General features: G+C 39.2%; 1 protein-coding gene across 1 annotated transcript; it reads left to right on the forward strand.

Annotated features, from left to right (window-relative positions):
• The first annotated feature begins 8,514 nt into the window (after positions 1-8,514).
• LOC134658235 (uncharacterized) lies at positions 8,515-52,105 on the forward strand. Its single transcript, XM_063513846.1, has 17 exons — positions 8,515-8,789; positions 40,751-40,874; positions 41,048-41,730; positions 41,879-41,970; positions 42,902-43,080; positions 43,271-43,470; positions 43,979-44,127; positions 45,090-45,187; positions 45,756-45,922; positions 46,488-46,606; positions 47,181-47,318; positions 47,618-47,773; positions 49,178-49,335; positions 50,261-50,391; positions 50,960-51,078; positions 51,184-51,208; positions 51,625-52,105. The coding sequence occupies exons 1-17, from the start codon at positions 8,759-8,761 to the stop codon at positions 51,708-51,710; spliced, it is 2,655 nt and encodes an 884-aa protein (XP_063369916.1). The 5' UTR covers positions 8,515-8,758; the 3' UTR covers positions 51,711-52,105.
• Positions 52,106-72,089: the final 19,984 nt, after the last annotated feature.

Below are 72,089 nucleotides of genomic sequence, written 5' to 3' on the forward strand. Positions count from 1 at the left end.
TATTTAATTCGAATCCGTAGATCCATAATAAAATTGTTAGTACAACAAATCTTAAAATTAATTAAGGTTAGTGACATTAAAATACAAAATAATAATAATAAATCAAATAACCCAGGGCAGCTTGTGGCGAGCTGTTGGGGAGTAACGACCCCACGTATCCGAGTGCTTCAAAGAGTCGGTCAGGGTCTCCGTCTCCGGCGTGTCTTCGTCGGTCGGAGTGGACCCCAAGGGGACCCGCAGGACTCTCGGCTCTGGCTTGCCTTTATTGGCCGTCCAGAGAGGAGTCGTTACGTCGTTAGAGCTATATGCTCCAGGGGTGGAAGTGAAAGATGCATAAGACGCGAGTTGGCACAGTGGCTGTTAACAGCCACTGGGTAGAAAGCGGCAGAATATTGATCCTATCGAAAAAAGTAGCATTAATTTTATAAAAAATCTCAAAAAGATTATTTATGTAATTATTTATTTATTTATGGCCTTTCAACCAGTTTTGTGTGCTCGTGGCGTAGATAAGGAGGGGGGAATGGTCATTTTTTGCCTATTTTCTTGAATAACTGCTAAACTATTTATCCTAAAATTATATAAAAAAAATATTTGAGATTCTTACAATGAGCTCTTTCATTTGATATGTAACACGATATAGTTTAAAGAACTTTATTTTTTAATTTTCTCATTTACCCCCCAAAAATGGCCTCCATATTTAAAATTCATTTGTTTACATTACACGTCCATCTTTGGGTCACAAACTTACATATATGTGCCAAATTTCAACTTAATTGGTGCAGTAGTTTCGGAGAAAATAGTCTGTGACAGGCGGACGGACAGAGAGAGGCACGAGTGATCCTAATAAGGTTCCGTTTTTTCCTTTTGAGGTACGGAACCCTAAAAAAACGACTTCAGTGGGGAAAGCCGGTAAAAGTTAATTGTAAATTGGTGCTCTTCTAGATTTCATACAATACCATCTAATAAATATGTAATAATTAATATGGAAACACAATCCGTAGCGACTCTATTCATTCCATATTCGTTCGCTATTCGCTTTTGACGTAAGTCATTTGGATATGTTACAATTAAAGTCATTGGAATAAAAAGCTTTTACTGTATCGCAGTTCTTTTTGCAATTTTGATACTTAGTGTTAAAAACAGTATGTGATTTGAATGTTTTTCTTTGAAGTGAGCGTTATTACCATCAACAGGAACATCGTAGAAAAGTATTTTGCTGCCATACTTTTTTGTTTGGCTCTAGACGTCCATTTATAAAATGTCATTCATTCCAAATTCATTCTATGTAATGGCGTGGGATGTGTTGATTTGGTTTAATTACTCTTCAACTTATTCTCGTTACTAAGAAGTGTCCGTTGGAATCTAATATATGAATGACATTCTAAGAAATATGATTAAATTTATCGTATATACATATAGCATGCTTATCGAATGGTAGGCCAAATTCGGCATGAATGATGAAGGTCGAAGCTAGCGCACCATATTATCTAATTATAGTTGGTCAAAGCCATTTGTCATTAAATAAGAACAATACCTACAAACTATACTCATCCTTTTGTTTTGGGTGCTAGTACTAGAGAAAGACAAAGATAGTATGATTATCTCTGTCTATGTTTGAAATGAGACAGTCCTTTGACAAACTAGGTATATATGTATAACCTTTTTGTAGTTTCGCATTTTAAATAGAAAAAAAATCAGCGATGTCAAATCGGCGACATGCAAGATTTTTATTGTCAGGCTAAAAGTATAATGTAATAATAATTTAAAAATTCATCGTGTAACCTCTAAGTATATAGGAAGAAAACAAACAAATAAAGAACATGAGAACTATGAGAGTATGGATCACTCCATACGCAGAAGTGATTGATGGCTGAACATATATTCTGAAATTCGGCAACGCTTTGAAGAAAAAATCCATTGACGCCTATTCTCCACAGATGACACGAGAAGAAATATTGTCTGAAACAAAACTGCAGCAATGCTGATTTTATACGCTAATGCATATTTTTATATCCAAAATGTACACTATCATCAGAAAAAAAGACGTTTGAGTTTATGGAGACATGACAGAAGACGCGGTATGAAGAATATGTTGTCACGAAAGGAGCGGCAGTCCGTTTAAATGTAAATATGTGGGAATGACCTTCCACTGGTGTCAGCGAGCTTGCCGTGATACCTTCACGAGCTAATCACAGCGACGAATGATAAAATCATGGTTCCTACTGTGCGAAACATTTATGCGTATTGAATCGAAGCTGTTGCCGGCCTAACTCCAATCTGTGGCTAAATGTTTTGGTGCTTGTAGTTTCTAAGTACTTATTCTGAATTAAATACTCTGATTTAAACATAATTAGATTGTTTTTTATTATTATTTATTTCTCTGTTTTCACTTTATTGCGCGACAAATAGGACGTTTTTCCAAGCGCAAGTGGAAACACTTCGCCGATGGAGGGCAGAGCTCGAAGATGCAAAATATGGATTGATGACGGTAGATGCAGTACTGCCGCATCTAGAACGCTGGGTGGAAAGGAAGCAAGGTACGCTAACTTTCCACATGGTGCAGATACTTACTGACCATGGATGCTTTGGTAAGTACCTGCACCGCATAGAGAGGGAGGAATCCCCCATGTGCCATGAGTGTGGCGCACCTGTAGACACGGCGCGTCATACTCTCGAGGAGTGCCCTGCATGGGGGCCCCAGCGGGCCACCCTTCAAGCAACACTAGGTGCAGACCTTTCGTTGGCGAGCATTGTTAATGCCATGCTCGACAGCGAAGAGGCATGGAAGGCGATGGCCTCCTTCAGTGACGAAATTATGTCGCAGAAGGAGGTAGCGGAGCGTGCGCGTGAGGACGATCCTGACGCGCATCCACTCCGTCGACGACGGGCTGGGGGCAGAGCCAGGCGCTATGCGCGCTCGCTGCCTCCGCCGTAGTGGGCTGCGTGGGGCTCCGGGGGAGTCCCCGCGATTAAAAGCTCACAGGACTGGGGTGCTGACCAACTGGCACCCAAAATGCCTACGGCCTACAGGCTGTCCGCCGGGGCGCACGTGGTCGAATGCTGATAGCGACCCTGCGGCACCCCATCTAAAGCGGAGTCGGCACTCGTTGGTGGTTTTAGACGGTAGTCCTCCACTGGTTAGTCCGTCATCCCCCCTGGTTCCCCCGGACCAGGTGGCATGCGTAAACGCATTTCCCCAACGTAAAAAAAAAAAAAAAAAAAAAAAAAAAAAGGACGTTTTTCCAAATGGAATTCTCTACCAGTCAGGCGTAAGGCAAACAGAGATTGGTATTGGTATGTAGGATATAATAAAAGCAACCGTATGTCGAACAGCTAATCTGGTTGCTGGCAGTATACATCTTTTGTGCAGGTATATTATACTGTTAAATCGTACCTATGCTAAAAAAGTGACGAACTCAGAAAGTGACGAACTCAGAAAGTGACGTCCTCAGAAAGTGACGTCCTCAGAAAGTGGCGTTCTCAGAAAGTGACGTCCTCAGAAAGTGACGTCCTCAGAAAGTGGCGTTCTCAGAATGTGACGATCTCAGAAAGTGACAAAGTCAGAAAGTGACGAACTCAGAATGTGACGATCTCAGAAAGTGACAAAGTCAGAAAGTGACGAACTCAGAATGTGACGATCTCAGAAAGTGACAAAGTCAGAAAGTGACATGCTCCGCCTGAACCGATCTATTAGATAGAGCTAACGCCATTTTATCTAGGCAACCCGGTCTATTTTAAGACACAATCTTTTACGACTATGAAATAAAATCCTTTAATATTAAAAATGGCACAGTGGCACAGAAGTGGCACAGAATAGGGTAGAGTGGCGCTCTCTTGTGTCAGAGGCCAAGATCCTCTTTGGGTCTCTGAGCCAGTGATGTATGTATGTAATATTAAAAAAAACCCACAATCAAAAATATTTAACACAATAATTTGATAAGTATGTTTCCTTGTTGGTTAACAATATCGACATAGTTCTAATGTTATTAGGGCGTAGCTACCGGTTACAGGAACCCACCACAACAAGAAATATCACGATTTTAACATCAAAGCAGAAGAGTTGTGTTTTTTCTCAAAGACATGACAGTTTTCCCTAAACAGGAAATACCCTCGAATTCCCAATGGAGTGGCTTAATACCTACTTTAAGACGCTCAAAATATTTCGACAGTGAAAATTCCGGGAATTATTCACTGGAAGAAATATATTTTACGCTCGGAGGACGCGTCTGAGGAATGCCGTCAAAGAGCGTTTTCATTGCCAAACAGCGGCCATTATTTGACCTGACAACTAAAATAAATATCGACAAAGTAAATAAAAGGTTTTATTTTATTCAAAACTATACTATAAACAGACTTAAAATAACGAATATCAAGATATATTTAATACTTTGTTTTAATTGATGGTTTCCTAAAAACTAAAACTATTACGAGTATTACGGCTGAGCGACCCAAAGAGGATCTTGGTCTCCGAATCAAAAAACAATAAAATGCGTCATACACGCTCATGTCTAAAACGTTCGTACAAATCACCGGTCTAAAACTCTAATGGGCCCTCACGCAGAGTGCCCAGCAAGTGCCAGAAGAGCTAACCGAGTGCCAACCGAGTGCCAAGTGATTTTGAAAGCTTTACGTTTTACATTTTTCGCTTGATGTGTTATTTAACGTTGATGTGTGTGACGGTTAAAACGGGCTAAAACGAGTCGGGCCATGCTTAATTGTTGAAAGAAATAGTTATCTGCGTCAAACGGTCTCTGAGAAAAACGCATTTAACCGATTTGCAGGACCGGAGTGATCCCATAAGTGTTCCGTGAACCAAGTTTTGAACGGAATAAATATTAAATTATTATTAAAGTAAATAAATATAGCCCTATTTGGACGGATCAAAGACTTGCATGCAATGTTCGATACATTGTCAACCACAGAGTACAATCAATTCAGTCGATCGACCACATACCGTAAAATGGGGTGAGTAGGGTTCGCGGGAGAGTTTGGCTATGAAAGGGGGTGAGATGGATTTTTAAGGCTACTGCTACAAAAATAATGTGTTCCAATTTAAAATGGTACTATAGTAATACTCATAATAAAAAAAAATCGATTCAACAACCTTCCAAAATCACCTTTGTATGAAAACCCAACTCACCCCAAATACGAGGGACTACGGGTGAGGTGGGATTTCCTGTTTATCGTCAAAGTTATGCAATGGAACTACCCAAAATAAAATAAAAACTAAAATACAAACGTCCGAAACACTTATTATATACACCATTCAGTTTGCATAGGTATGTAAAAATAAAATGTTATCGAGGTTTGAATGTCAGTTTTGCACCTACTCACCCCATTTTACGGTACCGCAATATAACGAAAATTGCATGCCAGTTTTTGATCCGTTCTTATTCTAAAAAGCAAGATTTTTTAAACTTTGTCTAAAATTGCTAGCGTTTTAAAGTCGTGGAATATATTATGGGGCAGACTCTATTATTGAATTTTATTTTTTTGTACCTTTTTAACAAAAAAAAGTACCTAATGGATATATTAGATCATAAATTAAATTGCTCATTTTAGATAATTTTTTCATATTTTTAGCCTTTTTGCAATAATTGTAACAATTTTTAGGTTTTAGTCCCGTATCCGTCCCAGACAATTTGGACTGTAATTTAACAGTTTAAAGGTTATTAATTCAGTAGCAAATTTTTGACACTGGCGTTCGAGGGGATAGGACCTATGTTCGTGATTTTTTCTATCCAGCGAAAGTCAAGAAATCAGGTTTCGAATCGACGAAGTAACTAGAGAAAGGCATCAATATTGCTTATTAAATTATTGGCAACCGTATTGTGATCTAAAAAGCGTTAAGATATTTAAAAAACCGGCCAAGTGCGAGTCGGACTCGCGCACGGAGGGTTCCGCACCACCAACAAAAAAATTGAGCAAAACAAGCAAAAAAAAAAGCGGCCAAGTGCGAGTCGGACTCGCCCATGAAGGGTTCCGTATTTAGGGGATTTATGACGTATTAAAAAAAACTACTTACTAGATCTCATTCAAACCAATTTTCGGTGGAAGTTTGCATGGTAATGTACAACATATATTTTTTTTAGTTTTATCATTCTCTTATTTTAGAAGTTACAGGGGGGGGGGGTACACATTTTACCACTTTGGGAGTGTCTCTCGCGCAGACTATTCAGTTTAGAAAAAAATGATATTAGAAACCTCAATATCATTTTTGAAGACCTATCCATAGATACCCCACACGTATGGGTTTGATGAAAAAAAAATTTGAGTTTCAGTTCTAAGTATGGGGAACCCCCAAAAAATATTTTTTTTATATATTTTTGTGTGAAAATCTTAATGCGGTTCACAGAATACATCTACTTACCAAGTTTCAACAGTATAGGTCTTATAGTTTCGGAAAAAAGTGGCTGTGACATACGGACGGACGGACAGACAGACAGACAGACAGACAGACAGACATGACGAATCTATAAGGGTTCCGTTTTTTTCCATCTGGCTACGGAACCCTAAAAACAAGCAAAAAAACGGTCACCCATCCAAGTACTGACCTCGCCCGACGTTGCTTAACTTCGGTCAAAAATCACGTTTGTTGTATGGGAGCCCCACTTAAATCTTTATTTTAATCTGTTTTTAGTATTTGTTGTTATAGCGGCAACAGAAATACATCATCTATGAAAATTTCAACTGTCTAGCTATCACGGTTCGTGAGATACAGCCTGGTGACAGACGGACGGACGGACGGACGGACAGCGGAGTCTTAAGCGGCAATTACACTGCGTCGTTCACCTAATGCGGTCGCCGAATTAATTTTAAACTACTTAGGCCAACAAACGTCGTCTTCACATTAGTCTGTCCGCCTACTACGGCGAGCGCATGACTCTTGAATGGATTCGTTCAACGAACGTCGTCTTTACACTAGTCTGTCCGCCTAATGCGGTGCACATCTGACGTTTGTTATTTGTGACAACTTCAAATATAAGTGGCCAATGCCAACGATATAATGAGTACATTTGCATAGAGGTTTTACTTTATCAAATGATCTGCTTCGGTCACCTTATAAGCGTTGGCAGCTGTCGATCGCCGAATGCGACCACTGACAATTCAACCTCTAGACTGAGCTAAGGCCAATTCTTTCATGAAACCGATGCTGCCAAAAAAACGGGGGTGCGGGGGGACGAGGTGAGCGAATCCCGTGCCGTGATTGGTCCGTTCAAAGACACGGACCAATCACGGCACGGGATTGACTCGAAGATGGAGTAACGCTACCGTATGTGTGGCAGAGGGGGTAGCGCGACTATGCTATGTCTAGAGGTTGGATTGTCTGTGAATGCGACCGACTAACGTGTTCTTTACAATTTTGCGGTCGCCGCATGCAGCATGCGGCGAACGACGAAGTGTAATCGCCGCTTTAGTAATAGGGTCCCGTTTTTACCCTTTGGGTACGGAACCCTAAAAACTGTTGCTTAACCTACTGCACCAGCAGATAAAATTACACTCTAAAATTAAAAACTAAAATTAAATCTAAATTAAAAAAAAAACATCTAAAAAGGCCCTCGCGGCACTGTGTCAAAGATGCTAGCAGCATTCCCTCACTGCACCTTAATTGAGCCCAATATCAAAGAAGTTATTCAAATAATGATTATTAAATTGCAGGCACTTTGCCGGGTAATTATGAAAGTTTCCTGGCAAGCTCTCTTCACAAAAATAAACATAAATTAGAAGTCATGGCCAGCTTGAACTGCTGCAAAGTAGACATTTTGCATAATTGCCAGGATTCATTTTGAAAGCGAGATGCTTTAGTTAGTGATTCAGGTTGCTTTTAATGCGACGTTGCGCGGAAAATAATTTATGTTTTTTACTTAACCTAGAAAATATGTCAGAAATCCTATTTTGAGGGTTACTTTGGACAGGTACAGTCAGCAATACTATTAGCTTAGCACCTTTGCATACAAACTTCTATGCAGGGGGAGTACTACACTGCAGCTGACTGTACTTAGTCGGGTATACTAGAGCTGACAACATATTTACCGTAACATACCATATTAGGTCCTTTGCTCCACAATTGGAAATTAAATTTAAATTTATATCCAGGTACGATTCGTGACGGTTATTTTATTGAACTTAAATTATTATTTAAAACTTGACGAAACCTATTATAAAATGACATGTATTTCAATTTAATAAATTATGTATTTAATTTTTATAATTATTATTATAGTGGCTATGTACTTTGATATATATGTCAATTTAAACGATATAAATAAATAAATCATTAATAATAGTTTTCTTTGTTCCAGATTTTACATTGGATTGCAACGAAAAATCAACTAACAGTGATTCCTGAAAGGTCTTTAAATAATGTCAATGATTTAAAAGTGAAATTACATAAATAAATTGAAAAAGTAAAAAAAAAAACATCTGATTCGTAAAAAGAGTGAATAACTTTCAACCAATATAAAGTGAAACAAAGTGTAAGTGTAAATAAACAAAGCATCCGCAAAAAAAAACAATAAAAATAGTGAAACCATAAAAGTACAAGTGTGAAAAATGTGTGAAAGAGATAAAATTCAAGTGTGAAGATAGTGACAGAAGTAGATGTGGCGCGCGTGGGGCTGTAGAGGCCCAGGGGTCAATGGTACCACTGGCGGTGTTCCTGGCACTTGGTGAGTAATCGGCACTTTGGTTACAAAAGTGTTGAAATAGTGATAGAAGTAGATGTGGCGCGCGTGGGGCTGTAGAGGCCCAGGGGTCAATGGTACCACTGGCGGTGTTCCTGGCACTTGGTGAGTAATTGGCACTTTGGTTACAAAAGTGTTGAAATAGTGATAGAAGTAGATGTGGCGCGCGTGGGGCTGTAGAGTCCCACTTGGTGAGTAATAGGCACTTTCGTTACAAAAGTGTTAAAATATTGATAGGAGTAGATGTGGCGCGCGCGGGGCTATAGAGGCCCAACGGTCAATGGTACCACTGGCGGTGTTCCTGGCACTTGGTGAGTAATAGGCACTTTGGTTAAAAAAGTGTTAAAATAGTGATAGAAGTAGATGTGGCGCGTGCGGGGCTGTAGAGGCTTACGGGGCAATGGTACCACTGGCGGTGTTCCTGGCACTTGGTGAGTAATTGGCACTTTGGTTACAAAAGTGTTAAAATAGTTATAAAAGTGGATATGTGGAACGAAAAGCTGCTATTAGGAAGGACCCGATGATCGGCCTCCGTATAAAAAGTGAGCAGTGTCTTTTCCAAGGGGCTTATTTTTGTACGGTTTCCATAGAGAAATAAGCCCTATTGAAGTGCCCGGACGCTTCGATGTAATAACTTAATAAGCGCCTTATTTCATGCCGCTCTGATCGCGTCCTAACCAGAGTTTGGAACCGGTATTTAAAAAAAAATCCTGAATTATTATTAAATTGTACAACGGGACTTAATCGCGTATCTAAGTTTTAAGATTTACCTCCGACGTTTCGAGAACGTTCCCATTGTACAATTTAATAATGTGTAAAAATCGTGAAAGTTTAAACCCTGAAATAGCCCAATATTTTGAATTATTTTATGCTCTTTACGTAAGACTGAATCATTTATTTAGTTAAATCCTAGTATTATTAGCTTATTGGTTTATTTTTTCATTTTTAATGGGACTAATTAAAAATGAAAACATAAACCAAAAAACGAAAAGGAACGTAGGTAATAACATAGACTAGGAATCCTCTAGACGGAGTTTAGAGCAATTATTTCATGAAACCAATGCTGCCAAAAATACGGGGGTGCGGGGGACGAGGTGAGCGAGTCCCGTGCCGTGATTGGTCCGTTCAAAGACACGGACCAATCATGGCACGGGATTCTGACAATTTGACTCGAAGATGGAGTAAAACTACCGTATAATTTATTTATTTATTTATTTGGAAATTTAATTCAGGCAACAAGGCCCATATTACAAATACCTTACAGACTAACATACATATGTATTTTATAAACTTAAAACTAATAATAGTGGCAGAGGGGGTAGCGTTACTAAAATACTGAGCATTTAGAGAGCACTAGAGGATGTCTTGTCTGTGAGGTAATTAATAACGGTATTTTATGGTAATTAATAACGGTATGGAGAAAATACCGGTATCCGAGCACTGGTCCTAACCCTAACTTTACCTTTTAGCTACTTATTTCTTGTTACGAACCTACAGGTACATAGTTTGCGAGCTTACTGGAACAAAATTGCTGTTCATTATCGAAAAAGCCTTGTAAACTCGTGGTAGATTAACTATCTACGTGCTGCAAAATAGTTTTCAAACTCAGAGCAACTACTTAGTTTTAATAGTAAGGTAGCTAGAGTGAAACCCACATAACAGGGGGGCATAAACCCAGTATATACCTAAATTAAAAGAGAATTAAAGATAATCGAAACTTGCGACGGAAGATATGCTGGCCATCGTGCGGGTTTTTACCTTTTATCTCAATTACTCTGAAAACATAATTCTCGGTAATCCGTCGGTTATAAAATATTGTAAAGGCGTGGTATATTAACTACGTGGTGCAAAATAGTTTTGAAACAAGCATATTTATTTCAATTATAAACTGGACTAGATGTCATATATTAAAGAAACAGCGGCCAAGTGCGAGTCGGACTCGCCCATGAAGGGTTCCGTATTTAGGCGATTTATGACGTATAAAAAAAAACTACTTACTAGATCTCGTTCAAACTAATTTTCGGTGGAAGTTTACATGGTAATGTACATCATATATTTTTTTTAGTTTTATCATTCTCTTATTTTAGAAGTTACGGGGGGGGGACACACATTTTACCACTTTGGAAGTGTCTCTCGCGCAAACTATTCAGTTTAGAAAAAAAATATATTAGAAACCTCAATATTATTTTTGAAGACCTATCCATAGATATCCCACACGTATGGGTTTGATGAAAAAAAAATTTTTGAGTTTCAGTTCAAAGTATGGGGAACCCCAAAAATTTATTGTTTTTTTTCTATTTTTGTGTGAAAATCTTAATGCGGTTCACAGAATACATCTACTTACCAAGTTTCAACAGTATAGTTCTTATAGTTTCGGAGAAAAGTGGCTGTGACATACGGACGGACAGACAGACGGACAGACAGACAGACAAGACAGACAGATAGACAGACAGACATGACGAATCTATAAGGGTTCCGTTTTTTGCCATTTGGCTACGGAACCCTAAAAAGTGACGAAGTCCGCCAGTGGTGAAGGCCGGATTCGAACCGGCGTCTTTAGCAATCCGGGCTAACGCCTTGAACCCTTTGGCCACCCCGCCACGGCGGAACGCGTCCCAATTTCTCGACTATTATATATGCCATCTTACTAAGACTAGGCGTCTTTGACCAACTCTAAGGGTTGCTAAGGTCAAGCAAATTGCGCTTGCAGCCTTGCACCTCCTATTTATAAGATTTTTTTTACAAAAACACAAATCAAAATATTTAATACAATAATTTGATTTGTTCCCAAAGTTGTGTAATCTAATCAATAGTTATTTGTAAATGTAATCAATAGTTATTTAAGTCGTATCAAAGTGCGTGTAACCACCGCAGCGGGAGTCAGAATGGCGACGGATACAAACTATCCCGGAGACGTGTCGCCATGATGATGGATGCTGTGTGTGACACAGTGGAGAAGGAGACAGCAGGGCGGCTTGTAGTTAAACCTCGTGAGGCCTCATGTTATAAATATAGTTGTATTTTATATCACAAATTTGTAAAATTCGTAAAATTTGTGATATAATAATAGTCAGCAATAATAGTCGCTAACGACAAAAATAGAATGACTCGCAAATGTTTAATTTGTAAATGATTACAATGCTAAACTATCATGTAAAAAATGTTATCTCCGATCAAATAGTTGTAGATAATCACAAAATAAGTCGCATAACTCCGTCTGTAAACTGAATCACAATAAGGACATCATGGTAAGGCCCCAGGATATGTTTGAGACACAGTTTGAAGCTAACGTAACCTACTTGTCTGTTAGTAGTTTGTTTCTGTGAGGGTCGCAGTTTCAACTAAACCTAATTTACTTTCTTGGTAGGAGTTCGATAGTGTAAAGGTCACAGTTCTAACCTAACCTAACCCATTTTTCTGGTAGCACTTCGTTTCTGAGATTGTTGCAATCTTAATTTTTCCTAACCTTCTTTTCTGGGAGCAGGTTGGCTCTGTAAGGGTCGCAGTTCTAATCTAACCAACTTTTCTAGTAGCACTTCATTCATTTCTGTGAGGGTCGCAGTCCTAATCTAACCTACTTTTCTGGGAGCAGTACGTCTTTGTAAGGGTCGCAGTTCTAACCTAAACTAACTTTTGCAGTTCGCTATACCTACGATACAAAATAATGGAAAAAATATTCTGTAAGTCATTGTGACACCACTCGTTACATGTATTAGATAGCTAGTACATTTTTAATGTATCGATGTCAACAATTGTTGGTGAACCTTAAATAAATAAAATATACGACTAATGAGCTGGCCTACTGATCAACTTTTCTATTATGTTCTTTAACGATACTAAATATTTGATGTTACTCTCATCGGAAGCTTAAGGAAATATGCCAAGCGATAATAGTCTAGTATTACTTAGGTTATATTTTATTAACGCTAGTTAACTATAATATAGCCAGTGGTTTATTGTGCTGTTATAAAATTTACATTACATCTGGTGTTCCATTACGACACCCTGTGCTATAATAAGCACATTACGTTACTACGTCGAAAATTTAAAGGGCCATTATGTATTTACTGTAAAACGTTGTATGTACGATACACGTGCGAATTTAAATCCATCCAATATTTCTTCGGTTTCAATGACGGTGCGGTGCAGCCCTAGGTACCCAACCCGTCTACCTCCACCCTGCACTAGGGCCATGTTCTTGTTGTTGCTCATTTCTATTTTTAGGGTTCAGTACCTCATAAGGAAAAAACGGAACCCTTATAGGATCACTCGTGCGTCTGTCTGTCCGACCATCCCACCCCCCCTTTATCTCCGTAACTACTGGGACTAACATTTTGGAAAAAATACACAAAATAGTTCTTTACCTACAGGTAGATGACAGGAAAAGCTATTAGAAATGTGCAGTCAAGCGTGAGTCGGACTTCATGTACGAAACGCTATGAACGCGAGTCCGACTCGCACTTGGCCGGTTTTTTTATAATTTTACATTTTTCATAATTAAACGATTTCATATAAATGACAAACCAGTAAACTTACATAATTATATATAAATAAATAAATATTTTGGTGAATATAAATTTCTTTTTCACCCACTCAATGTAGGAAATTAACCAAAAATTTCCTCACTTAAACCTAAAATAATCATACGTATCTTTAATTCCTTTCAGAGTGTAACAGACTTAATAAATTCTGTTCAAGTATCCGGCGCACACAAGTGTACCCCAGCGCCGACCGTCTGCGGCACGCCCACTGCCAATTTATGTTGCCTACCGTACGTGTACGCTGCGTCCGCAGCTTTTTTCACCTCTGGTTTAGATGAGGGTGTATATGTACAGATGTGTATAGATGCGGTATTAATTAAAATGACATTCTATGGAACTTGCTAACTATGTAAACAAACCGCCATATTGAAATTGTCTCTGAATGATGAATTTACTAGTGACTTTTGTTTACTTGTTATACATATATGTACGGTTGCGTTCGTGGCCCACAAATGGTCTCGCCGGAAGACCAGCGCTGACTTTCGGGTTAGCATTATGCTGAGGCGAGACCATTTCGTGGTAAACTATAATTTCTGTTGTTTAAAATATACTTTTTGTAATACGTTTGTATTAAATGTAGTTTAGTTTGCCATGAATAAACGAATTCTTATTCTTATTCTTATTCTTATATATGTAAAAATGCCGAGACTTTAAACTTTCAGGTTTTGTTTTTCATATTCATTATGTGTGATTTTCTTGTCTTAATATTTCTATAAGCACTAGGTACTCATAATTCCACCCGGGCAAGGGTTACCTGCCTCATATTACAAAACAGTCTAGCTTATGTTCGTCCGACTAATAATAAAAACCCTAAAAACTGGTTATTTTTTCTTGTGTGTAATCTTCGCAAATTTCTTTAAAAAAAAATGAATACATTATTTCGGTCGGATCAAGGATTGCCTACCTCGAATAACTAAACAACCTCGCTTACTCGTCCGCCTATATCACACTTTTCTGCTATTTCTTGAAAAATACTAGGGCGCGTAGCCAACGTGCCAATCCTTAACTCCGTAACGTATCGTAGTCATCTCTCTCCATCACTCTTCCGCACTAGTGCGACAGTGACAGTTGCGTTTCGTTCGCTACGGAGCGTTAACGAGTGCATGTTGACTACGCACCTAGGTAATATCTTTAACTCTTACAGTAAAAGTATTAATAAATTCTGTTCAAGTACACAAGTGTACCCCAACGCCAACCGTCTGCGGCACGCCCACTGCCGATTTATGTCGCCTACCGTACGCTGCGTCCGCGATTTTTTCCCACCTCTGCTTTAGATGAAATTATATTTAGATGCGACATTTTCTTCGAACATGTGCGGAAATAAATTGTTAAATTAATCCCACCAAAAACATTTTCATGTAAAATGTTGCCAAGGCGAAACCTTAAGGCTCGCACTGTCAAAAAGTTATCAGATCTCTTGTAGAGCCAAACTTCTAACTCTACAGGCTTTAATAACTTCACAAACTCTACACTTTAGTTAAAAATCATAACCCTCCTTTTGCGTCGCCGTAGTCGGGTAAAAATATGTGGCTTTACCTACACATAGTAGTAGTAGTAGTAAAATACTTTATTGTACAAAAAGAAACATAAAACATGAAAGAACCACACATCATTATTACAAAGGCGAACTTATCCCTTTCAGGGATCTCTTCCAGTTAACCCTTGAGCAATTGACACATATTTACCTATATGAATTTTTAAATTATATTTTACCACATAAACATATTACTGCGGTGTATTAAGTTGAAATGTATATCTCGCATATTTTCTCTATGTACAGTCAGGCGTGGCTCACTCCGCGATTTCGTTGCGTAACTCCCAGTACCTACAAGTACATGCGACCCACACCAATTTTGGTGTCTAGCCATAGTAGCTGCCGCGTACCGCTACGGGACGGACACCTGCTCGCGCTTGCGCCACCTAGCGTTCATCTGTCGTAATAGACGCGTTTTGTTAGAGAGTGAACCTTCTGTACCTAGTACTATTATTTTTTCTGTGGTACAGTCAACTGCAGAGGTAACTTTACTGACCCCCTGCATAGAAATTTTGTTGGCAGGGGTTGGGGAACTGTCTGCAGCTGACTCTACCTGTTTTACAAGCTTTTATTTACTTTCACCTGTCCCGTTGTCTGTAATCAAATCTTGCAAGCTAAATTTGACCCACTTCCCGGTTTCCGATGAAGCTGAAAATTTGCATACGTGTGTCAATGCAATATTATGGTACCATGGAGCAGATCTGATGATGGAGACAGGAGGTAGAGAGTTCCTACTCTGTGATAAAACAACGGAGCCTAATTGTGTTTGGGGTTTTTAGAATGTCTCGATGAGTATTAGTTTTCTGTGGAAAAAAAAGTACAGTCAGCGATAAAAGCTTGTACCAAAAATGAAATTTTTGCCAAAAACTTATTTATCAAATAGCACACGCATTTATTATATATAACAATCATAATACAAAGCAAAGGCAAAGGCAAAGGGGTAGATAATAAACTTATTTATCTTTCTGTACCGCTTCTAACATTTAATTAATTCAAATAAACCATGGTAAAGAGTTGCTCGCTCCACAAACGATATTAGCTAAAGAAAACGGGGTCCAAATTTAACCTCTTGCTTCCACGAAAATCCCTAAGTATATATACTAGATGAATACCAGAACCTTGCAATTTTGAACCTTCGTGTCTTCGACATAGAGTCGAAAATTTGATAATTATTCACTGTTGGTTTTGACGTTATTCTTGTAATAAGTCTCACCCTTTGATGTTTTAAATAGCTTGAAATGTTTCTTTACCGTTTTGCGTATTTAAACTGCATCAAAACAATGTATTTGTTTTCGTAATGTCTTTGATTAACTTTTGCCTGAGTTCCGCGTTATTTTATACTAGCTTTTGCCCGCGACTTCGTCTACGTGAAATCAGTAATTTGTGTAGTTTATGATTTATCCAATCTGCTAAAGCAGACTAATTGATACAAAGTCCACCCCCCTCTCACCCCTTAAAGGGTGACTTCTGGGATAAAAACTACTTTTTACTACTTTTCACACATGATGTATTTCTGTTGCCGCTATGACAACAAATATTAAAAACAAAATAAAATAAATACTAAAACGGGGCTCCCATACAACAAACGTGATTTGCCGTTTTTTGCGTAATGGTACGGAACCCTTCGTGTGCGAGTCCGACTCGGAGTAACGGCTAGGGCTTCCAAATACCGGACTTCTCACAATACCGGTATTAATACCGAAACTGTCTTCATCAATACCGGGATCCCGGGATCCCGGTATTGGATATGAATCGCTTAAAAATATGTAGTTTTATTAAAAAGGGGAATTAGAAAGGCTCACTGGAATACCAGATATGTCCTAAAAGCTATTACAACAATAAACAATCAATGCCGCCATCTGCAATAATTTTATTTCACACTCCAGGTTGGCAATAATTATATCCAATTTGTTGACTTCACCTCACCAGTCTCATTTGCAGTCCAACTTAACCAACCAGACAACATTTTTTCAAATTTGCGTCACAATTGGTTTGCCATTATTACAGTTATCCTTGCTCTTTCGTTTTATTTTTTGATAAAATTATAAGAACTAATTATGTAATGTTAATGTCACTATCATCATATACATCACCCACATAACTTCAGGATTCATCCACCACCAACCACCAAATATTTATCTGACGCATAGACAACGATCTTGTTTCAATAATAAGATGAGGGCTAGAAACCAGTTAGAGTTAGACCAAGTAAAGTCTGCAACGATTTTGATAGCATACGCAGTACGCAGTGCAAGTGTTATTTGTACGTCATAATTTCATAGAACTTTGACGTTTAAAATAACACTTGCACTGCGCGTGCTATCAAAATCGTTGCAGACTTTTCTTGGTCTAACTTTAGATGCGTTTGACGTTTAGTAAGCTTTTTGATACAGCCGAATATAATGGATTTAAAGGGTTTATACTGCGCATTTCCCTCATTTTTAAAAATACCGGGATCCCGGTATTGCCTTTAAAAATACCGGTATTGAAAAATGCGTTTAAATAGGCGGGATCCCGGGATCCCGAAATACCGGGATCCCGGTATTGGAAGCCCTAGTAACGGCCAAGTCCGTTAAGTTTTCGGTTTCTTTTTATACCTACAGCCAGCCAACATAGTGAAATAATATCCACAAAAGAATGGCGGTTAAGGATGACTCACGTTAGACCGGGCCGTGTCCGGGCCGGAGCTTCCGTCGCTTCGTTTTCTATAGAAAGCATCACGTGATCACCTGTTATCTGTCATAGAAAAGTAAGCGCCGGAAGATCCGGCCCGGACACGGACCGGTCTAACGTGAGTCATCCTTAGCGGCGTAACAAAAGCCCGGACACCCGTATTTTATTTGTGTTAGCGGGTACCTCATTCATACGGTTTAATATCGTTCCCACTCGAGTCTAGCAATATACTGAAACAGTACACCAGGTGCTGCCCCTACCAATGGAATCATAAACTATATAAAACAAGTAAAAAAAAGGGTTGCCCTCCGGAAGTGCTGGCAAAAGTGAAAACTCAATGACTAGTGCAAAATGTCTGCAGCACTATGTATAATTGAGGTTAACGCCATCTAGCGTTATTTCGTCGCATTACTTGAAAGTTGAAACCCCTAAGCACATCACTGTTAGTACCCGAGTTATATTAATACCAGTTAGAGGTAAACTCACTAGATGGCATTTAAATCAATAAAGAAAAACTCAATGATATTGTAACAGTTTTTCGATCAGGTCACGAGTCCGTCTTACGGTCACGTGACCGTCTTACTTACTTTCTTATCTGTCGCGAGTTTAACATTTTTTCCCCACCTCAAAAATTGCACAGCGCCGCTAAAGAAGTTTTCACTTCAAAAAAGTTATAAAGGGGCCCACTGATTACCAGTCTACCGGACAATATCGGCCTGTCAGTTAAAGGCAAAAGGTGACAGTTCCAAACAACTGACAGGCCGATATCGTCCGGCGGACTGGTAATCAGTGGGCCCCTTAACACACTTTTATTACTAACTGAAATAGATATCCCACCAAAAACATTTTCATGTAAAGTGTTGCCAAAACGAAACCATAAGGCTCGCGCTGTCAAAAATTAATCAGATCTCGTGTAGAGCCAACCTTCTAACTCTACAAAAGCCCTAACTTCACAAACTCTACACCTTAGTCCAAATATGTGCCTTGGGCGTTTCAAATTGAAAGTAATCATGATTTTTGGGTATTTATTTATGGCAGTTACTTCATCAAAACTGATCGAAACGTTCTACATACTCGTATTTTGTTTTATTTTATAAGTAAATGAAAATCATAATTTACGTATGTCTTAGAAGTGAATTCCAATAGTAACGCCGTGAGAAAGGAAATAGGAAACGCTCTGTCCTTTGAGCTGACTTATAGCGGTTCTTAGCCGTGGAACACCGCAGTTGCTCTGATAATTAGGTTGAAACGGTCCTCTATACTCACGGAACCGTTGCTAGATCATCCTGTATAGACTTAAACTGATTACTTCCGTTAATACTGATTACTAAAAGGTCACCTGGAAGAGATCCCTTTTTAGCGGTGAGACCGCCTGCTGTCTAACAGAAAAAATTAAGCAATCTGTTGCAGTTTACCAGTTTACCTCTACTTCTGTTGCTCTATTCTTTTTTTATAAGTTTACCTCTACTTCTGTTGTGTATTCTTTCTTTATAAGTTTACCTCTACTTCTGTTGCTGTATTCTTTTTTTATAAGTTTACCTCTACTTCTGTTGCTGTATTCTTTCTGTATAGACAACAGGCGGTGTGATAAAGAATGAAATAGAGGTAAACTTCTGTTGGTGTATTATTTTCTTTCTGTATTGTTTTTTATGTACATGTGCAAAAAAGTGTATTTTTATTGTATTGTATACTCCCACTGAAAATAAGGCCTTGGCCTTCATAGGTGAAGCGTATTTAAGATTCCATAATTCTGCCATGTGAATTCTTACTATAATCCGAACCATAAGTCTGACATAAGAGCCCTACCCTTACTCCATTGACATATTAGGGTTGCAGCTAATAGGCCCTTTATAATAACGACCCTATATTCAAAATCTTATTGTTCTCTTCGAAGCTACTGACTTATATTAGTTGACCTCTTGTTTAGTCCTGCCCATTTTTAGGGTTCCGTACCCAAAGGGTTACAACCCTATTACTAAAACTCCACTGTCCTTCTGTCTGTCACCAGGCTGTATCTCGTGAACCGTGATCTAGACAGTTGAAATTTTCACAGATGATGTATATCTGTTGCCGCTATAACAACATACCTATGCTAAAAATTACGGAACCCTTTGTGGGCGAGTCCGACTCGCACTTGGCCTTTTTTATGTATAACTAGCGACCCACCCCGGCTTTGCACGGGTTAACAAATTATACATAAACCTTTCTCTTGAACTCTATCTATTTAAAAAAACCGCATCAAAATCCGTTCGTAAAGATCTAGCATAGGTACATAGGGACAGACAGACAGCGGGATGCGACTTTGTTTTATACTATGTAGTGATAGTGATTTATTTCAATTACCTACATCAGTTCGGTTCTCCATTGGGGTCTATGTTACATTGGTTATGTGAAAGATACTTGCGAATAGCAAAGGCCTTCATTAGAGATCGGTCGGCAGATAACACGTAAAAAAGAATTGGTTCTAGATTAGAAAGGGTTCCGCAGTCGAAGCACTGTGTAGAATTTATTGGCCATTAGTATGTGGGCGGTTAATTTATTGGAAACTTGGCCGGATTGCTAATTTAGTTACCAAGACGTTGCACCATTCCACCAACCCGGGGTTAACCGGTTAAACCTGGAGTTACCATGGTTACCAGTACAATTTTACACCAGGTTAACGGTTTAACCACTTAACGCTGGGTTAGTGGAATGGTGAAATGGGCCTAAGAGGCTAAGACGTTAGTGGAAAAGTTTTTCACCATTTAAAAGCCAGTAAAATACTAACTTTAAAACATAACAAATCAATTCCAAATGAATCATCACTTGAAAATCAATTACCAGCCAACATTAGGAAACTACTCAAAATTTGCATCAAATTACTTTGCCATTCTTGTGGATAAAATGAAATTTTATCATCAGTTTTCGAAGATAAAGAGAGCGTTTACGCGAGCTGCGGGCTCAGCACGGTTCCATTTTTATCGACTATCACTATGCCCGTCACTTTCGCACTTACATACTTGATAGAACGTGACAGGCATGGTGGCATATGATAAAAATGCGACCGTGCTACTAGGGCTGGTGTGGTGAAAAAAACATGATATTCTTTGAATAATTTTACGGTTTAGACTAACTTGTTAGACTCAATTATTCAATGTTAGTATAATATGTCTCACAACAGTTTCGATGATATTCTTTCTTAGTAAAATCATAAGTGTAAGGCCTGAGTGGACGCTCGAAGCGGAGCGTTCGGCGAGGCGTCCAGCGTAGCGTCGGGCTCACAAGTGATTTGAGCAGCGTACACTAAGGCCGCTCCTATACGTTTGCGTTTGTTTAACATGCACGCCGCACGAACCGCCCCGCTGCACGCCCAACTCGAGCGTCCACTCAGGCCTTACACTATGAAATAAAGTACTTTTACAGGTAGCCTACTGCTTGCCCTTACAGTTGGTCAAAGACGCCTAGTCTTAGTAAGATGGCATATAGTCGAGAAATTGGGACCGGTTCCACCGTGGCGGGGTGGCCAAGGGGTTTAAGGCGTTAGCCCGGATTGCTAAAGACGCCGGTTCGAATCCGGCCTTCATCACTGGAGGGCTTCGTCACTTTTTCTTTAATATATGATATCTATTTCAGTTTACAGGTAGTCTAGGTTAAATATATATCTTCCTCGTCGTTTTCCCGGCACCCGGTCATTAATCTTATCCCAACATTTTACTTTACTCTAGCCGCCCATACGTCAAACCTTGCCAAGCAAAATGAAACTTTATTTCGTCAATAGTTTAAAAAAAAGCGGCCAAGTGCGAGTCGGACTCGCCCATGAAGGGTTCCGTATTTAGGCGATTTATGACGTATAAAAAAAAAACTACTTACTAGATCTCGTTCAAACCAATTTTCGGTGGAAGTTTACATGGTAATGTACATCATATATTTTTTTTAGTTTTATCATTCTCTTATTTTAGAAGTTACAAGGGGGGAAACACATTTTACCACTTTGGAAGTGTCTCTCGCACAAACTATTCAGTTTAGAAAAAAAATGATATTAGAAACCTCAATATCATTTTTAAAGACCTATCCATAGATACCCCACACGTATGGGTTTGATGAAAAAAAAATTTTGAGTTTCAGTTCGAAGTATGGGGAACCCCAAAAATGTATTGTTTTTTTCTATTTTTATGTGAAAATCTTAATGCGGTTCACAGAATACATCTACTTACCAAGTTTCAACAGTATAGTTCTTATAGTTTCGGAGAAAAGTGGCTGTGACATACGGACGGACAGACAGACGGACAGACAGACGGACAGACAGACAGACATGACGAATCTATAAGGGTTCCGTTTTTTGCCATTTGGCTACGGAACCCTAAAAACAAATCTTAAAAAAACTTAACCGTAAAAATTGTAAATCTTACTATATATAATAATAAAAAAATTAAACGAGCAATTCTTGCATATTTATTTATTTATTTATTTATATATATATATATATATTTCGGGGATCCCGGAAACGGCTCTAACGATTTCGATGAAATTTGGTATATGGGTGTTTTCGGGGGCGAAAAATCGATCTAGCTAGGTCTTATCTCTGGGAAAACGCAAATTTTTGAGATTTTATATATTTTCCGAGCAAAGCTCGGTCTCCCAGATATTCCTACTATAAAAAAATAATACTCCCAGTTTCAACGAAACTTTTTAAAACTTATAATGAGGTGCAAACTAGTTTCACCGTAATATTTTTTAACAGCTCGCTCGGAAGTTTTTTGCTAAATTTTCTTTTTGGCAACTCTTTGTGGAAGTTGACATTTTTAGTTTGATCTAGAATGTTTTTAACCCCCGACGCGAAAAGAGGGGGTGATATGAATCTGTCTGTTTGTGGCATCGTAGTTCTCCAACGGATGGGCTGATTTCAATGCGGTTTTTTTACGTGAAAGCGAGTTTCCTTGCGGTGGCTCTTTGCTATATTTGATAGAAATCGATCTAGCAGTATGAAGAGTATCAGCTTTTTCCAAAATAATGTAAGGCGATTTTTAGCATAGGTAATATGTTTTTTTTTGGCAAATAGCGTAGGGGTTTTTTATTTTTGTAATTGTAATTTAATAGTTATAACAAAACAAAGCAAAGAACAAAATATCGACAAGAACCTAACCAGGAATCGTGCCACCTGGAGGCTTAGAACAAGGAAGGCCGACCCCAAATAGGCATAAAGGTCTAGGATGATGATGATGATGTAATTTAATTGTTATATGAACACGTACCCGAGGAGTTTAAAATCATCCTGCCATCCAGAGGTTTTAATTTTTTTACTCAACTGTAGCCTTACCACGAGTTTGATACTGACCTGACACTGACATACTCGCTAGCGTGTGCGTAACCTACTTCCTATGCATTTCGCTTGTATTGGCATATTAATTAGTGCGAGCTAGATTTACCTATAGAAAGTATGTTTCGCCGACGTTAGCGAATATGTCAGTGCCAAAGTGATAAGGCTACTGGAGAGCAAAATCGTTCATTGTACGTTTGTAATTCGACATTCAAAGACTCCTTTTAAAGTGCATCGGGGTGATTCCGAAAGCGCAGTTCGAGAATCGCAAATATTCACTTAACGAACCAAAAAGCGAAATTCCTCTTTCATTTAGAACGCAGCAAATTGAAACGAGAGCAAATGCGAAATATTTGTGTTAAGCAGATGTGTGGAAAATGTGCTAGCTCAAAGAAAAGCTAGCTTTTGTGGCTACTTCAGTACCTAGTATTTAGGAGGCCGAATGTGTTAAAAATTTGATATGGTTTTGACACGTCTTTACCGCGTGTCTGTGACCGTGGGCAACAATCAACTTTACTGTGCGTTTATCCAGACTTCCTGTGTCCACCAGTTTGGCACTGACATCGTAACTTACTTTCTATGCATCTCGCTCGTACTCACATATTTATGTCAGTGCCAAACTGGTGGTAGCCACATATGGGTCCTGAGTTGATGACTGACACGACTCAAGGTCGTGTCAAAATGTTAAAACCATATCGAATTGTGAAAACAGAATCGTCCCCGCATTTTGCAAGAAAACACTCGGATTAAAACTAAAGTATTTAACACACTAGAGCCGCTTAAAGTTCCTATTATAGGTATTTTATTTCTCTTAGATTCAGCATTTAGAAACGATCTATTTTTTTATTTTTCGTCATTTGGATTGTTTTATTTTTCTCTTGTTTATAACACTAACGTCTACCTACGTAATTTACTTTCTATACATCTCGCTCGCTGTAGTATGTCAGTACGAGCGAGATGCATGGAAAGTAAGTTACGTAGACGTTAGCGTATAATATGTCAGTTTTGATACGGTCAGTGACTCGTGGTAAGGGTCCTGTACCCTGTGTCCTGTGTCCTGTGTCCTGTGTGTGTGTGTGTGTAATTGTTAATTTTGTTTTTATAAAATCTAATAATGTTAAATAATAAAACAAATCAAATTATAAACTGGCATAATACTTCTTAATAGTACTTCTCGGATACAAAGCGAAGCTAATAAAGTTGTGTTACAAAAGTACATAACTCCAATTTGTTATATTTCATAAAACGTTGCCGCCATTTGGGTATTCCGGTATTCCCCTCATATTCGGGGCTTCGGCACAATGCGGCAGCTCGTAAATTCACCGTTCGGCCGAACGAAACACTGTAACTCTGGAAATATATAAATATTAGTATTTCCCTGTGACTTCGTTAGCGTAAAAAACAACTCTTTAGTTGTCGTTGAAAGTTGCACGCGTTTTAATTTTAATTTATACATTAATTAACTGAAGAGATCGCTAAGTACGCCTTTGTACAGTCAAATAATTTAATTTCCTTAACATTTCGTACCTTGTTACAGTGACAATCAATATGAAAGTCGCTAGAGACCAAATTATTCACTGCGACACGGTACGAAGTGGTACTCAAATTAAATTCCTTGCCTTACATTGCATAAATATTCTATTATTGTAATTTTCACCAGTACTAGATTATGTAAATTAAAGTGTTTAGATACCTACATTTATTTGTTGTTTCAATTACATAATAAATAATAAAATGTATTTTTTTTTAAATAAAATATTACAATACTCATCGGCCCCGCTCGGGGCATGAATACTAAAGTATTGTTTATTATTAAAATTTATTTCCTTAAGAAATTAGAAATGATTATACATTCTACAAGGATCAAAAGTATAAACATTAATAAATATTAATTGAGATTTTTGTTTAGAGTTAGTACTAGAGCTCGATTTCGATTTTAACTAATGGTCCAAAAACAAAAATGTATCTGTTGACAGCTGACAGATCATTATCCATAATCGTTTTATAACAAGAAAAATAAAATCTTAGGGCCACCCCACACCGTCTTTGGAGCGTTGGCATCTAGTCAGCGCTATGGAAAATGGCGTCGCTTCGCAGTTGCTCCAACGTTGCGTCGAGCAGCAGCCATAGAGTTGACTAGACGCCGACGCTCAGAAGACGCTAGTGTGGTCTCTTAATCGCGCTCGTAGTATGTTAGGTACTGAGTTTTACGCCTTACTTCAGTCGTTTTTCTGTGATTGAGTATAAACCATTTACCGTAACATTTTGCTTGTATCATATAAACGAGTTCTTAAAACTATTTAATATAAAATTTATTAATATTAATATGCACTCTCCACTAAACTTTACGTTGCTCCGAAATTGCACTGTCACAATAAAAACGAAAATCCTATAAAAATTCACAAACAGCAAATTGGTAAAACTGAATTACGTAGTTTTGGCGTTGTGCCGCCGCGCACAATAGGATATTATATAGGACAACGTTATTGTAATATATTGTGTTAAGTATTTGGTACTAAAAGCTGTTTGGGACTTTGGTTGGACATTATTTGAAAATGTTAAATAAGTAGGTATAATAAACCTACGACGACTGAAGAGTTTGACGACTGGTCTGACCTAGTGCGATAGTGACCCTGCCTGTGAAGCCGCGGTCCTGGTTTCGAATCCCGGTAAGGGCATTTATTTGTGTGATGAGCACAGATATTTGTTCCCGAGTCTTGGGTGTTTTCTATGTATTTTTGTATTTGTATATTATATATCGTTGTCTGAGTACCCACAACACAAGCTTTCTTGAGCTTACTGTGGGACTTACTCAATCTGTGTAAGAATGTCCTATAATATTTATATATTTAATAACAGTTTTGAATGATTCATGGTTAATAGTTCCACTAAACCTATACCGACCGGGATATGAACCATGATTAGGATTACCTTTTGTATTGTTTTTGAGCTCCCGATATTTCGACGCAGACTACAAAAGGTAATCACGATATTCCGGTCGATATAAGTCTAATGTTAATACAGTTTGGTTATTTGGGAATATGGCGTAATATTATGCAAATCCGGTGTTAATACGTAATACAAAGGTCTGAATTAGTCTGAAACAATTTTAGCACAGAAACTAAAAATATGAATAATTACTTTTAAAATGAGCGATTAAATTTTTGATCCAACTCATCAATTTACTTGTTATTGTTAAAAATTACTAAAAAATAACATTATTAAATTGTACACCGGGACTCCGACGTTTCGAGGACGGCGTTGTCCCCGTGGTCTCGGAGAAGACTGGCTTTAGTGGATATCAGCATCTTCTAACCGCGCGAGTTTTTCGAACTACCCGCACTTGGTCTTGTTTATCTGCTTGAACGTTTTGCGCACTAGGGATGTCACTCTACAATATTACAATTTAGTAATGTGTAAAAATCGTGAAAGATTAAATCAGCGTTAAAAAATAACATGTTTATAACAATCCTAAGATAACATATCTGGAGTTATAATATCATTGCTTATAACAGTTATAAAAAACTTACACCCTCATACTATTGTACTTTACCTTATCCTACTTCACCTCAGAGCTGAATTAGTCAGAATTTCCTCCTAATTAGCGAAACTCGTGGCGAAATGCGTTTGAAAAAACGCCTCAAATCCAAAACGACGTATATCCCTACAGCTTTGTATGAACGTAGGATGTTTTGAACGTAGTGGGTTCTAAGCGGGTCGTTCACCTACGGAGGCGACGCGTAGTAATAAACGTTGGGTGCTGACTATCGCTGTAAGGGCTTGATTACACTATACTATACATGTAATGTACATGTTAATTTAAATAAATACAATACAATAAATTTATATACTTTTATTGAATCTGAAACACCTACTGACATGACATGAATTTATTACAACTTGTACAATTTGTCACAATCGTATCGTATGTGCGCTTCAATTTTGGAACGCCTATAACCCTAGATAGGTTATAAATCATTGCATATTTAAACGAAGCCTTTATCAGTGAGACATGTCGGCTCCGTTGGGTTTCTATATTACTAAATTTCAATAAGTGTTACTAAACAACTAGACGTCAAAAAAACTACATGAATTTCGCAGTTTTAGACGGGGGTTCCGCCAATATTATAAATGCTAAAATAACTCAGTCTGTCTGGTCCATTTTATAAAAATAAAATAAATGTTATTTAAAGTTGTCCCCTACACAATTTTTTTTATTTTGTGAATATCTATGTCATTTCTACTCAAAATCACGAGCTCTATCTATCCTAATAGGAGAAAAAAAGTGTTCCAAGTTTTTTTCCCATTCCGTTACCATTTTTCATAGACTTTGTATGGCGGTCACGGAATGGAAAGATCGAAAAATTTTGGAACCATTTTTTTCTCCTATTAGGATCAAAAGAGCTCATGATTCTGAGTAGAAATAACATAAAAAATCCCAATTTTGAAAAAAAAAGTGTAGGGGACAACTTTAAATAAAATGGCCCGTCTGTCCGTCTGTTACCTTTTCTATGAAAACATCACGGGATCACCGATCACCTGTCATAGTTAGAGAGCGGATTTTTTAAGTAGCATTCTCAATATTAATATGGATATGACTGGTATAAGTTATTATTTTTTCTACACATATTTATTTATTATCGTCATAATTTTTGCCCAATATTTACAAAAGCTTCCAAAAAGGTTTTTACTTTTTAGTTCCGATAAGTTACCTACATTATTGTTGTGTGTAGAAAAAATAATAAATTATACCAGTCATATCCATATTAATATTGAGATCGCTACTTTAAATCCGCTCTCTAGACATAGTATCGTGTATATGAGCCCTTATGTGGTTGGCCCGCAATGTACAAGGGATTAAGGTACCTATTTCGCCCTTTTAGCTCTTTCATGGAAAGCTAAAAGGTGTCGCACAACTGAATTAATGAGACCATGTATCGTACATACCTATACCACAGAATAAATAACAGTACTAGGTACGGAAGGTTCACTCTCTAACAAAACGCGTCTTTTACGCCTGATATACCACAGAATACATAATAGTACTACATATAACCTCCGCGCTGTCCCTGCGGTGCGGAGGTATCCATAACGGATTTTCCTCCCAAAACACAAAAAAAAGGTACAGAAGGTTCACTCTCTAACAAAACGCATCTATTACTAATATAAGCGCAAGCGCGAGCAGACGTCCGTTCCGTAGCGGTGCGCGGCAACTACCACTGCTAGACACCAAAATTGGTGTGGGCCGCATGTACTTGTAGCGACGCGACGAAATCTCATTTTCCTCTCTGGTTATTGACATTATGGAAAATATTTTTACACAGTTTCATGCGTATTAACCACAGTTATGCCCCTTCGTTAGACTTTTTTCGATTTCGATTATTATGCTCATAACCAGAGGAAAATGGGGACTACGATTGTATGGAGAGGCGGTCACGTGACTTCGTCCTTTGCGTGATGGATAGCACAGAAATAATCTTATGTATTATTTATGATGAGAATGGATTTATTTTCCTACTTGATGTAATAATGAAACGTACGAGGGGTGTTCAAAATATTCTCGGTATGAGAATGAAAACAAACAAGTACGAAAAGTTTGATATTTTTATTTTTCAATATACTCCCCCCCTATGTTCATACACTTAAAAGATCGATCAATTTTTTTTTTTAATCCCTCGTAAAAATATTTTTTATCTTTCGTGTAAAAATGCTCCTCCACTGCCGCCTTCAATGCTTCATCGTCAGAAAATTTATTTCCACGCAGATTCTTTTTAAGATTGGGGAGCAAAAAGAAGTCGCTGGGGGCTAAGTCCGGACTATACGGTGGGTGAGTAACAGTTTTAAACCCACATTCAAAAATAGCTGCCTTGGCAATATGAGCAGTATGGACGGGGGCGTTGTCATGCAGAAGCAGAATACCTTTGGTTAACTTTCCTCGCCTCTTTTCTTTAATTACATCCTTTAATTGACGTAGAATGTTAGCGTAGTACTGTCCTGTGATATTTACACCTTTTTCTTTATAATCGATTAGTAATACTCCTTCACAATCCCAAAATATCGTGGCCATGACCTTGCCAGCTGAAGGGATGACCTTGAACTTCTTGGGATGAGCTGAACCCTTAATGTGCCACTGCATGGACTCTTGTTTACTCTCTGGGTCATAATGATGAACCCAGGTTTCATCTCCAGTAACTATTCTTTGCAGCACCTCATCAGGATTTTCACCGCACAGGTCAATAAAATCGGAACAACAAGCTACACGCATGTCTTTTTGAAGCCGAGTCAGCATTCGCGGAACCCATCTTGCACTTACTTTTGACATATTAAGATGGTCATGCATAATATCATGTACGGTACCAATAGAGAGATTGGTTACTTGTGCTATAGATTTTACCTTCACTCGACCATCTTCCAATATAAGTTTTTCCACTTTATCAATATTTTCTTGTGAAGTAGCTACTACAGGCCGGCCAGGTCTAGGGTCATCTTCAATACTCTCCCTTCCGCGTTTAAACTCGCTTGACCACTTTTGAATGGTAGATAAAGAAGGAGCAGACTCACGGTAAACACAATCCATTTCCTCTTTTATGGTTTTTTGATTTTTACCCTGTTTTGTCAAGAATTTTATCACGCATCGATGTTCTAATTTAGTTAACATTGTCAATTTGCACATGATGTTCATGTTTGTTCAGCAATTGCAGAAAAACAAAAGACCATCTCGGTTCGAATTATACTTTTTTTTAATGTCAATGAATAAACCTTAGCGGCCAGTAACGAAAGAAATTTTAGAAGAGGTCGTAAGATATCAATACCGAGAATATTTTGAACGCCCCTCGTAACTCATGGTAAAAAGGAAAATAAAGACTCTTAACAGACGTATGTATTAGGTATGTTCATCTAACTACGAGTATAAGCAATACATACATGGACCCCTCTATAGGGTGTAGCAATGTTACACCTCATTATTGTATCAGTCCAGATGACGTTTAAAGGGACCCACTGATTATCAGTCCTCCGGACGATATCGGCCTGTCAGTTAGAACAAAAAGTTGACAGTTCCGAACAACTGACAGGCCGATACCGTCCGGCGGACTGGTAATCAGTGGGCCCCTTTATTGAGTGCGTGATAAAATGCCGCGATGGTGGTCGTAACATGCGCTTCTTGGACACATCTTAGACACCTTATAATATATGTGTGGATAAATCTTTATGTAACTGACATAATTAGGCATTAAAATGTCTTATTGAAACTCGCTTTCAGCTCATTTCATAAACCATATGTAGCAGTCACATAAACTCTAGTCTCCCGCGATACAGGCCTGGCCTAGTGCGGGACCTCTGCAATTTCTGTATACGCACTGCTATGCGCATGACTATTAATACCTACTATTGTAAGAACAAAATTTTTGTGTGAAAATAATAAGGTGTGTGTTCTCAGTGCATGACTAGAACGCACAGACACACTAGAACCAACATATTCGTTATTCAGCCATAGACATCGAGTTCAAGGCATTTTTTTAATAGAACATATTAGACAGCCGGCGCGCTGGCTCGCCGCCAACCGAGGCTGTTCCAAACACGGTTTTATATGCGTCTGTTTGCCATAGTCTAGTATAATTAGACCTTTGTCACCATGGCCAGGCGTGGCTCACTCCGCGATTTCGTCGCTTTGCTACAGGTAGCTAAAAGTACATCCGTTCCACACCAATTTTGGAGGCTAGCCATAAGCCGCGCGTGGCGCTGTCGCCACCTAGCGGCCATATCTGTCCTGATCGTAACAGACGCGTTTTGTTAGAGATTGAGTCTTCTGTATCTAGTACTGTTATTTATTCTGTGCCATGGCTGTCACGTTCTAACAAATAAGTATGTAAGCCAAAGTGACGCATAGCATAACAGGTACTAAAAATTATATAATGACCATGATAGCTGGTCTGCCGGCGTATTGTGGATGGTTTTATCCATGTGATAAACTGTCACTTTTTAACACTGCGGGATAGAAAGTGTCCATCACCGTTTTATCACGCTGTCACTTAGACAAGAACGACCATCATATAAAACCTGGGTATGACGATAATTGATATTAATGATGTGTCAGTGGATTTATTTTCGAAACACAGATGATATTAGGTAGGTACCTATTAGCCTACATTTTTGACTAATTTTCAAAACTGGAGGCTCTATACTCAGTGTTGTGAATAACGCTTATTTTTAGGCCTAAAGACTCAGAAGCCCTCAAGACTCGTAAGTCTTGAAAACTCGACTATATTTTGAGAATTGTATTAATTTATATTACGCGTATGGATGGGAGAAATCGTCTTTGCCGCCTTGAGGCGTTAAGCCTCGAGAGTCTTAAAGGGTTCGAGTCTTTAAGCCTCGAAATGAGCGTTATTCACAACACTATCAACCACACATACAAAAAAATACAAAAAATACAGTCTTTAAACCTTATAACCTTATAAGTCGTAACATATTGTATATTAATCATAAGATGACCGCACTAGTGCGATAATTGGCACAATAGGTACGTAACTATTTCTCGTCTGCTTCTTTCATACCTCCCGAAGGGAGGTATGAGATGCCTTCCCATCCCTTTTGGGGATTTTTGGCGGTTTCAAATCGCCGCCCGTGACTACGGGCGGGTCTTTTCAGTGCCCTATTCTAGGGCGGTGGCTTCTTCGTCATGACTAGCCTTGAGTGGCCTGTCATGGCTTTTACTTCTGCTGTTAGCCTTTCAGCGGCTTTGTGGCTGTGGGCCTCGTAGCTGCTGTGGGCTGACTCCCTCTGCCTCTAGCACCAGCGTCCCGGTGGGGAAATCTGGCGCCGTTGGCGGCTGTCCGGTGGACGCGCGTGGAGCGGCGCGGTGCCCGTTTCCTGGTGTCTTCTTCTCCTCCTTCGGCTTCTTGCCCCGGTGCCCTGGGGGCACTGGCGCTGTCGGCGGTTATCCGGGGGGCGTGCGTGGAGCGGCGCGATACCCAGTAGGCGGCAGGGACGCGAGCGTTCGGCGCGCTCAGTCGTTATGTTTAGGCGCAGCTGCGGGGCTGCGACGGTTGCGTGGTTGGTGCCGGGGGCTGCGGGTGTAGATGCCGGCGCGGGGGCCGGGGGGGCAGGTACAGTGGCTCCCGGCTTGGGGGCCTCTGTAAGTGCGGCGTCTTGGATGGTGGGGCCTTTTGAGGGGCCTTGTTGGGGCTGCGGGGCGGCTCCGGGGCTGGCGCGGGGTCGCGGGTCCGTCGGTGGCGGGGTGGTGTTGCAGGATCCTTCCTGGTCCTGCTTGTCGGGCGTGCTGCACTCCGGCTTCTCCTCAACTGCCGAAGGTTGCGGAGTGACGGGGTGCTCGTCCTGGTGGCGCTGCGGTTGGGCTTCTTCCTGGGACTGCTCCGCTGTCCCAGGGGCGTGCCCCAACAGCCTGGGGGAGGCTGATGGCCATACTTCCGGGCGTGGAGGTATGAGACCGACTTGCGCCAAGCTGGCAGCCTTGATGCGAACACGATCAAGTTGCCCGCGAGGGGAAAGTCGGTCTGGGGCTACCCATGGGGGTGGTGCGTAGGGGCGTCCGAGGGCTTCGATGAGGCCATCGAAGTCTGGTTTCCACGGCTCTGTGGGGCCGTGGGTGGGTTCCGGGGTCTTGGCGTTGTCGGGTACTTCGTAAAACTCGCGTTGCGAACTACCCACCCTATCCGAGGGGACCGGGTGGGTCGCGAGTTTCACTGTTGTGGCTGCGGGTGGATTGTAGAATCCGTTTTCTTGTCTACCCACCCGCCCCGAAGGGACGGGGGGGGACTTCGGAGGCTTCTCGTTCATGGTGCGGGACCTGCGCGACGCGTCACCGTCAGTCGGTCCTGTTGGGCAGGGCGACCATCGGTGGATGGGTTCTGGGCGCAGCTGGGCTTCCCCTCCGGCAAGGCCGGGCGCGTTCCGGCTTCGATTTTCGCAGAAAATCGTCGGTCGGATAAGCAGGTGCTGGTGAGGTGCGTCCGTGCGAGGTTCCGAGTGGCTCTCCCGTAACTATTTCGAAAATTAAAAGGGCCATATATACTGTAAAACGTTGTACGATACTCGTGTGAATAGGTAATTCGCAACGAGTGGCGAATTTAAATCGACTATTTTTCGCACGTATCGTTATGTACTATTATTGGTTTTCAGAATATTGGTTACGATACAAATCTATTTTTTTTTATACCTTTACAGCTATGTATGACCAAAGTTTAGACAGCATTGGTTCGTCAGTAAGCGCTTTGTGAATAGCCTGGTCGTTTTATTAAAATCAGGTTAGACATTAATCTAATACAGAGTACATTTTGAGAGTCAACGTAATCGGTTTTAGATCAGGGCCTGATCGGCTCACTGAAACTTATGGGTAAATACAATAAGAGGATGTACCATGAGCCCTCACTAAGGCCCACCATACAAAGTTTCCCTATTTTTTTAAGTGAAAACTTCTTTAGCGGCGCTGTGCACTTTTTGAGGTGGGGAAAAAATGTTAAACTCGAGACAGCGTAAGACGATCACGTGACCGTAGTCCGTAAGATTTAGATGGCCACTCATTTAGATGGCATTTAAATCAATAAAGAAAAACTCAATGACATTACGTGAAAAACTGTTACATGTAATGTCATTGAGTTTTTCTTTATTGATTTAAATGCCGTCTAGTGAGTTTCGCTCTAACTGGTATTAATATAACTCGAGTACTAACAGTGATGTGCTTAGGGGTTTCAAGTAATTAACGCTAACGCTAGATGGCATTAACCTCAATTATACATAGTGCATTTTGCACTAGTCATTGAGTTTTCACTTCTGCCGGCACTCCCTGAGTGCAACCCGTTGTTTTTTTTTTTTATTTGAACCTTGTTGTATGTAGATTAGGATAACTTTCGTTTGTTTCAGAAAGCAATGAAACATAAGATATGCTACCTTATGTAGTTTTTGAAAGGTTCGAATTAGATTGAAACAGAGTGTACATTGTAATGCACATAGGGCCTTGTGAGGTTAAGAATCGCCAGCAAGCTCGGCCGAATTTCACCTTCCCATACAAACAGAATTTCGTTTTCATTTTAAAACTACGTATTGGATTGTAATGAAACTTTGCACATACAATGACATGAGATATATCTAGTTCTGTAATTAATAATCATACGAACTTAGCTGTGAAGTTTATAAAAAAAAACGAAACAGAGCAAAAACAAGTACCACAACTAGTAACTTTGCATAATATCATAATGTACCTACTATGACGTGTAATTAAAGTCTATTTTTTTATTCGGTAGACTAAAATGACATTTCATAGTATGAACATCATGTGTCATTCCCACAAACCTAGAATCCGCTCGCGCTTGACAGACAGCTTAAGTGTGCGAAAGGGAAGCCATCACGTATATGAACATCCCATGAGTGCGAAAGAGTCGGACTACCAATGAGAAAACGTAACCACTTTTGAGTTTGACGACGGCCGCTGACGGCCAAGAGCGTATCACGGTAATTTTCAAATTGAAAAATATACACGGATTAGGACGAAAAGTATTAAATAAAGTAATTCAGTGAAGATGGTGTCTTGTAGTGTGCCGGGTTGCAGTGTCACAGGGCCAAATAATCCAAGCAAATACTCATTTCAGAGGATTTATGTTATTCCGAGCGAAATTTTCATAACGATATTTTGTCAAATTAACAGCGTAAAAAGTGTAAGAAGCCGGTTTATACAGTTCATTATAAGTTTTTCTTCCTTTGTGTGCTAATATTTTATCATATTAGTCTATAATTTAAAATATTTTGTGTTTCATAATCTGTTACTTTACGCTAGGGCTTGACAAAATGTTCATATGACAGTATCGATAACTTGTCGGTATATGAATAGCTATGTAATTATTTCTTCACAAGACATCATTAAGATATTAGCTTTTATAACCGACTTGAAATAATAACGAATGTTATACCTTTTTGAAGGTGCTCATGTTTAGCAATAAATTTAAACTTCACACTTTCCAACACAGTAAGAGTTACATTAAGATAAATCTGCAAGGATTTTGATAGCACACGCAGTGCAAGTGTTATTTATACGTTTTAATGTCGTAGAATTTTTACGTTTAAAATAACACATTTGAAAAAGTAGTCGATAAAGCAATCAAACATCGACAGATTATTAATATGTTGTAACTTGACATCACTATTTTTGATCTCAGATAGACAATTTACGCACACACTTGCATTTCATTTTTGGTCACACTTTTGAAGATTGACAGTTGTTCTTGTTCATCTAATTCTATGGTCATTCCATACTATGAAATGTCATTTTAGTCTACCGAATAAACAAAATACACTTTATATTAATACATTATTCATTTTATTTATTTATCTTCTTAGTTTAGGTTTTTTTACAATATGAATATAAAAGTAAAATAAAAAACATTTACAAAACAATAAAAAAAACATATAAACATATTATAAAAAAACCTAACCTAGGGTGCCGCCAGCAGCGGGGCAAGGCCCAAGCTACCGGTGGTCAGGGCTGCAGAGACAGGAACCGGCGGACTATCCGCGCCGTGTCCAAGATCACCGCCTTCTGCATCTGGCCCTTGATCCAACCACCTAGCGAGAGTCTCTCAAGATGTTGGTCGAGACTCTTCGCTATTAGACCGTTCGCTGAAACAACTATCGGGACAATGATCGTCGAATCAACATCCCACATGGCGGTTATCTCGTGAGCCAAGTCTAGGTACTTACTGGACTTGTCCTTCTCGGCTTTCACGAGATTCTCATCATGGGGGATGGTGATGTCAACGAGCACGGCCCGGCGTTGCGCTCGATCTATTATCACAATGTCAGGCTTATTGGCTACAATAGTCCTGTCAGTGATGATAGATCGATCCCAATAGAGCGTGGCACGACCATTCTCGAGAACTGGCGCAGGTGAATACTTGTAGTAAGGTACTTCGCGGTCCACAAGGCCGTATAGGAGAGCAAGCTGCTGGTGAATAATCCTGGCTACGAGATTATGTCTGTGCAAGTACTCGCCGTTAGCAAGATGAGAACAACCGGAAATGATATGTCTGAGTGACTCTCCGGGACGGCGGCATGCCCGACAAATGTCGACCGTACCGTCCTTCAGGATATATTTCCGATAGTTGTTCGTCATCATTACTTCGTCCGCAATTGCACAGGCAAAACCCTCGGTTTCTCCGAAGAGGTCCCCGAATCGTAACCAGTTCACCGACGCGAGCAGGTCCACATCGGGTCCCGTGAGGGCCTTGTAGAACCGCCCGTGTAGCACCTTACTCTCCCATGCCGCCTTGCGATCCGCAGTACTTAGTACCACAGGTACCACATTATTCATTATTATTAAGTTTTGTATGAAAAACTAAATTAACTGTATTTTTTAATTATGGTATCTGAAGCTACATAAACTAATTACAGAACTAGATATCCTATTGTAAGTACAAAGTTTCAGAGCAATCTAACTAATAACTATCGTCGTTTTAAAATGAGAGCGTAACTACCTTTGTATGGAGAATCGAGCTTACCGGGGACTCTTGACAAATATAGAATTGCCGCTTAAAGTTCAATGAATTCTCTAGTAAACTCGAACTTTCAATTCAGTTTCCCTGCACTGAATCTCGATTGTTTTTTTAAATCCTCGCACAAAAGATGGCAGACATAATGTCCACAAGCTCTACCCGCTTTGAGCTGCCAGCTAGTGACGCCCTCTCCGGGAAATACCGGTTCATTTCTTTGACACGGGTCGGGGAATTGGCGTGAAATTTACGGTTTCAGAAATAAATTGGTTCTCTTTTGTTTTTTGGGGAATTCCTTTTATAAACTAACAACCTCTTGTTTTATTGATATGTCTTGACAACTCAATACACTAGTGGGAAGTTAAGTGAACTAGAGCAATTTTTCCTTTTGTTTGTACTCAATACATAAAAGGACAATTCAACCTTTTACTTCAGATGTATAAGACTTCTTTTGATATTTAATCAATCGTGATTTCGTATAATTTATTTGGTACCTATAGGTATAATATATCTTTTCAAACTCAAACCTGTGATTTTTTTGGAGCATTAACAAAAAGTTACATACCTACTGTGGAATTTGAAATTTGAAATTCAGGGGGCCTAGCCAAGATAATAACCTACGACAAACAAACGGCAATCGAAAAGTAAAAATAATAAGGCTCCTTGCTATAACTAAGTAGGTATCGGTAACTCCAACTGGGTACCGGTAACTCTAAATAGGTACCGGGAAATCTAAATAAATACCGGTAGCTCCAAAAACCGGTAATTACTAAAACCGGGAACTCTAAATTCAGTTTATGCTGGATTCTGCGGGACCGCCTCTGGTCGCGCTAATTTGTTCATAGCTCATTGTACAATAACTTAAGTACCGGTAACTCTAAATAGGTACCGGTGAGTCTAAATAGGTACTGGTAACTCTAAAGAGTACCGGTAACTCCAAAAACCGGTATTTCGAAAACCGGTAAACCGCGCCATCCCTGACACAGTAAAACCGGGAACTCCAAATTCAGTCTTGGCCGAATTCTGCGGGACCGCCTCTGGTCGCGCTAATTTGTTCATAGCTCATTCTGCAATAACTTAGGTACCGATAACTCCAAATACCGGTATTCCAAAAACCGGTAAACCGTGCCATCCCTGATACAGTCTGGGCCGGCTCCCGCGGGGCCGCCTCAGGCCGCGCTAATTTATTCATTGCTGATTCTGCACTAACACTCGCCGGGAACCAAACTTTGCGGAGCGCAGCGCCTTAAGTGTATCCGACATTGACTTTGAAAAGTTGTGGTATCGATTTTAATGACTTAGGGCTCAGAATAAATAATAGTAGTACAGAAGGTTCACTCTCTAACAAAACGCGTCTGTTACGACAGATATGACCGCCAGGTGGCGCAAGCGCGAGCTGGCGTCCGTTCCGTAGCGGTGCGCGGCAACTACTGTGGCTAGGCACCAAAACTGGTGTGGGCCGCATGTACTTGTAGCGACGCGACGAAATCGCGGAGCCACGCCTACTTAGAGCTCATTTAGACTGCGCGCGAACTCGATTTTAGTTACATTGCGGACCATTGAGGTTACATCAATTCAGCCGACCGATCAACTGACGCAATGTAATGTAACTCGCATGCAAGTTCTCGTCCCGTCTAAATAAGCTCTAAGGTATTTAGAAGAGCATTAAATGTATCATTAATTGTGACGCTTTCAACTAAAAGGTGATGGCATGGTTGGTTGTCGAACGAAACGTTGAGTTCAAATTGAAGTTTTATAGAAATAGCGTCATATTGACAACCGACAATAAGTACCCTTTACCACCCTTTACTTTACCCTCGTAAGGCCTAATGTCACCAAAGGTTTACAATGTACACTCTGTTACAATTTTATTCAAACTTTTCAAAAACTACATAAGGTAGACAAATGAAAGACACCCTAATCTACTAGAACAAGGGTACCTACCTACTACTTGACCTTACGCGGTTACGATAACCCGAAAAGAATATGCCTATTGAATACACTATCTTTATCTAATCTAATCTAGAATTAATAACTACTTCGAGGATAGAACCCTTAGGAAAAGAATACCATACTTACGTAATAGTTTACTTGAAGCCATAAGACGTGGAAATAGCAAGTCTAAATTTAAATATATATATATATATATTCCTCGACCGTTATTCCCATCTACTTGGGGTCGGCCCTCCTTAGTCCTTCTTCTCCACTGTACACGATTCTGTGTGGTGTCTTTGTCGACGTTCATTTCTTTAAGGTCTTTTTCGACCGTCGTCAACCAAGTGGAAGGTCGTCTTCCTCGTCCTTTCCACGTCGTCGGCAACCGAAGGGCAAGCTTGACTATGTAGTCCTCAGGGCGTCTCTGTACGTGCCCGTACCATCGAAGGCGTTTTTCTTTTATTTTCTCAGCTATAGGTGCCACCTATAGCTATAGGAAGCTTCCTCTTATGTAACTATTTCTGATTTTATCCATCAGTGTGACGCCACCTGACCAGCGCAACATACGCATCTCCGTGGTATGCAGTTTCTGAAGATGGTTCTTATTGGTTGCCCAACATTCAGATCCGTACAAAATCGTAGGTCTTATAGCAGTTTTGTACATTTTGCCCTTGATTTTGATTGGCATCTTTCTGTCGCACATTACGCCTGTCAGCTGCCGCCACTTTAGCCATCCCGATGTTGTTCTAAATTTAAATATATGTTTAAAAAAACATTACCATAATATATCGTAGTAATTAAGTTATTTTAAGTTATATAACTAGAGACTGATGACCCCACAGTCAAACTCATTGTTAAGTTTTGCGGGGCTATGACTATATTTAAGAGTAACTCTCTATTTTATTAAATACTTAAATAAATAAATAATAATCTTTGTATCCGTATATATTTTTACACGGAACCCTAAAAGTCCTGGGCCCTCGCCTAACGAAGTGCTATCTCATTAAAGTTTCACCATAAAGAACTCCGACTCCCAGGTGTAATATAACTTTGGCGTAATTAAGGCGACTAGAATCTTCAATAACCTCGATGGTAATATACTTTCGTGAAAACGGATTATTGGAGGAAAGTAAGTATGTACTCGTAATAATTATTTTCCATCGTATTTTCACGTAAACGTACGAATGTGTCTTGCAATCATCGAATTTAAACTGTTGTGAGACATACTAACACTGAATAATTTTACGGTTTAGACTCACTGGTTTTAACTGTTTTAAGTGACTTAAAACAAGTGAGTCTAAACCGTAAAATTATTCAGTGTCTTGCTATTTCAGTAAGTATAAGGCCTGAGTGGACGCTCGAAGCGGAGCGTTCGGCGGGGCGTGCAGCGTGGCGTCGAGCTCCCAAGGGATTTGAGCAGCGTGCACTAAGGCCGCTACTATACGTTTGCATTTGTTTGACATGCACGCCGCACGCCCCGCCCCGCTGCACGCGCAACATGAGCGTCCACTCAGGCCTTACACTAAGTCTCGGTACTTACCTACAAAAAAAACTGAGGTTGAGTGAAGTAGCATGACAAATACGAATGTTTCCGAGAAAATACGATGGCAAACAATTATGCACTACATGTGTAAAATATGATAACCAATTAAATATTAACAATGTTACAAAAAACACAATTCTGCAGAACATTAAAGATATATTCCTAAACGAAAGGCTTCTTAAAATATTCATAAAGGGTACAAGCAATCGATAGATAGTTCACAGAGTGTGGGCGATTACACGTACCTAATTATACTTAAGATTTATTAATAAAATTAAGAGCGCGTCAAGGTAATTTTGAACACCTCGCTCGCCTAGCAATTTCTGCTGCTGACTGTACTTCTTTGCAGGACAACAACAACAACACACAACACAACAAATTAATCTAATAGATATATCAATTGATATCATAACATAATGTCATCAAATTGAGATCAATTTCTACTCGAACGTCTCTTTACCTGCCGTAAAATGAAATAAGAAAGTTTTGAAACCAGTAAAAAGCACTTACTTAAATGAAATACCCACAGATACAATACCAATAAACTGTTATTGTGAAGCTCTCTTGAGTTTTCTAAATAAATAAATACTGAAACGATACCCGTTCAATCACTCAGTATCAGTATCAGTTGGTTCCATCATATTGATTGGTGCTCTCCGTTGCAATTTAGAAATAATATCTGGGGGCCGATTTTTGAATTTCGGCCGTTCGATTTCGTGTATTTTGTTCAATAATATCTCCACTGCTAGGCATGTAAATTCTACTAATTAATAGTATTAATCGAGTGGTCAATACCACTAGATTCCAAATTTCTATCACTCGTATTTCAAAATTAATTTTGAAATTATATTAGGTGCTGTAATCCAGTAAAATAATTTTAAAACCTTTTTTTGCTTTCTTCTAAATATGTCCATGGGTATAACTAAGTTTTCGAAGCTCGAAGTTTCAATAGAGTCATAATATTGAACAAACCTATGTGACATTTACAGAAAACTTACTTAAAAATAGGAGACATAAAATAACTCTAAACTTATCTTTGTTTCAGCTTCCATAATCGGCACAACCGCACCAGCTGATCATGGGCGCAATTTGAGCTTTGACCACGAGCGAGGGACCAATACTAGACTAGCACACTTACTGTATAGTAAACACGGCATGACACATTATAGGTAAGAGGTTGGAGATATAAAAGATCCCTAAAGACAATATAGGTAAGACAATATATCGGACCCCTGCGGTAATGTTATTACCAGTACCATAGAGTTCCAGTACCTACCAGACTATAAAATATTATCTTATCTTGTATTATCTTATCTTATCTAATCTTAATTACTGTTTCTAGAAAAAAGCGGGACACGTCAGACGACCCTCGATGCGACCCTTTCAAGTATGAGCCCGGCAAGCGGGCGCTCACCAACCCCATGAACCCGGAGGACCAGGGCAAGCCGAGCGACAAGCTGACATACTCGAACCATACCACGTGCATCACGACTATAGACGGTGAGTTCATTAACCTCACCAACCCCATGAACCCTGAAGACCAGGGCAAGCCGAGCGACAAGCTGACATACTCGAACCATACCACGTGCATCACGACTATAGACGGTGAGTTCATTAACCTCACCAACCCCATGAACCCGGAGGACCAGGGCAAGCCGAGCGACAAGCTGACATACTCGAACCATACCACGTGCATCACGACTATAGACGGTGAGTACATTAACCTCACCAACCCCATGAACCCTGAAGACCAGGGCAAGCCGAGCGACAAGCTGACATACTCGAACCATACCACGTGCATCACGACTATAGACGGTGAGTTCATTAACCTCACCAACCCCATGAACCCGGAGGACCAGGGCAAGCCGCGCGACAAGCTGACATACTCGAACCATACCACGTGCATCACGACTATAGACGGTGAGTTCATTAACCTCACCAACCCCATGAACCCGGAGGACCAGGGCAAGCCGAGCGACAAGCTGACATACTCGAACCATACCAAGTGCATCACGACTATAGACGGTGAGTTCATTAACCTCGTAAGGCCCGTGTACAAGTACAAATTAAATTCCAGTTTTGAACTCGTAGTATAGAAAAATTCAAGAAAGTTCCAAATTCAAAAGAGCCAAATTAGTTTTCCAAAAAAATTATGATATGGTTTCTTTTTCAGCCGGCGGTGGTGGACAAGTGATAGTGCTGTCATTCGTCGACAAATTTCATATGGAAGATCGTCCGCCAAAGTGCGAATACGACTTTTTAGAGGTAAAATGCTTTGAATTTTAAGCACCCTTATTATGTACCTGTTGCATAATATACTATTATTGATTTACTTACTTTTTAGGGTTCCGTACCCAAAGGGTAAAAACAGGACCATATTGCTAAGACTCCGCTGTCCGTGTGTCGGTCACCAGGCTGTAACTCATGAACCATGATAGCCAGACAGTTGACATTTTCACAGATGATGTATTTCTGTTGCCGATATAACAACAAATACTAAAAACAAAATAAAATAAATATTTAAGTGGGGCTCCCATGCAACAAACGTGATTGTTTTGCCGTTTTTTGCGTAATGGCACGGAACCCTTAGTGCGCCACCTCAATCCCCTTTTTTAAATATTTATAATTGTGACGTTCTCTATCAAAAGGTTCCACTTATCCAGTCTCTTACCATATAGACGAAATTCGTTTGTATTCTTATACGAATAACCTGCCAGAGCGTCCTTATGGTAAGCGACAAAATGGTACCTTTTGGATGCGTCGTACATTGACGTATATCTCAGGACGGGCCTTACGGGTATTAAAAATGGTACTAGTCAGCGGTGTCACTCACGAATTCGAGCCAATCGTGCGGTCTAACGCATCTAGTTGCGACCAATCGCGCGCGTGATGCGAACTCATCATCCAATCGCGTTGTAGCGGTGTCACACCGCTGAACTGGCCCCATTCATGTCCCATTGTTATTGTCCCTAAGGCCAGTCCTGAGCTATACGTCAATAGAGTCATATATTCGATATTAAACTTTTGTGAGACATATTTTAAACTGTTTAGACGGCAACGGTTTCACTTCCCGAAACAGGGCCCGAAACATGTCGCCAATAGCGACTAAAAATTCAAGTGAGTGAAACCGTTGTCGTCTAAACAGAGTCATATAGCCAGTCCTGAGATATACGTCAATGGAGTCGTATATTTACAGATAAGAGACGGCAAATTCGGCTACGCCCTGCCGGCGTACAAGTTCTGCGGGAACAGTTTCCCCCCCACCATCACCTCCGCCGGCCCCTACTTGTGGCTGAAGTTCCAGTCAGACGACAGCATAGAGTACTCCGGCTTCAAGATTAATATCGAGTTCCAGCCGAATAGCATGAGTCGTGAGTAAATTTGTTATACTTTACAAGATCTGACAGGGTGCATGAGGAACACAAGAGCTTCGCTCCAAAACCCGAGTCGTTGATGTTGGAGTGAAGACCGCCAGGCTAAAGTGGGACTGGGCTGAACATGTCTGCCGGATGCATGATGACAGATGGGCCAAAATAGCCACTAGCTGGCATCCCCAGTGTAATAGTCGAGGCAGAGGCAGACCGAGAAAGAGATGGCGGGACGACTTGGATGCATTCCAGCAGGATTGGCGGGATCTTGCTCAGCACAGGGAGGATTGGAACACACATAGGCAAAAAAAATACACTGTGGGAACAGTTTCTGTCCCACCATCACCTCCCCCCTACTTGTGGCTGACGTTCCAGGAGTACAGCATCGAGTACTCGGGTTTCAAGATTAATATATCGAGTTCCAGCCGAATAGCATGAGTCGTGAGTATATACTAGCGGCTCTGTGAGCTGTGTTGACCCCATGTATCGGCCATTTTTGAGAAACATCCTACAACTGAATCGACAACATTTATTTCATCATCGAAGCTACTCATACAATTTCACGAGAATCGGTTTAGAATTGCTACCTGTAGTCGAGAACATCCGGATGTTTCGTAATCCGTCGTTTCGTAATCGTGAATGCTTTCGTATATCCGGATATACGAAAGCATTTTTGCCCAAGCTGAAATGCAGACTTCATTAATTATCTGTCAATTATCAAACTGGCGTCAAGCACATAAAACTAATAAACTAGTAGCACTGTGAGCTGTATTTAAAGTCGTACCCGAGTATGGTTTTAGTTAATTAACCGACTTCTTTACCCAGAAGGAGATTCTATTACATTTTCTATTGGTTTATTCGGTTGTGGCTATATTTTTTTTATATACTGTATTTTTTATTAACAGGAGAAATACCAGAATCCTGTATAATAAATAAGAAAGACGACAAGTTTGGTTGGATCGCGTCTGAGGATGAAGACGCGGACGCTTGTCGCAAGGAGAGCCCCACCACACTGGACATTCAGTGGAGGATAGAGACCCCCGCCAACACGAGGGTAAGTATTTTACAAGCTTTCATTATAGTATTTTATGCAACCGTTGTTTAAGAGAGGTCAAAAAAGGCGAGTGGCGTGAGTAACAATTTGAGGCGAAGCCGAAAATTGTTAATAAAGACGCCACGAGTATTTTTTGACTCAGTTAAACAATGTTGCATACAATACTTTTTCTACGACCAATCATTTACTTTGAAATAAAATTGTAAATTTAACAAATATTTTTCATTCAAGAAGTAGCAAAAATGAAGGGTACGGGCGGAAAAAGAATGAATGAAATTAAAAAAACATGTCTATGGTTCACTTATTTGTCACAGATGACATTTAAAATAAGGTTGGCAACAATGCATTTCATTCAATATTTTTTAAGTGGTACACGAAGTATCGAAAAAGTGCCAAAAAGATACTGCGTGTATGCACAAATGCTTTTTTGGGGAATAGACTAAAGACTTGTCTTGACAACTATAAGGTGTGTGCACGACCCTTTAAATGACAAATAAAAGTACGGGAGTAGAAAAAAAAACTGAAATAGATGTCATATACTTATTAAAGAAAAAGTGACGAAGCCTTCCAGTGGTGAAGACCGGATTCGAACCGGGTCTTTAGCAATCCGGGCTAACGCCTTAAACCCCTTGGCCACCCCGCCACGGTGGAACACGTCCCAAGTTCTCGACTATATGCCATCTTACTAAGACTAGGCGTCTTTGACCAACCATTGATATTTTTGATATTTTTTGGATTTTTTGATTTATTTTTGATAGGCATTTTTGATACTAATAAAATAATTTGATTTGTTCCCAAAGTTGTGTAAGCTTTCATTAAATTAGAACCATTTATTTACCTACATAAGTAAGTAAATTATACAGAGGTACTACAATACATATACTAAACTAAATTAAACAACAAATAAAAACTCGTATCAAAAGTGTATTTTTTTTACAAAAAGCGTATTCTATTTATTTCAGATATATTTAAACTTCACTGATTACAAGTTGTCTTTTCCCAACGAGTGTGAGGATAACCTGGTGCAAGTTTTTGGCGCGGAACCTAATTTTGACCACAAGTAAGTATATTTTAATGTAGCATGTTTTGTGCAACAAGCGAGCAAAATTGGTTTTTGGTACGATTGCTAATTATCGAGCGATTTAAGTAAAAAAATGAGGTTTTTACAACTTTATCCTCTAGCGGCCCACCGTACAACAAAAATTGGCAGCCATATTTGAATCAACGGTATTAAAAAATTAATTGAATTTAATATGTTTTAAGTATTTTAGAATTTAACGTACAAAAAAAAACAACTTCCCATTTAGCAATGATTTATATTTCATTAGAGATGTACCATTTCGTGACACTATTTTGACTATGTTATTTTTATGCATGTCTATTGTCTAAGCTGTGTGTTTACGAATAAAAAACATTATATTCTGTTCTATTAAAGGTGACAGTCCATTTCCAACCGCAGCTGCACTACTGTTCATTTTACTATGGAAATTGACAGTAACGGCGACGCGTTCAGTACCAGTAGCGCAGCTGCGGTCAAAAATGGAATGTTACCCTAAGACGGTGGGATGATAGAGCTTTAAATACATTTGTAGTGGGGTTAAAAAATTTCAACCCCTTCTTATCCACAGGCTAGCGTTCTACTGCGGTTCCGTGGCCAACCCGGTGACCACAAAGGTGGAGGACGAAGGCCTGGGCCCGAGCAACGTCATGTACGTCAGGATGTTTGCCACCAACAAGGCCAAGGCGTCGCGTTTCCAGGCCCATTTCACCTCCTTCCGGACTCTGAAAGGGGATGGTAAGATTATTTTACTAAGTTTTCATCTTCAAAACCTTCAAGGATCTTTACTATTATTAGAAGTCACATCATGTACTCCAGAATGATCGCCATTAACAAGGTTAAAGCGTCGCTTTTCCAGGCCCATTTCACTTCTTTCTGGACTCTGAAAGGGGATAGTAAGTTTCTTTTACTAGGATTTCAATAATCTAATTGTACGGTTTAATGTGCAATAATTGACGGACATAAGTTTATCTTGTATAGGTACATGACAAAATAAATTGAAATTGAAATTAAAATTAAACTCACGTGGTTCACGTGTTGTGTCCAAAACATGTCGCACTAAAAACAAAAATAGTTTAATGTTAGTATGTCTCACGACAGTCACGACAGTTTAAATTCGATTAGGAATTCAATCTTTGTCATGATCCCTACTATTTCCATAGCAACAATGTCATGTACGTCAGGAATCCAATTTTGTAGGCTTGGAAAAGTTGGAAGGCTGAAAACTTATTTCTAATGCAAAAAAGACGGAGTATAGTATATGACATGTATTTCAGTTTATACTTTATCCAATTGTTGACAGAGTCGTGTGACGCCACGGAGCTGGACTGCCAAGATGGTACATGCATAGACTCAAGTCTGGAGTGCAATGGCATCGCCAATTGCAGGCTCAAGTCGGACGAAGACCCTGAGAGCTGCAAGGTACAAACTTCAAAAGTTTATTTTACCTATCCATCTTATCTTACCTATCACTTCTGCGAAAATTTAAAACCTATCAATATCCTCGCGTTGTCCCGGCATTTTCCTGGGGTCCACTTGACAACTTATCCCAGGATTGGCGTGGGCACTAGTTTTTACGAAAGCGACTACCATCTGACCTTCCAACCCAGAGGGTAAACTAGGACTTATTAGGATTAGTCCGGTTTCTTCACGATGTTTTCCTTCACCGAAAAGCGACTGGTAAATATCAAATGATATTTCGTTAAAATAATGTTTTGGCAATGGTTTCTACAGTATGCCTTTTTCAAAAGGTTGGAAAATTTTACGGTTTAATTCAAAATTAAACGCGTGCGGTTAAATAAAACATTTTGCAAATGAAACATCGTGCAAACATATTTCGAGGTTGAGATATGTTACCATGTTTATGTTTGTGTCTCACGGAAATGTACAACTTAAAATACAATACAATACAATACTCTTTATTGCACACCTCACATACACGTAGTTAAAATACATAGAGATGACCATGATTGTGTTAAAAATACCATGTTTTCAGGAAGCGGCGCAGTCCCTGGTGAAGGAACCCCACATCCTGGTGATCCTGGTGATCTTCTCCCTGATCCTGTCCGGGATGAGCCTGGTGTTCCTCTTCAAGTGCATCCGGAAGCTGCACCAGGACCATAAGTACATCAAAGTGAGGGGTGACATTTGAACTAAATACATACAATACAATACAAATCCTCTTTAATGCACAACCTCAGAATAAATGTACATAAATAAATGTACCTCTGTCTTCATGTATTATTTGTGTTTCCAACAAATAATACATGAAGACAGAGGTAAACAACAGGCGACCTTATCGCTAAAGAGCGATCTCTTCCAGACAACCTTAATACATCTCATTTTTCTCGAATATTCGTTCCTGGTTTCGGAAAGATTCATACTATTTTTTAAACCTACTATTATTTACTGTAAAACGATTTCTTTTCTCAGGAGCACCTAGCAAAATCCTGCGAAGACCGTCTAGACAAGCTAGCAGAGACCCAACTGACTTTAGACCCGAACCTCTTGGACCCGGAGCCCAGAGCTAGCCTAGAGCGAGAGAACCATACCAACGAGATGTACAAGCAGCAGAGAAACAAGCGGAAAGTGAGTAGATGATATAGCTCGGGGAGACCCAACTGACCCTGGATCCGAACCTCTTGGACCCTGAGCCCAGAGCTAGCCCACAGCGAGAGAACCATACCACAGAGATGTACAAACAGCAGAGAAACAAGCGGAAAGTGAGTAGTGGAAAATTTCAACTGTCTAGCTATCATGGTTCATGGTACAGCCTGATGACAGACAGATAGACGGATAGTGGAGACCGTTTTTACCCTTTGGGTAATACATATGATGAATTTGACCGATTTTGTACAAATTTTAACAGTGTGGTAAGTACTACCAAAAAAGACCTTACTGGTAAACAGTTAAACAAAATATAAGATTTCTTTCATATATCAAAGACAAAAACAGTCACAAAATAAATATACGTAGCGCAACATTTAAAACATTTCAAGCCAATTGAGCTTTAAATTCTGCTGATATATTAAAAACTCTTATCCTCTACCCGCCCATACGTCAAACCTTGCCAAGCAAAATGAAATTTTATTTTGTCAACACAAAGTTCAAATTAGAATGGAACAGGAGACCTTTTTATAGGTCTCTGGGCGTCTAGAGGATATTCGAATCCATTTAATGCAAACCGCATGTCAAACATAATCACGATAAACAGGGTATTTTGAAACGGGACGTAAATGTCACCAAAAATATTTCGCCTTGCATCCCATGGCGTGAAAAGGTCATCTAATTTCAGAAAGGGATAAACGTTCCATAGAATTCTTTTCCTCGTGTTATTGTTACTGGAAAAGCGACCTTCTCTGGTTGACATAAGATTGAGAAAAATGAGGAAATATATATGAAAAGGGTTAGAATTGGGGATCTAACCGCAGTGTGATGAGGCAACGCTGCTAATTCGATTTTGCGTTGGAAACAAAACCTGTGTGTCTACAGTATACCCTGAAAAGATTTTATGAAGCCTTCGCCAAGTTGAGGATTTTCAGTGGTACTCATTTTACTTACAATAACAGTAATTATTTTGACAACAGACGTATTAGTAACTAATAAGTTGAAAGTAACTAAAAAGTAAAAAAAAAGTATCCCATGTCCTATCCCGGAGCTAAAACTTCATCTAAAACGGTTCAGCGGTTTAAGCACAAAGAGGTATAGTCAGACAGAAAAACAGAATTATACTTGGTCAACCAGATCTTGACAGTAGAAAAAGGCGGCAAATTTGAAAAATGTAGGAGCGAAGGGATATCGTCCCATAGAAAATTTGAATTTCGCGCCTTTTTTTACTGACAAGATTTGGTTGACCAGCTATACTTTCCCATTTATGATAGGGATTATTTCATTTCCTAAGTTACATTTCTGTGGGTTAGGTTTAGTATATCATGCTGCAACAATTAGAACTCCAACTTAAGCTTCAAAAAATCATGTCTCCATTTCTTCCAGTCAAGCAGCATCGAATCCGACTATCTCCACCGCGACACCTCCCTGGACCACCACCACGACTGGTCTGAGAGCGTCCCTGTCCCAGCCGAGGACATCAGGATAGAGTACAAGGGGAGACCGAGACGGAGCGATACCAGCAAGAAAGAAGAGTCACTCAGGTAACCAGGTACCTTCTTCTGTATCTCCCACGACTGTGAGAGCATACCGGTTCCTACTGAAGATATCAGAGGGGCTACCGCGAAACGCAAATTGCGGGGATCTTTCTCTTTTACTCCAATGAAGGAACAATTAGAGTGACAGAGAAAAGTGCCCGCAATTTGGGAAATTCGGTTTTCGCGGTAGCCCCTCAGGGATAGTGTCCTCTGCCACAACTCACCTCGGTCTCCTACTGAATTTTGAAATATCATGTGCTTATTATGTCATTTTTAGGGTTCCGTACCCAAAGAGTAAAAACGGGACCCTATTACTAAGACTCCGCTGTCCGTCCGTCCGTCCGTTCGTCCGTCCGTCCGTCCGTCTGTCACCAGGCTGTATCTCACGAACCGTGATAGCTAGACAGTTGAAATTTTCACAGATGATGTATTTCTGTTGCCGCTATAACAACAAATACTAAAAACAGAATAAAATAAAGATTTAAGTGGGGCTCCCATACAACAAACGTGATTTTTGACCGAAGTTAAGCAACATCGGGCGGGGTCAGTACTTGGATGGGTGACTGTTTTTTTGCTTGTTTTGCTCTATTTTTTGTTGATGGTGCGGAACCCTCCGTGCGCGAGTCCGACTCGCACTTGGCCGGTTTTTTAGGATTCCGTACCTCAAAAGGAAAAAACGGAACCCTTATAGGATCACTCTTGCGTCTGTCTATCCGACCATCCTCCCCCTCCCCCCCCCCCCTCTTTATCTCCGAAACGACTGGCTCTAAAAATTTTGAAACAAATACACAAAATAGTTCTTTACCTATAGAAGACAGGAAAACCTGTTAGAAATGTGCAGTCAAGCGTGAATCGGACTTAAAGTACGGAACCCTTGGAACGCGAGTCCGACTTGCACTTGGCCGGTTTTTTATTAATACGATTTTTTCAGGAGCAAAGGTTCCAAGGAGGAAGAAAGAAAGGAAATCAGAGACGCGTCGGTCGGAGCTCCTGACACCAAGGAGTCTGGATGTCAAACTAGAGAAAGTTTGTTCCAAGTGGATACCGCTCCTAGTTCCGATGGTAAGTAACGGTCTATTTTTATACTAGGTCGGTGGCAAACAAGCATACGGCCCGCTGATGGTAAGCTGTCTCCGTAGCCTGTGGACGCCTGCAACTCCAGAGGTGTTATGCGCGATGCCGACCCTAACACTCCGCACCCTCGTTGAGGTTTGGCAATCTTCGGCAGGAACACAACACTATGAGTAGGGTCTAGTGTTTTGGGTACCGTTTTCTGTAAGGAGGAGGTACTTCCCCAGTTGTGATCTGCTCTAGATCTGGAATGACATCTGTGCTGTGCCCACCACACAAAGCGAGATGACATTCACAGTGCCCATACCTCTCTTTTCGATGTAGTTTTAGGACATACCAAAAAAATCTAAGATACTCGTACCGTTTTTAGTTCCGATGGTAAATAAATCCAATTGAGGGGGGATTTAAATCTTCTCGAGGCAGAGGTGTAGGGTTGGAGCCGGTGTAGCTTTATTTGACGTTTTCAAGCGCATTGTAATATGCCTACTTGAATAGGTATACTATATTTTATCTTATCTTTATCTTTAATAATAAAGCTCCGAATTTTCTTGTCTTGTAGGAACAAACTCGTCTAACAGCCGCGGGTTCTCGACGTTCGGGTACTCGGGCGCCACCATCGTCCGGCCTTCACCCGCGCCCGCTAACACTTCAGAGATTACTATAGAACTGCTAAGACAGGTCACCCCACAGGAGTCTATCAAACGTGAGTCTTATTATCTTCTTCTTAAGGTAGAAACTCGTCTCACAAACACCTCCGGGATAACGTTAGAACTGTTGAGACAGGTCACCTCGCAGGAGTCTATCAAACGTAAGAATTAACCTACCTGCCTTCGTGTTGGCTTTAAGGATGGACTCACGTCAGAACGATCCGGGTCCGAGCCCGGGCTTCCAACACTTCGTTTTCTATGACGGTCTATGATCATTGATCACGTGATTCTCTCTATAGAAAACTGAAGTGTTGGACGCTTCAGCCCAGACCTGGACCGTTTTAGTGTGAGTCATCTTTTAGGGTTGACTAACCAACAAATGATCATGAATGTTGCTAAGATGATGAAGATGAGAAAAGTAAAAATGTATCGAGATGACAGATGAGACGTAAAATGACGTAATCATTTCCAGCATAAATTAAGATTCATTTGGCGTTTTCGACGAATGATTGTCACTTGGCTTGGCTGGCATTCGATAAATTCAAAGATGTAATGGCTGCATTTTCAAATCCCACAGAAAAGAAATTCGACCGTCGCCCCATGAGCTCGGAAACCACCCGCTCCGCCCCCGACGTCATCATCGTCTCCAAGCCGATTCGCTGAGGATGACCCTCGGGGCCCCCGCCCTGGGCCCCCACCCCGCCCCCCTCCTGGGTGCTGCCCCCGCGGCACCGCCCCGAGGGCTCCCTCTACAACCACACGAAAAGCGTATCATTTGAAGATTACGACGGCTATTACAGCCAGTATTTCGACGAAGGACCAAAGTTGATTTATGACTATTGTTTAAAAAGTGACTTTTATAAGAGAGCTAAGACACTGCCAAGGAATCTTGGGTCTTCGGTGGATAAAGTGTATCCGCAGAGGTGTTTCTGTGAAACGGACTATAGGAAGAGGATGGTGGTTAAAGCTGACGTGGAGCCGAATAGATAGCATTCGATGAGGTTCTAGACTGAGAATAATAAAGCCTAGATTCCTAAAGCATACCTGTTATAAGTGGAGCCAAAGACAGAAGCTAACTTTTCACAAACTTTTAGTGTATCAAGCTTCAAAATCGTGATCCGTTGCCGCACCAAGGTACATGATGTGGGTTGCGTCATTACCAAACTAAAATGGAGTTGGGCGGAACATGTTGCTAGGCAGAGTGATAGCACTTGGACTAAAATGTTAACAGAATGATGGACGCTTTCAGATGAAAGAAGCGCCTGGCGTCCGTTGGCTCGTTGGGTAGACGACATCCGGAGGATTGCGGGTCACTTCTGGATGAGATTAGCTCAGGACCGGGACAAGTGGCGTACTAGAAGAGGCCTATGCTCAGCAGTGGGCGATAAAGGGCTGATATGATGATGACGATGATGATGATTTAGTGTATGTAGGAATGCCACCGTAAATGTCAGATTTCTATAAAAAAAAATACGGTTATTATGGTCCACACTCTGTCTGTATGTCTGAGTATAAGTACGAGTAAAAGAGTGATACTACTACGCTGTATGGAAACTATATCATAGTGACACAAAAAAGGCTTCACTACGGTTACCAGTACCTTCTAGGTTTTATTATTCTTTGATTCTAGACTTCTGTCTAGTCGAATGCTTGTTTCATGTTTCATGCGAATTTTCCTATTTCACCAACGCCACTATTCTTTCTCTCTCTCTAGTAGTGTAGATCTCTACAAATTTTTAAATGCTGCTAACTCTTATAATAATTTAAAATTCGGAAAAATATAGCTTTGGTTGATATACAACAAATTGTGTAAAAATATTTTCAATATTGTTTATATCCAGAGAGGAAAATGAGGTAGGTACGTTTGTATGAAAAGGCGATTTGGCGCCAGTCCTCCACTTTCGTCTTAATGACTCAATACATAACATTTTTGTGGAGGAAGCTACATCCAGTTTCGCGAGATTTCGTGCAAAAGATTTTTTTTTATTATAAATGGGCTTACTCATGGCTACAGACTAGCCGAGGCGAAGACGTGGCCTACGATGGAGCGAGCCTGCCCAGAAGGTGCCTGTTCACCCTTGAGTCAAGGCCTTATCAAAACTTTTCGTGATCTTAAACTTTCTGAAACTCTATCAATAAAAAAAATCACTACGCAATTCATAGAGCCATTAAAGAGCGTGTCATTATATTTTGCTGCTTAGTCGTGCAGATATTATTGAGGACTGTACAGAAAAATCATCTGTTGTCGCGACGGTGAAATAAGAACTTCAGTGAGCCAGAAATGTAGTAATTGTTGGACAATACACTCTAGAATTAATACGAACCAAAATTAAATTAAACTAAACACTAGAATAACAGTTTTGAATGATTCACGGTTTTTTTCACTAGACTTATATGAACCGTGACTTTGACACCCACCCGCTATCTTCAGTCACCCGTGAACAAGTTACATGTGTAACTGCGTCGAAATATCGGGAGCTCGAAAACAATACAAAAGGTAATCACGGTTCATATCCCGGTTGATATAAGTCTAGTAAACACTAGAATATTGTTACACTTAACAATGTGAAATTGTTTGCATTAATTTTAAATTACAGATTGTTTTGACAACGTTTTAAAACAAAAGAAATGTTTTAGGTGCTTCATAAAATAGGCCTTAGGGATTTTTAATTAAATATTCAACAAAATGTGCATGGAAAGATTAATTTATTGAGTGTTGAAATTGGTAGAAGTATCCAGTGTTGTAAATTATAAGAAAATAATTTTTGCTTTTTAATTCTTTGTGTATGAGTATTATTAGTGCTCCCGGTACCGGTTTTCTATACAAATACAGTGCCGGAACCGGGAATTCCCAGTCAGTACCGAGGGAATTCCCTATTAATGGGTATCTGCGCAAGATTTGAGTTCCGCAAACTCGTCTATTTTTCAATTCGCGTCGGTCAACGAACATCACTCATTTTATCAAGGAAATTGACAGTGACAGAGCCCGCATCAACAGTCATTATCCGAATGCCACCTTTATGGCTCCTCTACACGATGGACCAGCGAGATGGCCATGCGATGGTTATGGCTCCTCTACACGATGGCCCAGCGCTAGACCAGCGAGATGGCCATGCGATGGTGGAGAGCACGCACTATGGAATAGGCCACGTGTAGATGCGTACGCGCCCTCGCTGGCCCACCTCTGATGTGCGCACGAAAAACCGACACCGTGGCCATCCCATCGCCATCCCGCCGCGACATAAGCCATCCGACACCACTACCCTCTCTACACGCTGGCCCGTAGTGGGCCAGTATGATAGCCCATCGTGTAGAGGAGCCAGTATAATGACTGAACTCAATTAAAACCTTCTGCAGCCTGCCTTTATTATCAAGTCTGACAAAGACTGTATTTTTACAAGCTTTTATTTAACATGCGTTACTTGCAAGCTTAATTATTCGATGGTACTGAGACTTCACACCTACATTTGTAAATTGGATGACAAATGCAATATTACGGTATCATCGAGCTGATCTGATGATGGACACAGGAGGTGGTCATAAAAACTGATAAAACAACGCAACCTAGTTGTGTTTGGTTTTGTTAGAATTATCTCGATGAGTATTTTTTAGAGTTACCTGTTGAAAGATATGTACAGTCAGCGATAAAAGCTTATATCAAAAATGAAATATTGCCAAAGTATACTTATTTCAAACCTAGGCCCAAAAAAATTTGAAATTATAGTCGTACCTTTACAAAGCTTTGTCAAAGTATTGAATTAGATATTTTAAGTTTGAAACGAGTGTCCTGGGTCCAATTCAGAGTTAACTGACCTGCAAGAGGTTGAAAACGTACCCTAAGTCAATTTTAGAGCGTTATAATCAAATTTAGAATATTTAGATTCGTCGGTTCATTAATAAGTTGTAGATAAACTATTCATTTTTCATGCTCTGAAAGTGGGTCGTTGTTGTTCTAAAAAGTGTGCAGAAAATGATACGTTTCTGCTCCAGAGCACTGTACTTTCTAAGTAGGTTTTTTCCATTTTTTAACGCTAGGTACGATCTGATCTCGAAATAAGTCCCCATTCCATAAATAACGATATTTTTTACCTTAATTGTTAATTGAAAGTACCCTCACGAAGTACTACTGATGTTTATACTTAATCATGTATTTTAAATGCACATGTATTTTACTTTCCTCGTATTCGAAATGAAAAGTAGAGTGTTTAACTCAGGTGAAAGGCACCATTTCAGTCTCGGACTATTGGTTAATAATCTACTATTCTTTGAAGTAAAAATTAGGAGTTACATTCCACCGAAGTGGCGTATACAGTTGCCATCAGATATCTGCATACGCCTCTATTGTCAAGGCGTTATGGTGCGTTCAGATATTGTGAGCGGAGGTCCCGTTGTTTCCCATAAAGTTTTAAGTCATAATGCATTGTTTGTCATATTATCATTAGTCATAAAACTGAAACTGTTAACATTTCAGGATTTTTGTTAGGTTATCCTATAGATAGGTTTGTTAGGTTAGGTTTGTTTTATGGCAATCCTGAAAAGTGACTCGTTTCTGAACCAAATGAATTATGACTAACGAAAATTCGAGAATACAATACATTATGGCTTAAAACTATTTGGGAAACAATAGAGACCCATTGTGAGCACCTTGGCCGCTCCGATATAGGTATCTAATGACGACTGTAACCTAACGCTATTTAGGATGAAATGATTCGACAGATTATAATCATAAATTCAAAAGCCTTCTATTTCATTGTGATTGGATTTATATTTCAAATAAAGATTGTGTTTCTATTTGAATGATTGGATTTGTGGGCGGAGAAAATAGGAGAAAAACGTACCTACACAGTTAAACGAATATTCCTTATTTTTCATAACTTACATGTCGTACAATTTGTAGTGAACTTATGCATATCAACCAGATTTCATACATCGTTTGTGAGTTATTATTACCGTGGTCTTAAGGGGCCCACTGATTAACAGTCCGCCGGACGGTATCGGCCTGTCAGTTGTTCGGAACTGTCAAAATTTTGTTCTAACTGACAGGCCGATACCGTGCGGCAGACTGTTAATCAGTGGGCGTCTTAAGTCTCTATTAAAAGTATTAAAACAAACGGTTGATGATTTGTTATTTAATTGTAATAAATGTTTTTATCGCTTGTCACCGTGCCTGTCACGTTCTAATAAGTGCGAAAGTGACAGGCATAGTGACAGGCTATAAAAATGTAACCATGCTGCTCCCGCTGTATGTATTGCAGCTACCATGCTATACTAGGTAGGTAATCGATTTTGTGTCTGAGATGTGTAGACATCATAATGGCAGCATTATTAAAGTCTGAGAGCCGAATGGATATTTGTCAATGTCATCGAATAAAACAAAACACTACGCACTTTTTTCAACGTTTTGTAGACTCTTGAGTTAATGAGTGCTATAAGGACACGTTTTAGTTTTTCACTTGTAGTTTTATATTAAATATATAATTTAAATTAGTAAGCTTAGTTAAAATGTTTTAGCGTATAAAATCTACTATAATTCTGGGAAAACCTGGTATTAACACGATGCCAAAATATCAATATTAAGATGTAAAAATACTCTATAATAAGTTGAAAGGTGATTGACCTATTGTAATTTGTACAGATTTTAGATAAATATTGTAGACCAATAAATATAACTAACACCAGATTTCGAAAGGATAATTATCAATGATAATTATCGTGATTTTTATGTCGAATAATTATCGATTTGTTAATAATCTAATAAAATGTATAAAAATATTGCAAAATCCGCCCCAATTATTTTTTACTATCAAAGAATTCAAAGAAAATAAACATAGCACCATCCATACCTGGAAGATTATCGCGATAATTATCAAATATTATAATTATCTGGATAATTTGGAACCCTGAACTACACGATAGGTTGTGTTGTCACAAACTAAACCATTTAAAACCTGACCAGTAATATAATACCTAATATATGATCATAGTCAAGAGGGCGCTGTTATTCTCATTATAAGGTGCCAGTTCAGTTAGTATGAAAAAATTAGTTCCAGTGAAATTCCGCAACATGGCGCGTGATCATATATTCCTGGTCTACCCTAGTAGCACGGTCGCATTTTTATCGTTTATCACCATGCCTGTCACGTTCTAACAAGTACATATGTAAGTGCGAAAGTGACGGGCATAGTGATAGTCGATAAAAATGGAACCGTGCTGAGCCCGCAGGCTTTATTAAACAGTGTGGAAACTGGAAATCAAGCCAGTCAGCAGCAATAGTTGCTATGCGGGCGAGGTTTTCAGAATGATCTTGACGCGACTTTGTTAAAAGAATAAGAATGCGTCAAGGTAATTTTGAACACCTCGCCCGCTTAGCAACTATTGCTGCTGACTGTACGAACGCGAACGGTGGTATCATAACATGAATCACCTACCTATGTGTACAGTCACCTGCAATAATATGTTACTCTTTGAAGGCCGCAAAAATATGTGACACGCTCTTATGGCTCTACAAATAAGATCGTGTCAGATATTTTTGCGGCCTTCGTTGTGTAACATATTTATTGCGGGTGACTGTACAAAACGCGAGAGTTTTAAACTGTTAGTTTTCTTATTATTTATAAATTTATAATAATATATTATAGTATTGTATAAAGTTTAATGTCGATTGGTTAATTGTAATATATTAGGCTTAAGAATTGAAATATGGATAAAGAATTGAATTGTTACTAGATCGCTTTAGTTGCATTTTCATGTTTGAGTTTTATATTAAAATGTTTATAAAGAATAAATAATGTTTTAATCATTATAAAATGACTAAGGCCCACTTGCATCATTCTACTAACTCGGGGTTAACCGGTTAAACTGGAGTTACCATGGTTACCAGTACAATTTGACACTTGGTAAACGGTTTGACCGTTTAACCCCGGGTTAGGGCTAATCCTGTTACGGCCAAATAATTTAATTTCAGTACCATTTCGTACCTTGTCACAGTGACAATCAATATGAAAGTCGCTAGGGACCTAAAACTATTTTCTCACTGACAAATTACAAAATGGTACTGTGTAAGTAATTAAATTATTTGACCGTACTATGTTTTCCTGCCAAATAAAATATTAAGGCCTGAGGGGCTACGGCGAAAACCGAAATTCGCAAATTGCCTGGATCTTTCTCTTTTACTCCAATAAAGACGTAATTAGAGTGACAGAGAAAAATGCCCGCAATTTGCGAACTTCGATTTTCGCGGTTATATCTGTTTCCATGCTGTTTCTATCTCTATCACATACGCGTAATTATACATATTACTGTTCCACCTATGATGCCAGCGGTCAATGACACTGTGCGTGCGGGACAGCAATATAACTATGCGCGTGCGACAGAGATAATGAAAGGGCAGGTCAACGTACGAAATTGTGACGTTATCTATGAAAAGGGACCTTATTGGTCGATGGCGCTTACGCCATTATTAACGATGCTCCGATATAAGTGCAATGCTGCGAGACGCTGTGTGGCGTAAGCGCCATCGACAATAAGGTCCCTTTTCATAGATAATGCCCCAATTATTTGTGGTAAGCATTTCTTTTGGTTATTAATTAATTTTGGTTTATATCCTGGTTCAGATTGGTAGAAAGCAGGGATGTTGCGAATATCCGCATCCGCATCCGCAACCGCGGAACTTCCGCATTATTTTCAACATCCGCATCCGCATAAAATCGATGCGGATTTAATGCGGATGCGGATGTGGAACAGGTCGGTACAGGAACGTCTTAGCATCGGCGTAAGTGCTAGACTGCTAGGTAATTTAGTCATTAACCAAAAAAACCTATTAGAAATGAGCAGTCAAGCGTGAGTGGGACTTAATGTACGGAACTCTTGGAACAAGAGTCCGACTCGCACTTGGCCGGTTTTTTGAAATCAAAATTACTAAAATGTAATATTTGACGTTTTTTATGGTACTATCTTGACATCCGCATCCGCATCCGCATCCGCGGATGTCAAAAAATCGACATCCGCAACATCCCTGGTAGGAAGCTATAGGTACAGTCGCCATCAATCTAGCAGAGCGGCCAAGGCGCTCACAAATATCTGAGCACGCCTCTATTCTCAAGGCGTTAGAGTGCTTGTTCAGATATTGTGAACACCTTGGCCGCTCCGATATATCTGATGGTGACTGTATCTTACTACATTTCATAAATGCTAAGAATAAAACAAAACGATTTTTTTTTCGCTATACCTACTTAGTAGGTACATTATCGAGAAAAAATGAGTCTGTTTCGATGATAATAAACTTTATTTATATTCACCACCAACCTAAATAATGTAGTCAATGTTCTACGTTCGCTAATATCCAAAAAGATATATCTACTGGCAACAAGAATAAGTAGTCCGTAAAATATTGACCAAGAACTTAGTGAATAGGGTTGTCACCCGAGGATCAAATATTTTATTTATTTATTTTTATTTATTTTAAAATTTATTTCAGGCAACAAGGTCCATAATACACTACATATACCTTATAGACTAACATACTTACATATAATTTTATTTTATGCTGCCATACGTCTAATACCTCCATCCTATATTTATATATTTTCAACTCACCATACCAGCTGGTAAAGGCTCTCTTCATTGTTCACAAACTGATAAGAAAGTAGCATTTTATCCACATGTGGGGCAAAGTAACCAAATACGAATTTTGAGTTGTTTCCTTATATCCTTACTGTTGGCTGGTAGGCTGTTTGAAGTACACAGCTGAAAAGGTGAAACAAACTACTGTTTACTTACATGATAACCTGTAAATATGTATTTATTTATTTACTTTTAAAAGATGATTTTGAATAAAAATATTTAATAACATTAATGTTTCAAAATTATTTTTGACTTGGTTTGTTTTGATTTTGTTTGATATTTTAGAGTTAGTATTTTCCTTGTGTCGGTGTGGTGAAAACTTTTGTGTTTCATTTGGTGGCAAAATTTGTTTAACCCTCGTGCCTTGAAACCCTCGCAACACTCAAGATTCCATTTTTCGAACCACTTGGTTCAATTTTGGAATATTTCGCTTGTCCGGGTATTAATATTAGTACGAGAGTAACCTCTAACAATAACTATTGTACCCATCGAGTTTATTAAACTGTTGTGAGACATACTAACATTGAATAATTTTACGGTTTAGACTCACTTCGTTCGCCAGTGCTTGAGACCTAGGCTCTCTGAAACATGTCGCGCGAGTGACTAAAACCAAGTGAGTCTAAACCGTAAAATTATTCAACTATTGTGACAACCCTATATCGACCTCCCTGTTAAATGAAGCAGCAGTAACGCAGGATAACGTCTTAACTTCCCACAATCACACTTAGGGCTGTCGACTTCCCAACTCCAAAAGTATTTCAGCAATTTCGCTTTGATGTCTCTGTAAACGCTGAAACACTGTAAAGGATGGAGAAATTATAAGCTTTTAGAAACTTTTTAATCTTACGATTATATTATGGAGAAAGATGTTAATAATAAAATTGTAATTTTTTAGAATTAGATATTAAATATAGGGTTCATAAAATAAATAATTCAAGTAGGCAAGTTTAGTAAAGAGGAAAGTGGAAGGATTGCGATTCTACGGAGAAGCGATCATCCATTGCCCTCTTAAAACAACATGTTTTTTTTTACTTTAATTTACAGGGAATATTAGTGACGCAAACGAGCATTAACATCAATATTTCATTGCATGTTTGAGAAAAGCACTATACATACCTCGGCGGGAAATATGGGGTTGCCCGCCTCAGACCTATCCGTCTATATGTCTTCGGCCGGCAACCCCTTTTGTCCCGGCCTCTGTAGTAATGTACTATTACAGTGCATATGGTGCTACTTTTCCGAACTAGTGCAGGAAAGAGCATTTTCCGTGCGTATGTCGAAAGTTTAAAGTGCCGTAAAACGTTGTACGATACACGTGCGAATAGGTAATTCGCAACTCGTGTCGATTTAAAACATTCCCTTCCATCGTGTTTTAATTTATCGCCACTCGTTTCGAATTTCCTCTTTTCCGCACTGGTATCGTAAATAACTATTGCGTGTTTTACACTTCACACGTTTTAATTAATACATTCATTGCCACCCAGCCAAACAACACATCCGCGCCAGGCCACAACAATTTCGTCATATAAAGCTGTAGTGCCACGATCCCGACTATCGGGTCGCTCGGCCTGGGAACGAAATCATAAAATACCCGATAGTCGGGTTTTCGGCACTGAATGTGTTAAAATGACGAATGTAGGTACTTTTACCACAACACCGTAACGGCACTGCCGGCCTAGGCAAGGTTACAATCACTATCGCTTCGACAACGAAACGCTTTGTGTCTCTCTATCACTCTTCTATATTAGTGCGACAGTGACGGTTGCGTTTCGATCGCTACGAAGCGTAAGCGATTGGCATCTTGGCTACGCGGCGTGATAATATATCGTCTTGGCGGAACGTCTAATGTGAGTTATCGTCGTCCGCGTCTCCGAGTTAGTAATGAACGCAGTTATCGATAATGGGACATACCTGTCCATACATGTCCATTACGGTGTAGGTACCTATCTCTCTCCACGTCTTGGGTTGGTTGTACACCACTGGTTAATAGGCAATATACGTTGGAATTTTTATTACAGCTTAATGCAAAAAAATATCACATATAGACAATTAAAAACTATCGATTAAAGGATGACTCACGCTAGACCGGGCCGTGACCGGGCCGGCGGATCCCTTTGTTTGACATAATTATTGAAAGTCATAATGTAATGATTGACAGATTATCATTAGTCATAATTCTGACACCGTAAACTTTTCAGCCAGCCTATTATGGATGGCTTTATCCCAGGGCTTTAAATACCGTTAAAAAGTTGGTATCGTTACCACAAGGTGACAGATTTAACGTTAAGTTGTAACTAACGTTAAACCAGGTACCGTTAGTTATACTACTCTTTACCGGTAACAAAATAGTAACGTTAGCAGCTGTCAATTTGAGCTAACGTTAAGTCAAAGGTATCGATACACCATTTTTAACGTTAGTAGGTAACGTTAACAGCAGCGTATTTACCGTTTGATTCACTGATAGATGCCATCATCGTTGACAATCGAGCGAATGTTCATTCACTCTCAAGCAGAGAGGGCCTGGACCTGAGGGCCTACCGCGAACCACGTTGGACGTGTTGCCTCCCTGTCACACTTACGTACGAATTTACAAGTGCGATAGAGAGGCAACACTTCGAACGTGGTTCGCGGTAGGCCCTCTGGTTCCACGATTACTCGAAATTACTTTGTAATCTGATTACCGATTCCCTGATTACATTGTAATCTAATAATACCGAATTACTTAGTACACTTCCATTTAAGCAATCAGGAATCACCTTTTCTAATATTACAATTACTAGTAATTGGAATCAATGTCGATTCCTCATTACAGGAATGCATTACTTTATTCCTTTCAGATTACATTTCGTACTACTACTATCAAAAGTACATTTCGATAGTAGATATGTTGTTGATGTTGGCTTAATAGATATAGATGCACCTTATTTGAATCAGGTGTACAGATTTCGAAAATGACCATTTTGAAATCCAAGAAATGCAGTATGTCATAAAAGTCGTCATGGATGTCGTTTTATACGTTTCAGGGAGTGATACGAAGCCGCCAAGACCTTTTCACGGCTAGGCATGTATATTGTATAGTGCTTTTCTCAAACATGCAATGAAATAATAATAATGTCCCAATGTGATAGGTTGTTCAGTGCGTGTGGTTCTGAAGAGGTACGAAAATTTTATTATTTTTGCGTTACGACGCACGGTTTAGGAGATACAGCCCTATAAATACTTTTCTTCCTTTTATTCTTTTTTTTCCTATTTTTGTGTTTTTCATACAAATCTTGCAGGCCTAAGCCGGCAAAGTCCTCTTGCCAAATGGCAAAAAACGGAACCCGTATGGATTCGTCATATCTGCCTGTCCGTCCGTATGTTACAGCCACTTTTTTCCGAATTATAAGAACTATATTGTTGAAACTTGGTAAGTAGATGTATTCTGTGAACCGCATTAAGATTTTCACACAAAAATAGAAAAAAAAAAACAATACATTTTGGAGGTTCCCCATACTTAGAATTAGAACTGCACTCAAAAATTTTTTTTTCATCAAATGCGTGTGCGGTATCTATGGATAGGTCTTCAAAAATGATAAAGAGCTTTCTAATATCATTTTTTTCTAAACTGAATAGTTTGCGCGAGAGACAGTTCCAAAGTGGTAAAATGTGTGTCCCCCCTCCCCCCTGTAACTTCTAAAATAAAAGAATGTTAAAACTAAAAAAAAATTACATTACCATGCAAACTTCCACCGAAAATTGGTTTGAACGAGATCTAGTAAGTAGTATTTTTTAATACGTCATAAATCGTAAACCGCAATTTTATTATGTTACTTGCTGCTACGGAACCCTTCATGGGCGAGTCCGACTCGCACTTGCCTGCTTTTTTTAATTTCCATTTCACAGATATTTGTGACACACCTTCGTGGCATTCAGCCATTAAAGTGGTAACACACTGTCGCACCGCGCCGCGGCCTCGGAGCGTCCCCATGGGTGAGATCGAGAAAGAGATATCTGTTTCTCTTTCTCGCTCTCACTTATGGGTGCGACGCTCTAGGTTCGCGGTGCGGTGCGATGGTGTGTTACCACTTAAAAAAAAATATAGACAGTATTTGGTTTATGGTACGATTTCTTTTTTTTCATCTTTATAGGGCTGTATATCCTAAACCGTACGTCGTAGCGCAAAAATAATCAAATTTTCATTCCCCTTTATGAAACTCCTGTCATATTTAAAAAAGCGGCCAAGTGCGAGTCGGACTCGCCCATGAAGGGTTCCGTATTTAGGCGATTTAAGACGTATAAAAAAAAACTACTTACTAGATCTCGTTCAAACCAATTTTCGGTGGAAGTTTACATGGTAATGTACATCATATATTTTTTTTAGTTTTATCATTCTCTTATTTTAGAAGTTACAGGGGGGGGGGACACACATTTTACCACTTTGGAAGTGTCTCTCGCGCAAACTATTCAGTTTAGAAAAAAAATGATATTAGAAACCTCAATATCATTTTTGAAGACCTATCCATAGATACCCCACACGTATGGGTTTGATGAAAAAAAAAATTTTGAGATTCAGTTCGAAGTATGGGGAACCCCAAAAATTTATTGTTTTTTTTTTCTATTTTTGTGTGAAATTCTTATTGCGGTTCACAGAATACATCTACTTACCAAGTTTCAACAGTATAGTTCTTATAGTTTCGGAGAAAAGTGGCTGTGACATACGGACGGACAGACAGACGGACAGACGGACAGACAGACAGACAGACAGACATGACGAATCTATAAGGGTTCCGTTTTTTTCCATTTGGCTACGGAACCCTAAAAACACAAAAAAAGAAAGAAAAATATTTATAGGGCTATATTTCCTAAACCGTGCGTCGTTGCGCATAAATAATAAAATGTTCGTTCCTCTGTACGAAACCCCTAATTAATATTAAAAAAACAAAAAGAAGAAAAAAAAATAACAAAAAAACTTTATAATGCTGTATCTTCTAAAGTGTCCTAAACCGTACGTCGTAGCGCAAAAGTAATCAAACTTTCGTTCCCCTTTAGGAAACCCCTTAATAACATTTAGAAAACACAAGAAAAGAAAAAAACTAATAAATAGAAGAAAAAAAAAGGAAAGAAAAATCTTTATAGGGCTGGATCTCCTAAACCGTGCGTCGTAGCGCAAAAATAATAAAAAATTCGTTCCTTTTCAGAACCACACGCCCTGAACAACCTATCATATTAGGACATTATTATTATTTCACATTGCATGTAATAATGTCTCAAATAAGAATTTAAGTTTCACCATTCTAGATTAACATAAAGAATTAAAGTTTAGTTGTACTAACGTACCTACATAATTATCTTTAATCGAATCGAAGTTAATTGAATCATTTTTACAAGCAAGCAGTAACATCAATAAATAGGTGTCTCATTTAATATAATCCGACTAAGTTACATTTCAACATCACCTCCATATTTCACAAAATAAATCAAGACATTATCCAACTTATATAATCTTGACGTATATTATATCAAAGACGCCTGTACCTAATATAAACCGACCAAGTAACGAATTAGCTATACCATCATATTTAACAAACTAATTTATGACGTTTTGCAACCTTCTTATTTTGGCAAATATATTTCGACACAGCCGGGTGGTATTTTATCTGTCCAATCTCTGTCCAATGTGTATTTGCGTCTCACATTTTGCTTAATGAGAGAGTGAGACGCAATGCATATTGGACAAAGATCTTAAACTAGTAGAATACCACCTCTTTCATTTGATAAACATAAAGAATAATGACAAAAGATTATGAACTCTAACTACTAGAATTAAAGTTGAGTTTTACTAACGTACATTATCTTTAATGTATTTTGACTGATTCTATTTTAATTTGACAGAAGCCCTGCCGTATTTATGGTCAATAAGGTCTACTGGCCTTAAAATTGTGTATGAAATTACAAGCAAATATCAGCTTAAAGAATGATAGTGTTAACGTTAGTTTGGTAACATTAGTTTATAATGTGAATTGGGTAACGTTAACAAGCCCTGCAATAAAAAGTATAAATTACCGGTAAAATTAACGTTAACTAGCTAACGTTATAATAATGTTAAGTTATCAAGTATCGTTACCATTTACTACCGGTAAGAAGGTATTTTTATGATTTTAACGTTAAGTAACGTTACTTTATAATGTGAATTGGTAACGTTAACAAGCCCTGCTTTATCCATCTTTATCCACGTGATAAAATAACTGTCACTGTTTAACACCGTGGGAAAGAAAGTGACGGACACCGTTTTATCACGCTGTCACGTAGACAAGAACGACCATCATATCCGTACAGGATTTTCGTAAGGTTATCCTATAGATAGGTTAGGTTAGGTTTGTTTTATGGCAATCCTGAAAAGTTACGCGTTTCTGAGAAAAACCAAATTATGACTAACGATAATGCGGACCAACAATACATTATGACTTAAAACTTTATGGGAAACAATAGAGACTCCGGGCCAGAGCTTCCGGAGCCTCTTTTTCGATGGAACGAGAGACCACGTCGTGAGGACCGATCACCCGTCATAGAAAATGACATGTAGCTCGCCTCGGCCCCGGCACGGCCCGGTCTAGCGTACGTCATCCTGAAAACCAAAACATTCGACACTGAGTTTTTCTTTATTATTTCACTTTTTTACAATTCCCAAAACAATTCTTATAATTTAATATGCCCATTCTTTAAAAGCCTTCTCTCCAAATAACTCTATTTTGTTATGCGTGGCAAGCACACCCATTCATCCGCGTGCAGAAAAATAGCAAGCCCTATCTACATCACGCATAATAGCCGTAACAGCCACTGTCAATCCATTTGAATTTAGACTTTGTCACTCAAGAATACGGTAGAAAGTTGAATGAGTTTTTCAATGGCAGTTACGACTATTATGCGCGTATTACACATCATAAGTACCCCGATTTGCACACTAACGTAATTTGACCTCCACATACATAACAACTGTTAACATTCGAAGGTCAATCTTATACTGGTCCTAAAAGTTTCGTGAATAATACCCCCATTTCTGTTATTTTATAAAACGCACCTCGTTTAGGGATCTCGCCTGCAGCGTTCTTCGGTAATGTTGGTAGGAACTCGATTCCTTTGAGTCTGAATTTGAAGAACTCGACTCGTTTTTACGAGACTGCGCTTATAAAAGTTCTGAGTCTTTTAAGTCCCGAGTCGAGTCCTTTGTCAGTCTTTTTTAAGAGCAACTCAAAAGGAGTCGAGCCTCCAAATATTCCGTGAAAAATTTATAGGTGTTTCCTAAATAACAGTAAAGAAATTAGGCGTTATTATATAACTTATGTAAAGACCTGACTGACTGACTTAAATCAACGCACCGCCCAAACCGCTGGGACTAGAAAGTCCAAATTTGGCAAGTAGGTTCCTTATAAGGTCTAGGGGTCCACAAAGAAAGGATTTTTCAAAATTCATAAAAAAAAGAAACAACATTAAAAAACTCTCCTGCGCGTGCGAAGCTGCGGGCAAAAGCTAGTTATACATAAAGACAATGCATTTCGAAATTGTTTGTAAAAAAAATCGAGAGTTCTCTGAAAAAGACTCAAGTCTATAAAAGCCTGGGGGTCTCTATCAAGTTTAGGCTCGAGTTTAGGCTTAAGAGTGAAAAACTGAGTCGAGTCTTGAAGCAGAGGACTCAAAGGATTCGAGTCCTACCCAACACTATTCTTCAGCCCAGAAGGCATCCCGAAAAATTCATAATGACTTTTATATAATGCAAAGCAGTTTTTCTGGTTATTTCACCGTTTTATTCATGATATTTTTCTTCAGAACCTCTAGTATCAATTTCATTTGATAGCGTGACGAGCGTTCGCGTTTGCGATAAGTGTCATTTTGTATAGGATTTTGAACAGTGCGCCAAGGGAGACGTTTTGGAAACTCAAAATCCCATACAAAAAGAGACTTAACGCAAACGCGTACGTCCACGCTATCGAATGAAATTTACACTAGGGGTAGGTATCGTAATTCCACCTCACAAAAAGAATAACACTCATTATTAGACATTTAATCTACTTAAGTACTTAGGTAGTTCGAGTAAGATTGAATTGAAGAAATGGACACATAAATCAAACGGTCAGGCCTGATTTATTTTGTGAAGAAGACTCATTTATTTGGTTACTTTTACGTTGGAATTTTCTTTTGGCTTTTCCTTGCACTTAATTTTTTGCGTAATTTAAAAGTTGTAAGATTTTTTATTTTATTTCTTTGTAAACAACAAAGATATGAGTTTTTAATATCACAACAGTTCGTAAAGCTTATTACAAAAGGATAAAGTAGGAAGGACATCAGTACAGAAGTGTCGCTTTTTGTACGAACTAACAAACCATCGAATTTAAACTGTTGTGAGACATAAGTAAACATTGAATAATTTTACGATTTAGACTCACTTGTACGAGATACACGGCTGTCGTGAACGCTGCTCGCACTGTTAGTGCTTGAGAAAGGAGACCTAGGCTCTCCGAAACATGTCGCGCGAGTGACTTAAAACAAGTGAGTCTAAATCGTAAAATTATTCAAAGAATTAATAAACGTACGTATTCATATAAATATTAAAATATTTAAAATCTGAATACGACCGTAAAATAATTCCTTTCGTCTATAATTTTTCAAACGATTTTCCGGGGCTAGGTACTTACCACTCCGTTTCAAATTATAATACAGTAATAATTGCGCAAATTGCGTAAGTATTTTACTAGCAAGTAGAAGTGGGCCGAATTTTCGGCAATTATTCAGTACTAGCGACCCGGCGCGTTAACAAATTATACTTTCTCTTGAATCACTCTATCTATCAAAAAAAACGCATCAAAATCCGTTTCGTAGTTTTAAAGATCTAAGCATACATAGGGACAGACAGACAACGGGAAGCGACTTTGTTTTATACTATGTAGTGATTCGGCAAGTTTTCCAATGTTCGTATTCGATTAAAATGCCGAATATTCGGCAAACATCAACCAAGATTAAGCCTGCAACGATTATGATAGAAAGTGCAAGTGTTATTTATACGTCATAATTTCATAGAAAATATTGGCGTTTCAAATAACACTTGCACTGCGTGTGCACGTTTTAAAACTTGCACATTGGTAGATCGGTAAGATCTGAACCGAACATCCGGCCGAATATTCGTATTCGGCAAACTCCTCGGCCGGGTCGTTCTCCAGATTTGTGCATGCATCTAAACTCCGTCAAACCATACTAAACGTATGAAAAGTTTGACGGAGTTGAGTCTGACCTGAGAACGACCCGGCACATCTCTACTAGCGAGCAAAGAGAATTAAGAAGACAGAGTGCTCACTCCATCGGTTTTCCAAATATCGCTCACAGACGTATCTGCTTGATAAAAAATTTATCCATCGGTTTTGTTACCAAAATGACTATTATTTTCGTAGTCGGCATCTAGCGTCAAGTAGCGGAATTATCAGTACTGCTACTCGACAATAGATGTCGCGGCGAACGGAAAGTCTAATGCTCACCGATTTTCAGCTAATACTGTAACCGGATTAACCGGAACTCTATTTTCAACTCTTTTTACTTATAATATTAGTTATAAATTGTTGAGCAATACACTTTTCGTCAGTCGCGACACATGTGACATCTAGAGTCGGGTAGCAGTACTGATAGTTCCGTTACTTGACGCTAGATGTAGGCTAATACGAAAATAATAGTCGTTTTGGTAACAACACTGAAGTGTGGAGTGATCACTCTGTCTTCTTAATTCTCTTTGCAGCGAGTTAACAGGCCATAAGCAGGTGATGAGTGTAAATCAACGTTTAATCGTAAATACAGTTAACGTAACGTCGACGTGACGTTATGACGTCATTTGTCGCAATATGGCGCCATTACGCGAGAGCTGAGAGCTGGCTGCGTTCACGTTGCTTCGCAAGCATTTGCTGTTTTAGGGTTCCGTACCCAAGGGGTAAAAACGGAACCCTATTACTAAGACTCCAATGTCCGACTGTCTGTCACCGGGCTGTATCTCATGAACCGTGATAGCTAGACAGTTTAAATTTTGACAGATGATGTATTTCTGTTGCCGCTTTAACAACAAATACTAAAAAGTACAGAACCCTCGGTGGGCGAGTCCGACTCGCCGTTGAACGGTTATTTATACACGTAAAGTATGCCTTTAAAAAAAGCGGCCAAGTGCGAGTCGGACTCGCCCATGAAGGGTTCCGTATTTAGGGGATTTATGACGTATTAAAAAAAACTACTTACTAGATCTCGTTCAAACCAATTTTCGGTGGAAGTTTGCATGGTAATGTACATCATATATTTTTTTTAGTTTTATCATTCTCTTATTTTAGAAGTTACAGGGGGGGGGAACACACATTTTACCACTTTGGAAGTGTCTCTCGCGCAAACTATTCAGTTTAGAAAAGAATTCAATATCACTTTTGAAGACCTATCCACACGAGATATAGATACCCCACACGTATGGGTTTGAAGAAAAAAAATTTTTTGAGTTTCAGTTCTAAGTAGGTATGGGGAACCGCCAAAAAAATTTTCTGCGGTTCACAGAATACATCTACTTATCAAGTTTCAACAGTATAGTTCTTATAGTTTCGGAAAAAAGTGGCTGTGACATACAGACGGACAGACGGACAGACGGACAGACGGACAGACGGACAGACAGACAGACAGACAGACATGACGAATCTATAAGGGTTCCGTTTTTTGCTATTTGGCTACGGAATCCTAAAAAACACGCCACATTCATATCATCTCTATGACAAATTGGAAAATACCGCTCAATAACAATAGGTCAGGTTATGTTGGTTAAGAGATGAAGACAAGCTATAGGAATAGCTCAGAGCACATTAGCGCTTAATGTAAATCTGTTATTAAACTGAAAATAAATTGGCTGTGCTTTAAACTTTGCCCTTATTACAAGTTTTTTATTAACTTGCAATGTACCTATGTATGTAACATGTAACTACTTATGTATGTATGTAACTACGTTTGTGCCGGTCAAATCTTGCAAGTTAAATTTAACCTACTTCTCGACTTCCAATGAAGCTGCAAATTTGCATACATATGTAAGTCGGGTGACAATGCAATAATATTATGATACCATCGAGCTGATCTGATGATGGAGACAGGAGGTGGCCCTAGGAACTCCACAAGATTTAAAAGAATTTTCGTTAATTCTTGACAGGAAATGAGTTCTGTGTCGGAATTTCGTGACAATTGTCGTGTTTCTTGTGACAATTTTATTGTCATAAATAGGGATGTAATACATGATTTTGCCGATACGATACCGATACCGATATTTAAAGTAAATAATCGGCGATACCGATACCGATATCGATATCCTGGTAGTTCATTAGGTAATAAATCAAATAAATAAAGAATTATATCCTTTATACGCATAAAACATACTTATGTTTAATAGACACTCATTTTGAGAAGTGTAAAAAACTGAAAAATAAATATAAAGAAAAATATATTCCTATTAGCAAAATAGCACGATTATAGCAGCTTCACTGTTACGTTGAGTAAGTAATATATCGTAGTAAAACTTACGTAAGTTTTGTTTTGACACATCAAGTTAAAATTGAGGCGAAGAATATTCTTGCCCAATAAAATACCTTACTGTGGGTTGTTTACATTTTGTTATGATATCGGGAGTATTTAAATCGGCGATGCCTATTAGTCATAAACTTCGCAAGAGAAATATCCGATATAATAAAGTTTTTTTTTAATAATACAATAATGGTGGCAAACAGGAATACGGCCCGCCCGATGGAAAGCGGTAACCGTAGCCCATGGATGCCTGTGACGTCAGCAACAGCTAGTGATGTTTTACAATTGTCGCACCTGTCACCGTGGTGAAATAGGAGCCTGGGGTGCGATTGCGACAATTTCATTGTTTGGTATATCGTCTTCAATATATATAGGTCTGTGCGGAAAGAGAAGAGTCGCGGAATGCATTAGGCCCCCATACATTCCACGACTCTTCCTTACTACACCCTAATAATAACTCAATGAATTTGAACATGTTGTTTTAAAATGAGAGCGTAATTTCCATTGGGCGCGGCTTTTGACGGTGAGTTTGTGTGTGTCTTAATTATTCGTCTTTGCATAAACACATTTTATTTGATTTAAATAATCAAAGCGTAACTTAAAACTCACACAACGCAAGTACCGAAGTAACATTGTATTTACCAAGCTTTTAGAAACACATTCAAATATCTTATGACATACACAATAGAGCCTATAATACCTTGAATCAGTGATTTGTAAGTTTGTGTTGCGACCGCATTAAACATTGCCTAATTATGAAATTTTTGCCGCTCGATTTTAAACCTTAAATCGAGGTTTTAAAGTTGTTTTCACATCGAAGATTATCGATTGTTTGGCGTATTTGAGAACCTTATAAAGAGGGTG

Source organism: Cydia amplana, chromosome 21 (genome assembly GCF_948474715.1).
Source record: "Cydia amplana chromosome 21, ilCydAmpl1.1, whole genome shotgun sequence".
Classification (NCBI taxonomy): Eukaryota; Metazoa; Arthropoda; class Insecta; order Lepidoptera; family Tortricidae; genus Cydia; species Cydia amplana.

Coding starts and splice junctions, on each gene's coding strand:
- LOC134658235 (XM_063513846.1), top strand. CDS start 8,759: ATGGTACCACTGGCGGTGTTCCTGGCACTTG. Junction 41,971..42,901: donor GCGAATACGACTTTTTAGAG/GTAAAATGCTTT, acceptor GTATATTTACAG/ATAAGAGACGGCAAATTCGG. Junction 46,607..47,180: donor AAGACCCTGAGAGCTGCAAG/GTACAAACTTCA, acceptor CCATGTTTTCAG/GAAGCGGCGCAGTCCCTGGT.